Source organism: Lissotriton helveticus, chromosome 4_1 (genome assembly GCF_964261635.1).
Source record: "Lissotriton helveticus chromosome 4_1, aLisHel1.1, whole genome shotgun sequence".
Classification (NCBI taxonomy): Eukaryota; Metazoa; Chordata; class Amphibia; order Caudata; family Salamandridae; genus Lissotriton; species Lissotriton helveticus.
In genome coordinates, this window is record NC_136063.1 from 398621091 (window position 1) to 398693179 (window position 72089).

Consider the following 72089-nt stretch of genomic DNA (forward strand, 5'->3'; position numbering starts at 1 on the left):
ACAATTACAACCTATTAGGTCTAGACCCAGAGATATCTGACAACCCCTCCGCACTTACTTGCTTTCCTTGGAAGCCGATGCTCCCGATTAGCACCATTGCATGAATCACATACCACGCCCTCTACGTCTATTTACCCATGCTTGATCCTACTCTGTTATGCTTGCCGATGATGTTTCACCTTCAACCCTCCCTCTCAATTGTATTATTGTAATGCCATGGATGCCCCTTTTTTTCTCTCATTTCACTAGTGTCTACGTGATTGAGCACTGCTATAATCCTTGTCATGTGAATCAGATGCCACAGTGCACCTACTGCAATGGGCATTTTATTTTCTATAATTCAACCACTCTTAAAAAACTGAAATAAAAAGTGTTAAAAAAAGGATGGAAGATGACATTATGTCTGCCACTGTGACCAGCCTCTGCCTCCCCCATATTTAGCGATCACAACCAGCCACCGGCGAACTCTAGGGCAAATGTATAAGAAAGTGACAGAGACTGGGTTAGCTTAATAATTGCTAAAGCCAAGCTCCATCACTTTAGAAATGCAGGGATGCACCGTGTTTACAACAATACGGCGCACCCCTGCATTTCTCCCTGCATTGGTGCAAAATTCAGCTGCCTAGCGCCAATGCAGGCACCCTTGCACTATAGGTGCAGGGAATAATTGTTCATGTGCAGGAAGGTGCCCCTTCCTGCACATAAACAATCAATAATGGTGATTCTTAACATCTATGTGTGCTGCAGAATGCAGCACATATAGAACGTCATTTTTAATTTTAATTTTTAATGATTGTTTATTTGAAGGAAGGGTCACCTTCCTGCACATGAGCAATCACTAATAGTGAGCTGCTGTATCACAAAAACCAGGAGAAATAAAGCATTTCTCCTGGTTTCGCCAGGTTAAGTCCATGTTTTCCCTGTTCTTAATTTTGGCTCTGCCGCCTATTTACGCCGCCTTGTAAATAGAGGGCAGTGTCAAAATCAATGGGTGTTGCGGCGGAATGCCCACCACAACACTCACTGTACGCCCCTTATACAAGTATGGCGTGAAAGGGTGCCTCATTTCTAAGGTGGCGTTAAGCCACATTAAGTGGCTTAACGCCGCTTTATTAATAAGACGAGGGGTTTATCCCCACACCTGTGGCGATAGGGGCTTGTAAGTATGCCCCTCTGTGCATTCAGGGGAACCGCCATCACAGTGGTTTCTCTGAAGCCAGCCATACGCCAAATTTGTTTTAATCCAAAAACAAACTCCCGAAGCGAGAGTGTGTTATTCAAAATACAAAACTAATAACCCCAAACCCTAGGAGAGAGCTCCCAGGGTGTGGGCCATTTATTTCCCTCTGGTAGTGGTAGGTAAGCAAATGGGGCACTGCCTTTGGAAAAATAATGGTCCGCACAATGCCAAAGAAGAACGCTGACCATCGATTCGGCAGACTTGGGACTCCAAGGGGCATATTAGCAAAGGCCATATCGCCGCTTTAGGGACCGGTTTGGGGCCTGCTTTGCATGTCAGCGATATTTATCGCTAATGACATGCAAAGTGGGCGTACCCAAACTGTTAGCGACTGAAAGCAGTCGCTAACACAGCTATTGCCTATTAGCAAGGCAGGCTTAGCGATAAAAAAATTGCGCTAAGCGCGAATATCGCTATAATCTAACGCCTGCTCAAAACATGACTTACCTGTTTATCCAATGGGAGGAGGATTGTCAGGTTAAGTCCCCATTGGCGTTAATGCGTGAATCACTTGATTTCCAGCGATATTCACGCATTTTGCTGCTGTCGCTGTATATTTTAGCACAATGGAGAAAAACGTTGCTAATAGCATGGTTTCTCCGCTAACGTATCCAGCGATAGGCAGCGATAAAATAAAATGCGCTAAGCGCATTTAGCGATAAATATCACTATTCCTTGCTAATATGCCCACAAGTCATCTGTGAGAGCCTACTCTGGCTGTCAAACACAATGTCAATGTACTTTTTTCGTGATGTATGTAAAAGAATATAGCTAAATACACATTAGTCTCAGATAGCGGTCATTTAACCCACCTGATTTATATATTTTTTGGCACGATGAATCTCAGTGGCCCGACTTATCCTGCACCTCTATCTTTGCCATTATAGTACAGGAGCAGTTTATGCACAGGGGGAGGGCTATGAAAAGCAACTTGGATAAAAGAAAAACAATTATACAATAGAACACTGAATTTGTCTCCTGACCAGTTAAAAATTAGTGATGTTCTGGTTTGCTCTCAGCTTTTTTTCCCCTCAGGACACAGAACAAAAATGTTCTTCCCATTTCAGTAATACCATTTACTAGTCCACAGAAACTGAAGGTTTGTGTGAAACATACAACAAGTTTACTAGTGGACCGGTCAGTGAACCATTTGTTCCAAGTATCTCACCCAGTTATTTCTCAGCACTCACCTGGACACACATATGAAAAATTATTCAGATGAATGAAGCATTTGAATAAAAAAGCCTAGCATTAATGGCCCAAGACACCAATTACTGTCTCAAAGCAGTTTTGCATGCTTCCATGCTTGCTTCTGAATATCAATTTAAGATGTAGATACTGACATCTAATATTCTACGCAATTGTTTGCGGGGAACAGTTTTCTTGTTCAGTTTGTAAAGCTTCTTTAGGTAGGTAGTTATTTCTGTGTTATCAAATTCAAATAGGGGTTTGGGGGACAGCCAACCGGAGCAAGGTCTGTCCTGTCGGCGTGGGTGTCAGCGGGGATCGCTGGCACCGACCGGCGTGAAAACAGAGTATTTACTCGAAGGTTGCCGTAATTCGCCATCCGCGATGGCTTTATGATCCATACTGCATGTCCCCATAGTCTACACCATCCGTAGATCATGTCCATGCCCCCCGGAGTGTTCCCACCGGATATCTTCATGTACCCTTGATCTGCCTCCAGTTCTCAGTCCTCCGGAAACTATATGATCCCAAGACAGACATGTTATATAATTCTGTCCTGAAGATGATGCCATTTATTTAGAGTTTGTACATCGAAACGTTGACAATTTTGTACCATATGTCCACTAAATAAGTTAATTACATTGCACAATAGTACTTTGATTGAATTAAGTCTGTTCACTGAATACTAGGAAACAGACCACCTCGTTCGCCTTTTGCCTGTAAAAATAGCTGTTTTGTCTTGTTGTATGTGGGTCATAGGCTGTGCCCCCTTGACATTACCTTCAATTTTGTGTCATACTATATATATTTGCAAAATAAATCGCTGTCCGTCTAGACAAAGAACATACTGGCTATCTAGCTTATGTTGATTCTAACCGTTCATTTTTTTAATGTTCTAGGGACCACTGTCTTTAGTAACCCAAGAAACCCGAAGCTTCTCCAGCCCAGACACGTGTTGAACAAACACAAGCAGCAACGCTAAATACAGCCACCACCAGCAAGGGTGGGATACCAGCCAGACAGCAACGTCTCAAGGTAGCCGTCCCCACCAAATGCACAAGAAAGACTGGTGCAGAGCGCGTACTACAAGTGGCTGCCTAACACCACCGCCAGAGAGGAGATCGCATCACTCGCTCCTACTGGTGTACAGACACAACCGCAACCTACACCACAGGCACACCAATTGCCAGAAGAAAGCACCCAAGAAGAATACGGAGTGCACTAGGTCAGAGGTGCTCAGAAGGCTGCGCCAGCAAACCTGACAGCATGGGCAGGGGCACAGGAGATAGAGACATCTCCATAATGAAGCACTGCTGAACGCAGCACAGAGAGCAACTATATGTCTACTGCACCAGCGAAGCCCCGCAGTGGGCCAAAGACAACATAGAGTGTCCTCCCACGCACTGCCTCAAGATGGAGTCATCGGTGATCCAAGACAGGCAAGAGAGGAGTCGCACATTCCACGTGGCAGGCCGCCACAGCAACATGTGCTCCAACAACAGGCGACACGTGGCCGGACGCCACATCGCACAGCAAGCAAGGAGCATGTCAAACGAAGTGACCAGTCCCCCCAAGCACGCCGGAACAAAGGCAGAAGTAGGTGCCACGACAGAGCGGCCTCGAGGTACAAGCGCAACGCCCTTGAGGGAAGAAGAGTGACAGCCCTGTTACCCCGAAGAACCAGATGAACACAGGTGCGCTGAAAAGACCAACAAGGGAAGAAGACCGAGGACTCGCACAGCAAGCCAAGAGCACACCCAGACACACCAGACCGCCAGCCACCAAGGCGGACTGACGTCCCTGGACGCAGCCTCATGGGAGAACTGTACATAAGCCACAGCAAGCGCAAACCGCGTCTCTCCCCAACATTTCCCCATGTGATTGTCCGTCCCTGAGCATCGGCAGTCTAAGTCAAACGGCATCCCTGCTTCTGACAGTAGTTGCCACGGGTGAAGATGACTGACTGCAGGCGCCACGGGTGAAGATCAGCACCAAGTGTCCTTCCTCACACCGCCTCAAGATGGAGTTGCCAGTGTCCCCAAGACAGGCAAGAGGAGAGTCAACCACTCCACGTGGCGTGCCGCCACCAAAGAGCAACCTCAGCAAGGCGAAAACACATGGCTGCTAAGTCCCTCCAGACATCCAACTCTCCCAGCAAATCACCACCGCGTGTTGTTCCACCTCACCATATGGCTGGCAACTGCCATCACGCCAGCCCTCATCACATGCGTCAAGCAACTCCATTCCCGAGTACTAATGGACTGGAGTCCTACACCATTGCCACACCAGCCAACAAAAGAAACCAGAGGCTACCTGCAAACCAGGCCTAAACATAAACTGCGGCAGCGAGAGCATGTCTTGGCAAAGAATCATCCACCCGTGAGGGTTGTTCGTGCGACTAAGTACCGGCTCCTCTGTGGTCTTGCAGCTGACTCCAGTCAGCACACAGGTGGCCCCAGTGCAGCCCTCCTGCAGTCCAGTAGCAACCCCGACAACAGGCCTCCCCAGGCGGGAGAGTGAGAAGAGACATTGCCCCACCGACAGGTTGTCGATTACAGCCAAGCAGTTCAACAGAGACAGTGGATCAGATTACACCTCCGTGAACCCTCACCATGGACTCCATCCATGCTCATACTGCATCCCATTCTATAAACTGTTAGAACTCACCACAGACCATTCTCGACGTCAGCAGAGTGGAGCCACGCAGGACTGTAAGACATGTCCTCATCAGTGACTGACGGTATGCAGCGGACATCTCCAAGCCAGCGGTTGTTTCTTGAACCCCTCAGGTTTAACTACAAGTGCCCATCGAGATGGTCCTGCTGCAGGCAGAGTCACCAGCCCATGTCTGACGTCTTCCTGCCACCTGACTCGTAAGGCTGATGGACCCTGTGGTGTTTAGTTGACTGTTAATTGTCCCCACAGGTTGGACTAATGTTTTGTTTGTTCTTCAATAAAGTTTGGGAGGAATATAGTGTCCTGCAGGACACGTTCTAGTGTTTAGCAGGCATCTGTATTCCCAGCCACTCCTTGAGGGCTGGACACACTTGTACCCCCACCCATCCATCACGGGTGTCACGAGTGATATGCCCTGCCAATAAAAGGGCCCGAGTGCATGTGCTCGTGGCTAGTTACTGTACCATACCACCTGGTGTCTGTGTCCGTTATTCTCATCATGTGGGCCTGAGGCCCGACACCACAAAGGCCTTGCAATTGACTTGACAGGCCAGTAGTAATCCCAAGTGGGTAGAGGTGGAAGGGTTAGGCCAAGGAGAGAGTGTGGCAGGCCAAGCACCTGCAGAGGGTATGTGGCTGGATAAAGACAATTGCTGTGGGGCCGGCGGGACTTGCTGAACAGAAAGCCAAGGATATACAGGAGAGGTGGCAGGAAGGATTTCCTTGGGCATAGCAGGTTCAGCAGGGGGCGGGGTCACAGGGAGGGCCAGCGACTCCTTTGATCCTGGCCATTCTGAAGATACCAAAAAGGGATCCAACACCAGCAATCGTTGCTGTCATATTGGAATGGAGTGAGGAAGAGGATCAGGAAGAGGAACACAGGGCTCTTAGTTGCTGGCCTCAATGGGTTTATTCTTGGGGAGGAGGGATTGCACAGGTGCAGACAATACAGAGCTCTTGGGGTGTTTTGGAGCATGGGAGATATGCCTTCCTCCACCATGGTAAGGAGGATTTTAATGGTACGCTTCAGATCACAGGGGTTTCTGGGCACTGCTCAATGGACCAATCCTCTTTCTTACAGGTCTAAGGTTCATGGCAGGAAGGGGACTCGGGAGAGCACAGTGCGGCTGATGTACCCCAAGGGGAAGAGGAGGCATGGCACAAAATGGCTGGCTGGACTGCGTTGTGGGACCCAACCTTAGCTGACACATGATTGTCCGGTGAGGCCTCGTTAGGGTGATCAGCAGATGCGCAGAGCCAATTGTCAGATGGATGGATACATGTGTCATGACAACCTACATCGCTGGAGTTCCTGGAAAGACTTGGTATGGCCCCTCAGTTTGAGGTATACGGTGGCCCCATGGTGGGACAACAGGTGCCATGTGGAGTGGCTGGTGTAAAACATGTTGTGGAGGAGGATGAATGGTCAGATCATATGGAATTGGACTATGAGGAGGACAGTCTCAAGGAGGTCGAGATTGTAGACAGTTGTGTCCCGGGTACCATGGAGCAGAGGTGATGGCATAACGGTGCAGGTCATTGGAAGAGGGGTCATGGGAGTACCATTATGAGTGTTCCAATAGTGGTTTTGCAGGCCACGCAAGAGGCTGTTGACATCCGGTTGGAGAAAAGGAGACTTTTCACTGGCAAGACGGCAGGCTTGGGAGCGGGCACCAACCTTAGATTGTTGGGGAAAAATATATACATCTCCATATGTATGCACTTAATACACATCTGACCTTGCCTGGACAAGCTTCAGCAGCTGTTCAGAACCAACTTAGAGGTCACTTTATTTTTCTCACTACCATGTTAGCGTGCTCGTCATGTTGTTCATTTCTGCTTACACTGTATGTAGGTAGTATAATTGGCACAGTGCCTATCTTGCATCTCTCTGTTGACCATATTTGGCACCATGTCCCTTTTAGTTCTACTGGGATGGCATTTCTTTAGTGCATATATGACCCAGAAACCAGTCATTATCAAAAAAGGGGGGGAGGTAAGACAAGTGATGAATTGATCAACGGACACTGTTTACCACTCAGAATGGTGGAAGGTCCAGTAACAGCTTGTGTCCGTATCTAGTACAGAGCAAGCAATAGAAGGGTTGCTGAACTGTTCCTATGGAGAGATAGGGAAGTTTTTAGCTGGCGTGACCAAAGGCGTTCGTATGACACCCTAGGGCATCCATTATGTTGGATGTATTTGCCTCACACACCCAGAAGGGTGTCATGCTTCATCATCGGCGTTTGCTCCTCGTCGGGGAGGCGGTGCAACCCCCGACGGGCTCACCTCAAAGAGGGGCTCTTTGGCGGAGATCTTTTTATCCAACAGCCTTATGATGAGGTGGGGGTGTGTGGGCAGGACATGTCGCCAAAGAGCCCCTCTTTGAGGTGAGCCCGTCGGGGGTTGCACCGCCTCCCCGACGAGGAGCAAACGCCGATGATGAACATGACACCCTTCTGGGTGTGTGAGGCAAATACATCCAACATAATGGATGCCCTAGGGTGTCATACGAACGCCTTTGGTCACGCCAGCTAAAAACGTCCCTATCTCTCCATAGGAACAGTTCAGCAACCCTTCTATTGCTTGCTCTGTACTAGATACGGACACAAGCTGTTACTGGACCTTCCACCATTCTGAGTGGTAAACAGTGTCCGTTGATCAATTCATCACTTGTCTTACCTCCCCCCCTTTTTTGATAAAAACTGTTGCACGGTGCCAACCGTGGGAGTTCCCTCCTGGCGGGTTAGATTGTTCAAATCCCCCTACCAATCGAGCCCACACCATTGTGTTGGCTCCTATTCGGTCCACAGCCTATTACGGCGTTGGAACCTTTTCTTATTTTTGAGTCCCTTCCCCCCCCTTTCCCTTCCTTCTGTGAAGGACTCCACCCCACCGGGACCAGACCCCCTTGATCTCACCATCATGGAGGGTCAAGGACTGAGTTTTGGTGAGGAGGATGCAGCAGCAATTATGAGGACACCTTCTCTGTTTGGCATCGACATCGAACAGGCAACAGGGAGTAATACAACCGAGTGGCAATCCCTGTCCGATCTCAAACGAGAATGGATAAGGGTAACAATCCACGGGACAATGATGGCTGAGTATTTTAAAGCCAAAATTGCACCTAATGGCTTGATCGTCAAAAACTTCCCCAGAATTTTCTGGGAGGACGGACAATTTAAAGTTGAATGGTCACAGGTATCATGGAAATGCACCCACGACCTCCTCATCCTCATCGTAAATACAGCTAAACGATTAGCAGATGCGCTTCTAGTCAAGATCCAAGCAGCGGAGGCCGCCTTGAAGACTGCGGTACAAAACCCGGGCTTCAAAACGAAATTGGCTGAGTTAAATAAAGAAATGGCGGAACATAAAGAATACCTCATGAACCAGAAGGTAGCTAAACTACAAAAGGACATAAAGAAATTTTCAAAGGAGAAAGTCTATCCCTATCTAAGGGATGACTACGCCCCCCCAGGCACGAGCTACAATTCAGACTCTAGCACGACTTCCTCAAGAAGGGGTTCCAATAGTGGCTCTGACAGTAGCGGGGAAAATAATCCTGCACAGATGCCTCCCAGGGCTAAAAGAGGAAGGGGACGGGGACAACATAACTTCTCCAATTACCCAAACCAGGGACAACCAGCAGGTCCCCTTGTTTGGCAATACCCACAATTCCCCCACTTCCAACCCCCTTTTCCCCCACAATATCCTCCTTTCTATCCCCCCCAAAACCCTACACACCCTCCTTTTTTAGGCAGAGGTTGGGGCAGAGGGCGAGGGCGAAAAAGAGGGAACTTACCAGAAAAGAAAGTTCAATGGGAGGACGCACGCCCCCAAGGGATGGACACGAGGACCACGAACCGATCAGGACCAAAATAAGCCTGGTGGTTAATTTATCTGACCGTCTCCTCACAGAGAGAGAGGAAGAAGTCCTTCAGAAAGGTTTGGGCTTTGTTCCCACCCCTAGGATCGATTCATTCCAACAAACCAGGGAACTCAAATCGTTTTTCAGGAAAATAAGGTTGAAAACCTTCTTTGAAGGCAAGCCCTGTGAACCAAATAAAGACTCAGGACTACGCAATCCTTCAACCTTTACACCCCATAACGGAATGGTCCCAAACGAAGTCTTGACGTTTGAACAAGCTGTACTTAAAGACATCAATAAATTAGATCGACAAACACCACACTCCAACATCTCCAAGAATGAGATGGCTGTATTGAAATCACTGGCTGATGACCCTTTGATTACTATTAAACAGGTGGACAAAGGGGGAGCCACAGTTTTAATGAATACTGTGGATTATGAGTTAGAATGTACCAGACAACTCAGCGATCAGAGATACTATACACCCATCCCTAATGACCCAACCATGCGCTTACAGACCACGATCACAAGCTTGGTCACAAGCGCGGAGTGTGAACAATGGATCACCAGAAAGGAGGCAGATTTTCTTATAAAGAAGGACCCACGGGTACCATATTTTTATATATTGCCCAAGATCCATAAAGCAAACAGACCAGTACCAGGGAAGACCGATTGTCTCAGGGATAGACTCCGTTTTGGAGCCACTCTCCCAATTCTGTGACCATTTCCTACAACCTCTTGTGAAACGCATTCCCTCATACATCCAAGACACCACGGATGTACTACGAATCCTGGATACCATACAGGACATAGGAGAGATTGATCTCTTGATTACCCTAGATGTGGAAGCCCTCTACACAAACATCCCCCAGAGGGCCACTCTAGAGGTAATTGAGGAAAAACTGGGCTTAGAAACTTGGAACTCCAACACCCCGCAGACCTTTGTTATGGAATGCGCAACCCTAGCTCTCACCGAAAACTATTTTGAGTACAGAGGCAAGTACTATCACCAGACCCAAGGTACATCTATGGGCAGTACTTTTGCCCCTTCGGTGGCCTGTTTGTATATGGCTAAATTTGAGGGATTACATATACATCATGAGTCGAATCCTTTCCGGGACAACATCAAAATGTGGCGACGCTTTATAGACGACATCCTAATCCTGTGGAAAGGCCCTTCCACCTCTCATGAAGCTTTTCTTGAATGGGTCAACACACTGAACCCTCACTTACATTTCACCATGGCCTCCTCACCTAATGAGATTTCCTTCCTTGACTTAACAATAAAACTGGAAGAAGGGTCTATAAGCACTACGTTGTACAGAAAACCCACAGACCGCAACAGCCTCCTACACTACAAGAGCCACCATCCAAGGGCCTTACGCACCAACTTGCCTTTTGGCCAATTTCTGCGGATAAGGCGCAACTGTAGTGCTGTATCGGACTACAAGAAGGAGTCCGCAATCCTTTCGAGGAACCTACTTGATAGGGGCTACCCTAAAAGCGATGTCCTAAAAGCTAGAAAACGGGCCAGGAACAATAACCGAGAAGCACTTCTTGATCGTCAGGAAAGAGTCCCGGTTGAGAATCAACCGATCACCTGTGTGACCACCTTCACCCCATTATCCAACAAAATCAGGAATACGATCAAACACCACTGGGGTATTCTCAACACAGGAGACGTGGTCCTGGATGAACCGAGGTTCGCCTTCAAGAGAACACAAAACCTGAAGGATATCCTAATCAGCACCAGGCCCAAGAATGTCAGGAAAGAAACTCAACAAACCTTGTGGCATCTACCCCCCGTGACGGGCCATTACCCGTGCGGCATGTGTGGGGTCTGCAAATACACCATGACACTGAAGACCATACAACTCTCTGAGACATTCAAATGGGAGCTCAGACACCACACCAATTGCAACACATCACATTGCATATACATGCTTACGTGCCCGTGTGGCTTGCAGTATATCGGGATGACAACCCGCCCCGTCAAAACCCGTATCATCGAACATCGCAGCAATTTCCGCTGCAAGAAGACCCACACAAAAATGTGTAAACACTACGTTGATTCCAACCACAATGAAGACTCTATGAAGTGGGTAGTGTTAGAATCCAGCCCAAACTGCCCAAAAAATGCCCTCTTCCGGAAGGAACAGAGATGGGTACACCGACTGTCTTCAGATAAACAGGGTCTTAACGAAGACATTCCCTGGCACTCACTTTAAACCATCCAGTTGCATTTAGTGGTTCGTGGTTACCACCCCACCCCCCCCCCTTTTCCCTTGCTTTCACATCTGACAAGGCCTTACATTGAGTGTAAAAATGACACTTAACCATACTCTACCTTGTTGTTACCACACCCCTTTCTTGCCTCGACTCACACTTTGACATTTGTTCCCTGCTACCACTATACCAGGGTCCGCCCAACTGTAAGACCAACAAGCGGCCGCTAAACTGCATACTACCGTCACTGTCTACCCACGTCAAGCTCTTTGCCCATTACATCATGGCCGCCACAGTTCGAACTGATACCGGGCTAGGCGGCAGTTCTGATTTTCACACAGAAACTCGTAGGATACATTTTTGACACACACGGGGTCCTTCTTTATCCCAAAGGTTTCCCACACTAAGGCCCTCAAGTGTAAACTACTGGTCACTACAAACCCAAGAGACTAGCGATACAGCGCTCCTTCACCATTATAAGATGGCCGCCAGAATACCGGCTTCGATCACATGACTTGGTGTAGTGGGCGGCGTCACGTCCATGCACGCCGGTCCGGTTGTTAGTTTAAAATACTCCGACCGCCGAGCTCACTTATCTACTCGAGCTCGGCGGATATGGGTAGGTCTCCCCACGCAGACACAGGTGATTCGAGGTGAGTGACATCGCTCTGAGCGGGAGAAGGGAAGATGAAGCCTTTATCGAAGAACACCACTTTGTTTGCATTAGTAACCCATAGGCGCCTCTTATGTGCTCCCCTTTAGCTACAATTAATGGGCTCATCCCTGATGTTCTGTCCCGCCGATCCCTCATGTGGCAAGTAGTCCTTGACCAGTAGGTAAGTAGGGAACGTGTGCTGTACCACTTCAGCGCTTATCAGGTCACAGTGTGAGTTTGTTGTTTGTCTTTTGCCTAGCCACAGTATGTTATAATTGGTGCCCTTACCACAAGAACTGCTCATTTAAATGACAATGAATGGGCAAGACATCCCTCTTATAATGCTGCATTTTAACCCTTTGTTTTTAAACTTCACTCCTTCACACCACAGTTCTTCTCACATATTCAGTGGTTGTGTGTGCACCCTACTATGCACGTTGCACGCTCCACTTATCCAGGCATGCAGTGGTTGTGCGCAACTGTTCACATCACCGCCAGCATGCCACTTCTTTTACATGCCCTGGCAATAACGTGACTTGTTCTGGTTTAATGAAAATACGTTTTAACCATTGTTTCCTTATCTTTTCTCTATGTATAGGCATAGGAGAATCCACAGAGGTAACATACACTACACACATGACACTAGCATGTTGTTGTTTTTCCTTTTCCTCACTTTCGTAAAGGTCCTGATGAATCGCGGGTGACTTTACCCTTTGCGAGAAACATGTCGACCACTTTCACTTCTAGTCTCCTCTAGGGTCACTTGATCTAACCTGTTGACACCTAGCGAGCTAGCCCCACATTTTAATTGCAGCCAGGGGACCCCCAGAATAAAGCGAATTCCGGTACCCCTTGCTACATTTTAATTTCCCCATCATAATAACACACCATCCTGCCCACACACCCCCACCTCATCATAAGGCTGTTGGATAAAAAGATCTCCGCCAAAGAGCCCCTCTTTGAGGTGAGCCCGTCGGGGGTTGCACCGCCTCCCCGACGAGGAGCAAACGCCGATGATGAAGCATGACACCCTTCTGGGTGTGTGAGGCAAATGCATCCAACATAATGGATGCCCTAGGGTGTCATACGAACGCCTTTGGTCACGCCAGCTAAAAACTTCCCTATCTCTCCATAGGAACAGTTCAGCAACCCTTCTATTGCTTCCTCTGTACCAGAAACCAGTCACTCAGGGAAGAAGCAGGATGAGAGCACTAGTGTGTGCCCTGAATTTTTCTTTGCTGGCCAGAAAGTATGCACGAGTACAGTCAAATACATTTAATTTGTTCCAGGAATGCTGTATTGTGTGGTTCTTTCATTGCTCCTGGGAGGATGCAAAAAGTATTTATTTCCCTAACAAATGGTGTCAGAAGTTAAATGGCATGAAATGTCACACACGGGTATGTAAATACCTTGCTGCCGGGGCCTTTCAACCTTTTGAATATAGCTAGTAGTGAAATAGGGGATTGAGGTGTACCTACACATATAAGCTGGCAGTGAAAAGGGGACTAAGCAGTAACTAAGTTAGTTTGTGTCAGTAATAATAAACTGACAGTGGCTGATGCATTTGGGGCGATCATAAATCTATGCAGGAGAACCAGAGGGAAATTAAACAGGGAACTGAAAAGAAAACTAAAGGTTTTCTTTGTATCAATAAATTAACTGATAGTGAAGTTTCCTTACAGCGGATTGTAACACATGCAGAAGAGCCTGTGCCAGAAGGGGCTTTTTATCTCAGAAGTTATCCTCCCAAAGTATAGTGAGCGGAACATCTGATTGGCTGGTTGCACCAGGACAGAGGGAAATGATTTTGAAATATTGATCAATGACTGTATTTGAATAAAAAATGTCCTTGCAGAAGATATTTTTTGTGTTTATCTTACAGGGTGTTAGTGCACACAGTGAGTAAAACAAAATATGGCACATTTCACTGGAATGAACGCTTGAGGAAAGAATTTTAAGCTGACTAGAAAGTCTTTAAACAGCTGTAAGGAGAGAAAAATGTTAAAGATTATCACCAGTTAGCCCTGCAACTCAAGGTAAGGCAGAGACAAATTGTGTAAATTATGTAAAATAGATTGCTTACTAGTATGAATAGGGAGAGTGAATGGATAAAGTGTAGCTGTATCAAAGTCCAGATGTGTATTGAAGACAGGCTGCATGCACACAGAACTGTAAGAGCAGAGAAATGCCTACAAGTGACATGCATAGAGCAGTAATGTTAAAACCTACTGTACCAGAAAAAAAGTTACTCAAAATCATAGGAGTAGGACTCACAGTAAGTGAAAAAACCAATTTGTTTGTGACTCCTCCAGGCACTAGTAGCATTTACTTACATGCCCTGTGCATATGTACCACTTTATAATGGACTTACCAGTAAACTAAATATGTCAATTGTGTATACACCAAATGTAACCATGTTCATGGGAGAAGCACATGCACTTTAGCGCTGGTCATGAAATGTGCAATGCATACACCCCAGCTCCCTAGAGATGTGGAAATGTTACTAAAATAGGAAAGGGAGTGAGAGGTGGCCTAGATTTAATTCTCTTGTGATAGATGATATTGAATTTCTGACAGAGGTCATATCAAAATAGTTTGCACCTTGAAATAGAGTAAGAAAGTTCAACATCACAAGATTAAAGAGTTAATATTGAATCAATTATTAAAATATATTTCTTTGAATGGTAGGCTCCAGATAAATGTACTTCAGTGTTGACCTTTCTTCTGGTGCTACAATAAGTACAGTCAGATAAGATTAAAAAAATGACACTGATATTCAAAGTAAACTTTAATGAATACGAATAAGAACTTGTATTATGTAGTGTCTCATACGCACTTATGTGGTTTCTAAACGCTACCTAATGTAATGGTACTGAGTTTACATACGTTTGAACAATGGAATGCATGAGTTGGCCTTGTTAGGATTCAAACTCAGCTAACTGGACCTTGCGAAGTGAGAAGAATTATATTTGCCTGTCTCATTCTTCTGCATTTTTGTAACTTTGTGGAGCACATAGATATTACACTCAGTCACTGTCTGTGATTTAACATCAGTTGCAGTGATTCATTATAGGATGTCAAAAGGGTGAAATGTGCATGTTATAATAATGTTGCAGGATGATATTAGCATAACTAAAAATTGTGGTCCTGTCCCTTTTGTAAATATTTCACCTTTATTCAAGTACAATGTTTTTAGTGCTTCCTAGAATATGTGTTATTTAGACTGAGTGGATAGTAGTTGGGGGATCAAATAGAATGAACTATCTTTTAAGATTCTATTTCATGCTGAAAAATAAATGATTTGAGTAACCAATATACTTAAATAAGACAATTAGAAAATGTCCAATACAAGTAAATTGCTGGTATAGATTTCTGGAGAATTACTCTATTAATAAGTGTATTAAAATGTTAAGAATAATACCAGGCAAACTATATTCTTGCTACATAGTGTATCATAAAGAACCTTTACTAGAAGTGTAACATTGAAATTGTGCAATTTGCTATTATTTGCATCAAACTCCATGTTTAGTCTCCTGTCCAGCGTTCCGATGCCTTTGTGGGCATGGTCCGCGCTTCTTAAAAAAATAAATAATAATGTAAAAAGAAATAATGAGAGATTATTCAAAGTGCTATGGGAGGTACTATGTAGAATTATTCAAACTGGTTTCTCATTTTTTCTTCATTATTAATACAGTGGAGCATAATATGTCCTATCACAAAATAAAACAAACGTGGTTGTTCTGTTTTTCTCAGATGGGCCTTTCACTATGTGTGTAATATTTTCCCATGTGTGCTGCCTCTCGCAGGGGTAATGAGATGTATAGCCCAAGTACAAACACATAAGGACATCTCTTTCCTGCAATGCCGGGAACTATGGGTTAATACGTCAATAATCCAGTACTGGTGTCAATTAAACAAAAAAAAGTAGAACTAAATGCTTCTAACAGACAACGTATAAATGTTAAGCACAGTAAACGTGAACAGTACATATCCGGCCTCTGCAAGGCTCACAGTCAAGAAAGAAATATGACATGAGTAGTTTTATCTATCTGCTTAGCTGATGGGGGCCACTTTGATTTTGGTGACTTGTCTTCTTTTTTTCCCAGTTTCGCACTGAAAAAAGCTAAAGGACTCTGAGTTGACCACCTATACACCGCTGCTACCTTACCTTGTTTCCATTTGTTTAACCTTTTGTTCATCTTTGCACTAAAATGACTTGTTTAATTATTATTCCTATGTCTGTTTATCCCATCTGTGTGTAAAGCGCTCTGATATCCGTAAGAATCTTGTTCGCGCTCTATAAAACTTTCAAAATAAATAAATAAATAAATAAATAAATAAATAAATAACAGTTGAAGCAAGGCTCCCCTTGTAAACCAATGGCTGTCATTTATTGCGGGACACGTTTTATGAGGGCATGCTGGCACCCTGTAAAACACCTGTCCTCGTGCCACCAGGGAGCCTAAGTAGCAGCTCAAGCAGTAAGCAAGGGAGGGCACAATATGTCTTTCAGCCAATGTTTGTTCTTGTTGTTTTACGATGATGAAACTGGGAAACATTATTAATTCATTTTGCTTGTGGTGCAGTCACCGGTGCTTCTTTCCATCGCCTGAAACAGCACCCATCAAAAGTAAACTATTCACTGCAAAACTGAGGGGCGTATTTACGACAAAGGGCGGCGTTAGCCTTCCTGGCTTAACGCTCACTCTGCCACTTCTGAAACGCAGGGCTGCATCATATTTACAAAACAATGGTGTAAACCAGTGTTTCCCCCTGCACTGGTGCTAAATTTAGCTGACCAGCATCAACGCAGGCATCCTTGCTCCATAGTGCAAGGGTGTCCGTGTTAAGGGTAAGATTGTTTATCTGCAGGATGCTCCCCCATTCCTGCACATAAATAATCTTTAAATAATGTTTTGTAACTTTTATGTGTGTTGCTAAATGCAGCACACATGGAAGTTGCAAAACCTAATTTCTTTATTTTTGGATTGATTATGTGCAGGAAGGATCACCTAAAACGAAGAGAAATAAAGCATTTCTCCTCATTTTGCCTGTTTTTCCCTGGTCTAAATTTTGGCGCTGCCTCCTATTTATGCCTATTTATGCCCCCCTCGTAAATAGGGGGCAGCGTCAAAATCAATGGGTATTGCGGTGGAACGCCCACCACAACACCCATTGCCCTCCTCTTTCACACTAAGTACAGCGTGAAAGGGCGCCTTATTTACAAGGTAGCATTAAGCCACATTAAGGGCCAGGTGTAGGTAATCCCGGATTACCGATTCTTAAATACCGAATCATACCGATTCGGTATTTAAGAACAGGCAAATGGGATGTAGGTAATTTTACCGAACAAATTACCGAATCGGTAAGTTTCGGTAATTACCGTAATTACCGAATCGGTATTTACCGATTAGGTAATTGCCATTCATTCCTATGGGCCTGGAGGCCCATAGGAATGAATGTCAATTATCGAATTGGTAAACACCGATTTGGTAATTGTGGGAAACATTGAAGGGTGGCAGGGTGGCACTTTGACACGCTGTTGCACCCCTGAATTGTGAATGGGTGCACATGTTGCAGACATACATGCCCTAAGGGCATATATGTTTGCAACATGGCACTGAAGCAATTTGCATAAAATTGCTTTTTGTTTTTTTTTCTTTATTTACCACCAACTTGTAGTTGGTGGTAAATAACGAACCCAAAGAGGGGAAAGCACTCATTTGAGTGCTCCCTACATTGCTAATTCGGTAATTTACCGATTCGGTATTTTAAGGAATCGGTAATTTACCGATTCCTTAAAATACCGAATCGGTAAATTACCGAATTAGCAATTTGGGCACCTACATCTCATTAGCCTAATTCCGGTCGGTAACGGGCGAAATTCGGTAATTTCGGCCGTTACCGAACGGAATTACGCTTCCTACATCTGGCCCTAAGTGCCTTAATACTGCCTTGTAAATAAGGCGAAGACCGTATCGCCACCACAACATCACCCAAATTGACGTTGTGGTGGCAATAGAGGCTTGTAAATATGCCCCTGAGTCTGCAGTCTGCCCTCCTTGCTTTCTCCTGAGTGTTAGAGAACTGCTCCAGTGCGAGCTGATGTAAATACCAGGGACACAGAACAGTGCAAGACACACTTACATTGTTAAAGGGCAATAGCAGAAAGCAGTCTTTTGAGATCTGAGCAGGACTTGAGTACATCTGCAGCACTTTCATTCAGACTGTGGAGAAAAGAGAATGGTAAAATGATGACTGAGTACCACCATTGGCATTCATTATGGGCTGCACATAACACTAAATGTATCCACTGTGTCATTATGAAAAGGAGCCTCCCATCTGCGAATAACTCCTGGCCCCAAAGCAACAGTCTACCATACTAGACCAGACCTCCACAACCTCACTAGTGAGGCACAGAATGCTCATAGTGCCTGTCCCAGCCCTTCACGAACAAGGCCTAATTTGGATTTAACATCTCTGCCAATGCTTGCATTTACTGTGTAAGGGCGATGGAATGGAATACTATGTAGGTTAATTAACAGTAAGACATTTCGTTTTTTTTACATTTTCTATTATTTTTTTTACAAAAAAAGGGACATCATGCTGAAAGGCCCATGCCCTCAAGGCACATGGCATCAATGTATGATACATCCTGTAGAAACGGGGATGAAGTGCAGAAGCAGGCTTTGGATTACACTTGCTGTCACACACAAATGTGTCAATATCCTATAGCAGATTTCTTTTTCTAAACAAATGAAGTTTGGGAGAGGATCCTGCAGCAGCAGGTACATTCAAACAATATGCTGAACATGTGTTTTTGTAAATTACAGATTGAGCATTTTAATGTTCTTCTTCTTTCACTCTTAATTTAGGGGCAGATTCTTTTTCAACTAAAAAGATTTAAAAAAGACAGCACAGGTTAGTTTACATCAGTGGTCTTCAAACGTGTTGATGGCAAAACCCCCCTGTCAAAGATTTTTAGGCATACGGACCCTCTCCTGACACAAATTTCTAGAACCTGGTACTCCTTATCATTGACAACCATAAACACCCCCAATTCCCACAATAAATAATTTTTACAGTGGCGAAATAATATTAAACAGTGTTAGCAAACCAAAGATTTGTGGGTGACTGTGGTTCGGTGTGAGAGGCTCACCACACAGTTCAAACAAAAAGTCTCCAAAAAGAAGTTCCCAAAAATACACAATGCTAATTTATTTTTCACAAACAAAACATATTTTGACAAAACGAATTTAGATAACACCTCTCTGAAATAATGTAATGGGTGTGCTTGTTGTTCTCCGGAGAAACGGTCAATCTGTAATTGCACCTCATTAGTACCAGTTTAACACCCAAATATAGCAATAAGCAACAAAAAGGTGGCCAGTCCAGCTTTGCAAAGGGCCTTTTACTGAGCGGCAACACCTGTTGCTTCTTTTTAGTAACGTTTGAACGTTTTGAGTAATATAAATATTTTTTGTGTGAAAATCAGCAGATTACGCAGCAGATTTTGGATTATGTTTCAAATGCGACGAATCTATAATTATGCTAAAATTGCAGCAGCCGAACTATCACATAATTCCATTTGCCCATGGTATAATGGCTCTAATGCATGGGCTGTAACTTTATTGCACGGCATCCGAGGAGAACCATACTATATTTCATGGGATGCTGACGGCTTTGCTTTTACTGCTGCATGTAACTGGAGGTAGCTGAACATCATTCCTGATAATTACAACATTCCATCACTGCCACATCACTAACTTCATGCAGACGATCTGCCCCGCTGCGCCTTACCCGGGGTTCCATTTACCCACGTTGGAACCTTGTCCTGTCACCTGGCAAGCTTGACTGCCCACTGTTACTTGCTCCTTGCACCTACAGGTAAGCTCACCTCCACCTGCCCCACACCCATTCCAGCCCTTGCGTCCCCTCTTCCCCTGTTCCCTAACCTGAACTCTTCCTTTTCCTTCCCTATACAGTACCCCAAATTGGCAACCCGGTCCTGAAGGTGATCCTGAATGAATAGGATTGAAACGCCGCCGACCGATTTGTCAGCGCAACTCGCGGCGCACACTCAACTATGGTTCATAGAAATGTCTAAACTATGATCAATCACTGTAAATAACTATTCTTGTTGAACCATATATTTCTGTACATATTTTTCATCACCTTGTCACTTTGCGCCTTTCGCTTGTCACTTGCGCCGTCACTTATTGTGTCACAAGCACAACATGCACCAAGTTCCTTTGTGTTGCCTTCACAATCTATGCTCACAGTGCTGATATAACTGTTTTGTATGAACTGCTATTTCAAATATATGATGCCATGAGCACTTTTGAACAAATTACCACAAGTCTCCTTCTTTCCTTCTTGGAATGCAGTGTACATACATGTGTATTTGCCTTCCTTATTGAAACCGGTTGAAGCATTGTTGCTATTTTTTGTTGTTGACTTCAGTCATGTGTTGGTGGGGTTGGAGGGCCCAGAGTCTGAATATGGGAGTGGGGTCAAAGGTGTGGCTAAAAACTAAATATTCTGTACTTTTTCATGTCTTTCACCGTCAGGTAGCTACATATAAAATAACGGGGCAGTTGCAGTGAATAATAATTAAATAAATAAAAATTGTTACTAAGTGGGAAATGCACCATAGTACACTATGAAACCTCTATTAGTTAATGCACTTCAAAGGTCTGTGTGAAACCAGCGAGCCACAGAATTAAATTGTGGTTGGTGCAGTGGAGAATAGTGACTTGTGTATTTTATTTCTGCATTATACACAGTAGAAGATAGATCCCCACAAAATGTGCAAAATGTTTTATGATAAAATGGTGCTTCCAAAATATAAAATATAGGGGCTTATTTATAAGCCCTTTGTGCTGCAGATGCATCAGTTTTTATGACGCTCTGGTGCAGACCCATATCTATGAGGCCAGACAAAACCACTTTGCGTGGCTTTTCATGGCCTCTTAGATATGGTGTGAGGCAATGCAGCGCAAGCCCCTGCGTTGCATTACACTGCGTCAAGAGGGCATTCCTTGGGCATTGTGGTGGGTTTTCCTAGACAAAACCCATGGGTTTTGACATTTTCCCAGATTTACAGGGATCTGTAAACCTGGATATGCGTTAAAATTATATGCCTCCCCAGAGGAAGTGTAACAAGGAGAAATATATTTATTTCTCCTCCATTTCTTTCTCTTTCAATGTGTGCTGCATTCTGCAGCACACAGAAAGAAAAAAAAACCTCCATGGTATTGTTTTTGTGCAGGAATCCTCCCAACAATGCAGACACTCTTGCACCATAGCAGAAAGGACAGGAATGCACCGTTTTTGGTAAATAGGGTGCATTCCTGCCCTTTCGAATTGGCGTAGGGCAGCGCAGCAGAAATACTAGGCTGATTGTTGCCCCATGCAAGCCAGGTCAGCTGTGTCTGTCGAAATTGAAAAGATTTCGCCCGAGGGGTATGGTATGTTAATAAATAAGTACAAAAATGTCAGCAAGACAATCATCTTGATCAGTGAGATCCGTCCTGTCAGTGAAAATGGCAGAGAGATCCAGTGCATAACAGATGCTGTGAGCACTGGCGAGAATTTATTCAGGGTTTCCTGCACCGCCATCATAAAATCAGAGTAGATGGAAATAGAACATCCTTCATAGTTTAGATTATGCTTTTCTCTAGCTAGCTGCAAGATGGCGTCTCGATTGCAGTAATTCAGAAGGCGGGCGATGATAGGCCCTGGAGTGGAGCCTGGCGGGGGCCTAACAGTCAGGGAACGGTGCACCCTCTCCACCACCAACTGCCTTGAAAAGGACGAGGCATCGAACAGCTTCATCAGCATGCACTCCACATAGTCCTCCATTCGTCTGGCATTTGTGGACTCGGGGGACTCCCAGGATGCAGATGCTGTTCCTGCGCGAGTGCGCTTCTATATCTTCATTTTTTGTGCCGATGACTTTGAGTAAGCGGTCCATGTTTTGCAGTTGTTCCCCCCGCCTGGAGGATAATTTCTCCAGACTAGAGATTTTAGGCTCAGTTTTCACTGATGCGCCCATTGTGCTTCTCCATTCTTTGTATAATGAAATCCATGCGCATACTCATGGAGTCCAATTTAGCCTCGATCAATGTTAGGCTTTGACGCATGGTGAGCAGCAAAGAGTGCATATCGGCATTGCCAAACTGTGGTTGTGAGGTATGTGCTTCAACTATATCCACTTCAGAGTCTGCAGAAAGGGCTTGCATTAACCTCCGGGGTTTAAAGGGCAGTTTGGCCTGCTTGCCCTCCATTCTGCCCATAGCCCGGGTATAGATTTATCAGTGGGGGGCAGCGCAGATAAAAGCGAGGATGATCCGGCCCAAGGCGAGCAGCAGAGCACCCAGCAAGGGTCCACCCTGCTGGCCGTGAGTGGCAGACAGCTATGTACGCCGCTTTTGTGTCAGTGCTTGGGGAGATCTGCGTAGGCCCTCCGGTGAGCACCTTCCGCCATCAGCAGCAGTGTCGTGTGGGACTCCACAGCACTAGCCCCCAACTCACCCGCTCCAGTCTGACCGGCAGCCCATTGGCGTAAACGGCCTTCAGGCTATACGGTCCCCCAGGCAGGATCATGTAGCTCCTCAGTAGATGCACTCCCTGGTAGACCAGCCTCCTCAGGATAATGTTGGGTTCGCAGTTGCTTCCACGCTCGTTCAGTGGTAATCATGGGCAGGCCAGGGGGAGCAGCAAAGCACCCAGCAGGGGCCCAGCCCTCAGGCAGCGATTGGCAGATTGCAGTGTAGGCTGCTTTCATGCTGGTGCCTGGGGAAATCTGAACAGACCCTCCGGTGAGCACCTCCCATAGTCAACAGCAGTGTCTCACGGGGCCCCACAGCACAAGCCTCCAACTCACCTACTCCGGTCTGAGAGATAGCCCACCTGTGTGGGCGGCCCTCAGGCAATGTGTTCCCCTAGGCAGGATCGCACGGCTCCTCAGCAGGTGCACTTCCGGTAGGCCAGCCGCCTGAGGATGATGACGGGTCCGCAACTGAGACCCCTCCGCTTTCCTGCTCGTTCAGTGGCAGTCGCAGGCGGCGAAACCCCAATCAATACCTTCAGGCCCACAGGGGTCACGGCGTCCACCCAGTCAGGCCGCGGTTGGCCTGCCCTCTCCAGTCATGTTTAGAATGGCAGCCCTGCCTCACCCCACCGCTCAGGGGCAGCAAGTCTCGTCGGCAGTTAACGCCAGTACAACAAGTGGTGGTGCTCGTGGGGGAGCTAGGTCCGCTTCTTCCCCAGTAACTTTTCCCAGTCACTATCTTGCCAGGCCCACTGTACCTCAGTGCTGACCTCCACATGGTTCCAGCGCGCTTAATTTTACTGGCGGCGTTAGTGCTCTTGGTCCTTCATCGATAGGCAGCACGTGGGAGCTGCTTCAAATAGCAGTTTCCAGGCAGGGCAGGATTGAAGTCTCGGACGGCAGGAGCCTCACTAAGGTGCAGCCATCTTGCTCACCGACTCTCTGGCGCCCCATGATCACATCAATTGTATCTATAAGTGCTTCAGTATTGAACTATTGAAATATTGTGGAAAATATAAAATAAAAATAAATAAATATACATAAATAAAAAAGCATAAAATTACCAAACTAAATTTAAAATAAATGAATAAATAGATAAATAAATTTGCTTTATGTACTGCAACACTTGAAAGTCTGAGTGTCTAAATATTTATCTATACATGTCCTTATGGGACTTTATATAATACAACTTTATATGTCTTCATGTTTTCCCGTATAAATGTATACTTTTTTATGTAGTTATGTATCTATATATTTATTACTTCACTCCCACTGTAGAAAACAAACCTTCATATCTCTCCAATTCACTACCCTGTATCTCATCCAATACTTCTTTCAATATATCCTCTACCTCCACTCTCTGAATCATCCCAAACCTCATTTTGAATGACTATGATCTCCCAAATAACCCTTTCTAGACGCTTCCCGCCTCTATCCCTCCTTTGAGTCATCAAAAACCTAATTTTACTACTATTATCTCCCAAATAACATTATCTAGACTATTCCTTGCTCTACCCCTCCTTTATCCTATTCAATTTAACTAACAGACTCACATGTCCACTGCTCCAAATAACAACTTCTATTTCCCTATACTAATCCATCACTAATCCACTTTGGGTTCCAGAGTAGCGTGCTCAGTGGCGGCAGGCACAGATCGGGGGTGGGGTGGGGGGGTAAGGGGATAAAAAAAAAGGAAAGAGAACTTACCTGATTGCCGCATCTCTCTTCCGTCGTTCCCGTCGGGCCAGAACAGGAAGCGCCCAGGCTCCCGTAAGCCAATCACAGCGCTGCAATTCAGCAGTGTGATTGGTCTATGCTCCATGTTTCGGTGCTCAGAAAGGGGCTGGGAGCCTTGGCATGTTCTCCACCCAGGCTGTAATGCAGCCTGCATGGAGAACGTGCAAAGTGCACATGAATGTTTGGCTGGCCCAAGACGGCCGGCCAAACATTCATGCGCACTTGGAGTGGGCAAACCACTCCTCCCCCTGCTCCTCTGTCATTAGAGCAGGCCCATCCCACTAGCGAAGCTACCGCAGCATGAAAACTTAAATGATAATAACATCGAGTTATTTATTTCACTGCTGCAAAGCAGAGGGGCGACGCTCCTCCGCCTTAGCGGAGGAGCCGCCACTGAGCATGCAACTCGCCGAAAAGCACATCAATGCCTCGTCAGGGGTAGGAAGCACTATATAAATACAATTACAATTAATATTAATGCCTATGACACTAACAGGTGCATGTTATGTTGCCTGAAACAAGGATTTATGAATTTGTACATCGTTAGAATCATGTGCCAACCTCTTTCTTGTGCACCTGCCTTGGATTAACTGTTTCCCTTTTCACATAGTGTCTCATGCACGGTTCACTTCTTGGTAAATAATGTAAATTTGCAATTACTGTATTATTGCAGTGCTGTAAAACTATTGCAAACATACGGTATTGCTGGTAAACAGATGTGGGAAAAGCAAATACTGCAGCCATAAAAAACAGAGACAAACAACAGATGGCACATCCTCTCCCATAAACGCTGAGTAAATCGAATGAAGATAAAATGAAGGGATGTACCTTGTTCGCTCGTGGACAGTCATTATTGGAAGCTGGTCGTTTTGTTTATTCTCATATTTTGCAGTCTCTGGACTTTACAATGCTTCTGTCAAAGAGGTCCAACCATTGCAATTTTAAAATAAGATGCACCTATGCCCTGATGCAGTCCACTATTAACCCCTTGGCCCCGGCGGTAATTCCGCCGCGGCGCTGGGGGCGGGGGGGGGCGCATGGCGCCGCCATGCTCGTGACGGGACCACTCAGTCACGAGCCACTGGCGCGCTGTGCTTGTTACGGAGTGGTTCCGTCACGGCCCTGCCCGCTCAGGCGCAGAATTGATGCTGCGAAGGCGCGGCGGCCGGGCCGCGACGGAACCACTCCGTCATTAGCACAGCGTGTCCGTGGCTGGTGACGGAGTGGTTCCGTCACCAGCACGCAAAGGGTTAAACAGAGGCTTTACAATGAATAGATACGGTGGTAAAGTCAACAACTATGACAATGGATCAAGATCCTACAATGAGCATACTGACGACACTGCTCCTTGTAACGTAATGCATAATATATGAAAATTATGCAGATGTATGCTAAGTGGACAGGAGATGTAAAAGCTGCACTGGTAGAGAATTCAACATGGTTCTAGTTGCCAAGTGCACCTAACCCAACATATAGTGTGGTTATCACCTGGTGAAAGACGCTGATCATTAGAAAGGAACATAGTCAAAGCCACATGCAGACATATCACTGATCCAACTAGGGTGTGGGGGGACTGCACAAGAATTGCCTCTGATTTAAATTTTAAAATAGCAAAACTGACAGAGGAGGAGGTGGCCGGATAAGTCCTTGACAGACTTCTCATGGGTTAGCATGATCAACATGTTTGAGGAGCCAATGCATGTCTGTCAATCAGACAAACCTTCTGCTAGTAGAGTACCTTAGCATGAAATACACCAACAATGGTCACATCTATGGCATCAGGCCCAACATGACTGGCTGTTCCCCTTCACTTATCTCTCTAAGTCAGTGGTCACTGCTGTAAGAGCTTCTTCATGGCAGCCTTATTTTCATGTTTGTTGGTGCAGATCAACTGCTGTCATTCCATATTCTCTGCCCTGGCGTGTGGAGCTCTCTCTCCTTTCCCTGTCATGTTCAGACGTCATAGGAGGGGTTTACTGAAATCATCAACTGTGAAACAGAAATAAACAGAGGACCTAATTACATGGAAATGAATGCTGCTTAGTGCTAGTACTTATTTCAATACGTTTACAAGCAGTCAAGGAACAATGCAGTGCCTTGTCAAAGACTCAGTAGTAGAACCCACTGATATTTTCAAGTTACCAGTTCAACTGTTCATTATTACTGCTTGTTATTTTAACACTGTCTATATTACTTTGTTATTTTACTTTTAGTCACTAGGGGCCAGATGTAGGTAAATATTTTTACCAATTCTAAAATACCGAACTTTACCGATTCGGTATTTTAGAAATGGAAAATGGTATGTAGTAAAAAATCGGTAAAAATTACCGAATCGGTAAAATTCGGAATCTCCGATTCGGTATTCACCGAATCAGTAAATACCTATTCGGTAATTCCCATTCATCCCTATGTGCCTGGATGCCCATAGGAATGAATGGGAATTACCGAATCGGTATTTACCGATTCGATATTTAATCGGAGATTCGAAAAACAAGCAATTGAGCTAACAACCAATCACGTGCCCCCACCCCACCCCTCAACCAAGCAACAGAGGAACCAACCAATCCTGTGCATCCACCCCACCCCACAACCAGGAAGTGGCCACACCCATGCAGGTGCAGACTAACTTAACATCCAGGAGAGCTGTGAGCAACTGGCTGGCTGTTCTGAGCTGAGCTGTGCAGAAGTGCAGAATGGATTCACAAGACTCCCAGAGGGGAGGTGCTGACAGGAAAAGAAAACTGAAGTTCAGCACAGGTGAACTGCAGGTGCTGGTGGAGGAGGTGATAAAACACCACACCCATCTGTTTGGAAGACAGTCTCTGCAGGTAGCAGAGGCTGTGAAGAGGAATACCTGGCTGGGTATTCAGGCTAAGGTGAACGCCATAGGGGTGACAACAAGAGAAGTGGATGACCCACAGAAAAGATGATATGATCTGCGGATCATCACGAAGAAGAAGATGGCTTTACAGAGAAAAGAGGCCAATGTTACAGGTGGAGGAAGGAACAGGGCACCTGCCCTTACGGATCTGGAACAGCTAGTGGAGTCCATATTTGGGATTGGTGATGCTGACAGCTCAGCCCGAGCTGCATCAAAAAAAGGTAAGTGACATGTCCATAATTCCTTCCCCCTTGCCTGTCTCCCTCCCCAATGTGGCTGTGTGTTTCACACTCCAGTACAGGCTTTTGCATCCACCAGCAATGCATCATGGGAGTGGTAGTCATTTCAACCTTCATCAGTCCAGTCATCATGAAAGAATGGCAGGCATGCCACACACTACATTTAGAGGCAGTTGAGGACCATGAAATTGTGTGACTGAATTGTGATTAAATATAGAAATACACGGTGAAAGCACCACAAAGCCAATGTACATATCTGTCCACAGGAGAGTCATCGCGCAAGACTGTGCAGGGGAGGGAGAAGAGGGCACCCCAAAGGGAGAGGAGTGAGGATGGATCCAGGAGTGCAGGGCCCAGCACTGTAACACCTCCAGCACCCAGTACACATGCAGCTGCCACACCAGAGGCAGGCACCATACAACATCCATCATCGCCTCTGCTCTATGACTCTCCACGGCAAGACCCACAAACACATTCTCCATCAGCAGCCTCAGAGGTGTCGGAAGTCTTCAGGCCCAGGAGGCATGATGTTCCCCCGCTACAAATCCTTCAAACATCCTCTGATGAGGAAATGGAGGGGGAGAATCAAAATGAGCCAGTGGAGGCAAACTCTGCTGGTCTTCCGTCCACTCCTGTATCTGTGCACAGAGGCGCAAGACGCCATAGGGTCCGGGAGGAAAGCACAAGTGGCCATGGTGACGGGGTCTTCTGTGGGCTGGAGTCCACGATGGTCTAGGTGCAGTGCCCGCAGGCAAAAGCAATTACTGCAGTACAAAGACAAATGCGCCACCTGAACAGTAACATGGAAAACATGAACCAGGGAATCTCCTCAATGGCGGATAGCATGAGGGACATGGCAGATGGGGTGAGGGACATGTCCCAGTGCGTGATGCCACTTTGTGACGAACTGCATGAAGACCGCTCACAGAGGCGCAGGGAGAGGCAGTGCATGCAACATCAGACAAAAGCCATGAACCGTCTTGCAACAGCAACTTCCCTGTTATGTCGCCGTTCTGTTGCAATGCAGGAGGGGCTGGTGCACTGCTGCACAGATCTTACCAGGGGGATGGGGAGAGTTACAACAGCGATGGAAGTGCTGCTGACAAACCAGTCAGCCAACACAGGAGATGAAGGTGTAGGGGACACTGATGACACCATTAGCAGGAGCAGCACCCCTATACAGGACATTAGGAGGAGCAGCAGACGACAAACTACAGGCCCTGGCTCAACAGCCAATGTACAATCCCAACCACAGGCATCCCACAGTGTTGTGCGTGGGCGCAGACAGTAATGCTGCCCACACTCCAGAGGACATGTTAGGGTGAGGTAACCGGTGTCTGCCTACTTAGGCTCGGCACACTTTGGAGTAGAAAGATGTGTCTTTTGACATTTACCGTAGTGCCCATTAAACTACGTCTTTCACATTGAACCCCTGGCTGTGTCTCTTTACTTACTTAAAAGTAGTTGCTTGTGATCTCTGCCCGTCTGTGTCTGCCATCTGTTGGTGTTACAACTACTGCTGTGTTGGGTTCAGGCAGTGCATGTTCATCATCATGGTCCTCAGAGTCGCTCAGTGCCCTTCTTAGTAGCAAGGTTGTGCAACAATGCACAAGTTGCAATCAACTTACAGCAGATGATTGATGAGTACTGCCGTGCCCCTCCACTTTTGTGGAGGCAGTGGAACCTGCTTTTTAACAGCCCAAAGGTCCACTCCACAATGTTCCTAGTAGATTTGTGTGCCACGTTGTATCGTCTCTGGCTGGGGGTTGAAGGGTTGAGGTAGGGTGCCAGGATGAAAGAGCGGACGGCATATGCACTATCCCCTATTTGTAAATGAGAAAGCCATTACTCACATGCACACATACACATACATCTGCAATATGTATCAAGGGAGTGTCACACAGTGTTTTACCTAGCAGGTATCCTTCGCCAAATTCCCCCGCTGTCAGGCGTGTGTAGATCCCACTGTTCTGGAAGATGTAAGAGTCGTGGGTCCACAAAGCACACGGATGTGTATTTGTATGAGGGAACATTACTCTCCCATACCTTCAGGTCGAATTTGCGATTCATAGAGCTGCAAAAAAAAAGACATTTAAAAAAGAAGCAGCGGGGTTCGTGAGGTGAACTTTTAATATTTACCTCACCCAACATGGCGGACGCGGATCTTCAGTAGGAGAGCTACCATCACTCAGGGCATCCTTCTGCTCACAGGCGCTCGATCATACCTGCGGTGCACACGCTGTGGTCTCGCCGCGCCGCTCAGCTCCATCTCGCGGCCGGCGGCTGGAGACTACAGCTCCCAGGGAGCCCTGCGCCCACTTCCTGTTACTTCCTGCTGCCTGACGCTGCGCGCCCGGAGGCACTACATAAACCAGATGCTCCCTCGGTGGATCGGGGGCTACCATCACTCAGGGCATCCTTCTGCTCACAGGCGCTCGCTCATACCTGGGGTGCACACGCTGTGGTCTCGCCGCGCGGCTCAGCTCCATCTCGCGGCCGGCGGCTGGAGACTACATCTCCCAGGGAGCCCTGCGCCCACTTCCTGTTACTTCCTGCTGCCTGACGCTGCGTGCCTGGAGGCGCTACATAAACCAGACGCTCCCTCCGCGTCGCGGGACGCGCCCGGGCCGAGCCCGGGCAGAGGGCGGGCCGTCTGTGGCCTCCGGGGACGACGAGGGACGGGACGGGCCACCCCTCTTGGTCCTATTGAAAGGTACTGTAACAACCGCTTCTCATATTGTAGAAACCCACAGGTAAAAAGGAGCTGGAGGGTCTGGCAAAAAAAAAAACCCACAAAGACTGGACACGGAACACTTATAACTGCCAGTAGGGAAAGCGGACAGATCATTGCTATTTCTAGTACTACCCTGGTCCGAACTGTTCTATACAAAATAGGAAGAGGGAAGAAATCACTGACAGAGCAACCTGAAAAACCATGGCTACTAAACCCAAAACTCGTTCGACAAAGAACAAAGTAGGAACCCCTCTGAAACCAAAAAACCCCGGCCCAGGGCCTGGTGATGCATCCACCCACAAAGCTACTTCAACGGTCATTGATTTAATGTTACGAAAGGTCGCAGGGGATATTGAGCGCGCGGAGAGATGCATATCAATGACTCTAACCTCCCTGCCATTGACACCAACTCAAACCGAGGATGTTACCCAAGTTGATATATCACCTGAAGGGAGCCGTGAAAACTCACTAGACACTACCCCCGGGGAACAATTAGTAGCAGAGGACCAAGCATCCGTAAATATAGACACAAACGTAACCCCTAAACTACCTATTAAAAAACGTCAAAACAAAACCAGACAAACAAGGGCTAGGAAAAAGATCAATAAGTGTAGTAAGTCTAAAGACATAGAGGATGAAGTCCTAATAGTAGAACCCAAAGCCGCCCCAATTCCCCCAAGGTGGCTTGACCCTATAATTCTAGAGCTACAAACGCACCTGGAGACATTTATAACTAGCCTAATCAAACCACTAGTGAGTAAGATAGATAAAATAGCTAGCGAACTGCAAAGACAGGGAAAGGCAAGGGAATCCCCAACACCCACACAAAACGATAAGGGGATTTCAACAAATAAGATCCCAGTCCAACGACCAGTACTATCCAATAATTGTGTTAGCTATGACCAATGCACCATTGCTCAGGTGCATGCTGCGACCGATGGGGCAAATGCAGACAGGGGTGGGAGTACAAACACACATGGAAACTCGGACAGAAATAACCCTCAAAGACAGGGTGGGGGAGGGCCAAGGCAGCCAGATTACACCGGCACCCCACACCAGGCAAAAAAATCATCAACATCTTACTGAGCAAAATGCTAGAGCACAAGGCCCACTCACATGTGTAAACCTAACCCCGGAAGCAAGCCCTTTTGTCGTTATTTTCACGGGGGTCCCAGGACTAGGACGTGGGCAGAGAGAAACTTTCACAGAACTAAAACAAAAAATCATAACCTGGCTAAACATTCATAGACCCTTACAGGGAGGAAGAGCGGGGGAGATTTTACATTTAAGGAGAGCACAGTGGTAGGGAACCAGAAGGAAAGAAATAGAGGGGAATTGTATTATCGCTAACTTTAGGGACCCAAATCTGGTGGAGTATATATTAGCTAATGACAATAGAAACACCACTCGCACGATAAGGACCATGCCACTAGCATATTTTTACCCCAGGAAATTGGTGACACGCCAACCAAACTTTCATCTCCCGGGAAGGAACATACTCACAGATGGACATGGTCCTAGGCCCATGGAGTATGGCATGCAAACTATGCATACCAGGGAGGTCCCCAATGGACAAATAGATACAGCCCCTTACAATCTATGGATGAAAATGAATGACTAAGGGAAGCAGAGAAGGATAAGGGAGAAAAGATTGTAATGTTGGCTAGAGGGGAGGGAGCGGGTGAAGGCGAAGTCACTCAAAACACAGCAGAAAATCTAAACAATAAAACAACAGAATTAGCGAGGGCTGGCAACGAGACGCTAATTGATTCAAACCCTGTCTTAGGGGATACGAACAGCGGGGAAGCACAGACACGAAAAGTGAACATTCTGTCATGGAACGTAGCGGGTTTAGCAGGTAAATTTGATAACCCTGAATGGAGGAACGAGATCCAGAAAAACCCGCCAACAAGAGTGTGTTCAAAATTGGGTCACACACCCTGGGAAAAGTAAAGACCTTCCCCTATCTAGGGCTGCTAATGGACGGGGACATGCAGTTTGGTCAGCTGCTGGAGGCTCATTGCACCAAGCTTGTTTCCTCAAATGGGGCCATCTCGGGCTTTGCCCGTAGATTGGGGCGTTGGTGCCCAGAACAGATAATGGCATTATATGGCTCAATCAGTACAACAAAGGCCTTGTATGGTGCTGAGGTATGGGGCTTCAGGGATTGTAAGCAACTTCAACAGCAGGAAGATAAATTCTTTCGAAGAATTTTAAAAATTCCGCAAACCATCCCTGCCGAAATTGTACATGATGAACTGGGGATGCCATATATCTCTGACATTGCTAAATTAAGGCCAACCATGGCATGGATGAGAATTTGGACTAACCCGGAGGCAGCCCTGACCGGGGAAATAGTTACAGACTGCTTACAAAGAGACAAGGCCCTACAAATCCCTTGGTTAAAATATGTGAAAGACTCTTTAACGAGTATTGACCAGTGCCAACTTTTTAGTGATCCTTCCTCGATTGTAAATAGCTGTAAACTGAAGGTGAAAAAATTGCTTTTAGAAAAATTTGTTTCCGTCAGAAGAAGTCGTGGCCTGGCAAAGAAATCATTAGCAGCCTATGATCTTGTAAAAAATGGGGTGGGAATGGAACCATATCTGTTTCTGATGTATAGCCAAAATGATAGTTTTTTAATGTGCCGTTTTAGGCTCAATTGGTTACCAAACATTTTAGCGTACCCTGCTGGTTTTACCGTAACAATTGAGCAGAAGGGTGCCTGCGGCTGCGACAATAGGTCTCCGCAGGTCACCCTTCATTTTTTACTTTTATGTCCCTTTTACAGTAACCCTAGACGTATGTTTTTGGTAGACATTTTTAAGAAACAGAAATTCCGCCAAGCAAAAACCGCATTGTTGTTTTTACAGAAAGCTAGTGACCCCCATACCCTATGTGCCATTTTAAGCTTTTTAAAAGTAGCAGTAAGATTGAGGAATACAAGAAATGAATTTGTTTTGTAAAACCATACCTGCCTCGTGAATTATACCCTCTCTTTTTTATTGTTGTTTTTAATACCAATAGTTCAGGAATGAAATGTAATGATATTTAATGATATTTATACTGTAATGTGCTTTTATGAGGAATTTTTATTCTTCGAAATAAAGATTTACTGAACTGAGTCGTGGGTACTTCCTGGGAACTTAGCCACTATGTCCGTGATAATGTACTTGGCATCACAGATTACCTGTACATTGATTGTGTGGGTTGACTTCCTGTTTCTGTAAATGTACTTTGTGGCAGCAGGTGGGCATATTGGGATGTGGGTGCCATCGATACAGCCGATGACATGTGGGAAATGTGAAATTTGATAAAAGTCAGTCTTGGTCTTGAGCAGTTCGGCGTGAGTTTCAGGGAATCTGATGTAATGATGCCTTCTCTGCATCATGGCCTCTAGGAACTTGCGGAAGAAATGGGACAGGCGGCACTAGGACACCCCACCTACCGCAGCAATCACAACCTGGTAACTCCCAGAAGCAAGCAGGTGTAGGCTACACGGCACCTGCACATGGGGTGGGATGGTGTGCGCCCTTGGGGTTGGGTGCTCCAAAAGTGGGTGCAGGTCCCTGATCAAGTCCAGGATGGTGTTGGGGTGTAGCCTGTACCTTTGCAGTATCTCTGGCTCAGTTAGTTGGAATAGCGTTATCTTCTGCCTGTAGACCTGCTCCTCCTTTCTCCAGACCCTCTCTCCTGCTGCCTGTAGCCGTAGCCGCCTTGCTATCACGTAGAATGCCGCCATTCTGGTCACACTGTTGCATTTTGGGCCCTTTTTTGTAGCCTGCACCTGGTTACCACCTGCTTTCAATCCATGGTAAATACCGACTCTTAAATACCGAATTTCATGAAATTCGGTATTTTAGAAGTTGCCTACATCTCAAAACTCATTTTTTTGCATTTCTTATTTACCGAATCGGTAAAATTACCGAATCGGTAAAATTACCGATTCGGTGAAATTACCGAATCGGTAATTTTACCTAATTGGTAAAATTACCGATTCGGTAAAATTACTGACTGGTTTTTACCGAATCGGTATTTTTTGTGTCCCTACATCTCAATATCCAAATACCGGTCGGTAACGGCCGAAAATCGGTATTTTCGGCCGTTACCGACCGGTATTTGGCTACCTACATCTGGCCCTAGGGCTCATAATTATGGCTGCACCAAGCATGTCCTGACCCCCACCTTTCCTCAGTGACTCCCCAGAGCCTTTTTCTGCCTTGGAATGAATGGGTAAACTTTTCAAAACCTGTCTTACAGCCATAGGGGTGAGGGAATGTACACCGTTAAGAAAACCTATGAAAGCCTCACTGATCTGGTGGAAGAACAAGGTGCAAAGAGCATCTTGACATATACCAAACAGCCTTTAGGAATTTAGAAGACCACTTTGCAGGAAAAATCTGCTGTGTGTTAGAAACACACAAGTGTTTTGGTCGTGCAAGGGTAACAATGACAATGACTTAAAGTAAATAGCTGTGTTGAGGGGGTCTAGCCAGAACATGTGATTTGGGGGCTTTGTATGATTCAAATAATATCGGTGTGCCCAGATCCATAGGGGATTTTGATGTTGCAATCTGTTTTTCGAAAGCTTGGATTTTACGTTCTAGTGGATGAAACTCTTCTCTTTGCTTTTTATAGTTTACTTGTGATAACTTAGGGGCCCATTACGATGGCAGGCGGACAATGTCCGCCCGCCACCGTAATGGTAAACGGGACTCTCCGCAAGAGGTGCGGCGGTCCCTCAGTGCCTATTAGGATGCGACCACCACCATGGCGGTCGCATCCTGTATATTTAACATTGTGGCGGGTGGTGCTGTATTCAGCACCGAACCACAATGTTAAAAAGGCATGTTGTGCATTTGCATGCACATCGTGACAGGCACAGCATGGTGCCTACCACCTTTTGAATGCAAATGTCGGGGGTACCATAGGTACCCCCCAAGTGCAGCCACCCAACCCTCCAACCCTTTGGGAGCCAGCAACGGGCCCCCTAAGGAAAGACCGTATGCCTTTCCATGGTGGAGTCTCCGCCATGGAAAGGCAAGACATCGCCATCATCATAATATGGATGACGGTGCCTGCAAGGCACCGCCACCATATTGCAGGCCTTTTCCGCCCGGGCGGATTGCCTACCAGTGGAAAACTGGCGGACGGTCTTTCCGTCTGCCTGGATCCCCTCCGCCATCGTAATACGGCGGGGGGAAATGTTAGGCGGGTGGTCGAGAAAGTCGGGCGGATCGCCACCGCCATACGGGTGGTGGCGATCCACCTGCCATCCTAATAGGCCCCTATGTGATAATCTCTCTTTAAAAAGCTGTATATGTACCCCAGAATATGCTCAGCGCAGGGGAATATATATGCAGGATGAGGTTTGATTTCCTGGATTTTGTCTATTAGTGATTTATCCAAAAGAAAATGATTCAACCTGCAGAGGTGACTATGTTTAGTGTTATGGTAGGTGTACCCTCTTTGTTCCCCGGATTTTACATTCAAATGTCGCTTAGCCCTAAATCGGGCATTGTGATTTTTTGTGTTGTACTCATACTAGATCACACTGTAGATCTGTTGAGTGTGTGATCCATTAGCGTGTTGAAATCCCCCCTCTTATCACTAGGGAAGGAAGGTTCAACAAAATAGTGAAAAGATATTTCAGGGGTCCAGGAGCATCCACATTTAGGCCACAGTATCCTCCCAATGGAATTACTACTTGACTGATTTTGATGTTTACTAAAACCTTTGTTCCAAAATTATCTCTCTTAGAATCGAGGAGTTATATGGTGAATTTTGTTTAGAACAGCACCACCTCAACCCCCCCATAGAAATTCATGTTGCTGGACCCATCTCTGATTTTTAAACAGAAGCGTGCACCTGATGCCAATTAAATGTGTTTCTCGGAGAAGTATTAAATGTGAGTCACTGTCTCACAGGTATTCAAAGATGATTCACTGCTGTATTACAATTCGCAGACCATTTACATTCCAAGTTAAAGGCCTATCACATTATGCCTTGGGTTGCTCATGTGAAACGTTTCATGCCACACTTTGTATGCTGAGGTGGACTGGTGCGGATATAAATAAACCGGACCATCTGTATGATTTTATCTTATATCCTGCGGCATGCTTCCTACTCGATGACCACCTCCACAGACCCCCTCCCCCAACCACCCAACATACAGAAACCCTCTTCTTCTTCTGGCACCATTGAGGTTCCTGTTCAAGGCTCATTGCATCTCTAGATCGCTGATGATGTCTTAATTGTACTTCACCATACCTAAATGTAATTACAAATCAGGTTTCATGATATTAATTAGCTCTCCAACTTCTTCAAGGTTCCAAATGCTATATATTTTATTTCTTCACCTGGTTCTGAGCATTGCATTACCCAGACCTTAGCACCCAGTTTTTATAGCACTTATGTGCTCTTGCATAATTCCAACTGTCTCTCATCTGTGGAGCTGCAAATATAAAACTTAAACATAAAGGTGCAATTGTTGGCCTCAGGGTGCGCCCCCACCCCCCTACCAGCGAAAAATAAAACAAAAATAAAACAGGTTTTAAACCTGCTTTATTATTGTTTAATTTTAATCCCCTGGACACAACCCCAGGACTCTGACGAGTCTTGGGGGCCTATCCAGGGGATGGCACTGCTGGTGGGGGAGTGGTGGACACTCCCTTCACTGCTCATGAGTTGTTTGGTCAGCCGTGTCAGGCCGGCCAAACCCCTCATGTGTAGTGAAGCTCTCTCACTCCTCAACTGAGCTGCTCGGGCTGGCGAGAGCAGGCACAGTCTCCCAGTCTACCTCGGAGTGCAAGTTGCCGGTGCTCCAGCCAATCCTGAAGCTGCTGTCATGCGAGAGCAGCTTTAGGATTGGCCTCAGCGCATAATATAATATACAAAAGAAATTGAATTTATAAAATAAAATATTAAATAATACAAACAAAAATACTAAGCATTATTATTAAGAAAAACGTACAGTAAATAAAAAGTTAAACTTCGGAGGGCTTAGATTTACTATTCCTACTCCACTTGAAGCAACAATAAGAAAAGTGTTGAACTTTAGAGGGAGTACATCTACAATTTCAACTCATAATCATTTTGTAAAAAACATTTAAATGCCTAACAGCCAAAATATATTATTTAAATTGAATCATATATAAACAGTGAATAGTAAATATGTTTAAAGAAAAAAATGAAAATACTAAATAAACACAGTAAAAAAGGTTAATATGAAACTCATTTCCTTACCCCTGATTAAAAATAAAGCAACAAAAATTACATTAAAATATTACTTAGATAAAGCTAATGTTATTTGAAAAAATAAAAAGTAAATGTTACAAATATAATTTTTAAAACACCAACTGAAAAAATGAATAAATTATTCAAAATAAAACATTTACATTACATAAGCAAACAATTTACAATATACAAAAGTAATTATCATTTTAACAATTAAATAACATTATGAATTTCATAAAAAACATATTCTAACTTAAATAGCTTCTCGCATGATTCCCCTACAAAAACAACAACCTGCTACAAAAATCTAAATTAATTACAAAAGTATCAAAAAGAAAATATTAATTACATTTTACAAACTAAACATAAGCAAAGAAAATAACTAAACAATTAAATAACTCACATAATTAGTAATCAATTAAATCTTTTAATATTTAATTTAAAATAAAAAATGCATTAACAATAACATAAAATTTATTTTAAGTTAATTAACTTCCCACTCTATTTTCCTACAAACAACCTGCTGAGAAAATATAAATTAATAACAAAAATTACAACAATTAAACATACATAAAATGTAACAACTTAAGTTTTACAACATAATGTAACACTTCAAACATTTATTTACATAATAAGCAATCAAATATTTAATTTACAATAAAAAATGTATCAACATTACAATTTAATTCATTCAAATTTATTTAACTTCCAACGCTATTCCCCTAAAACCCAACAACCCACTACATAATTGTATTTACTAATTGAAAATTCAACATTATAATTACAAATGATATTTTAAGCAATTATCATTTATACCAACAATATGATCACCCAAATTTTTTATGCTAACTAAAATATATTAGATCAATTAAAAATCCATATTTATTGCAACTATATTACAATGTTAAATACAACAATATTAATACAAATTATATTATATATAAAAGCAATATTCTTACCTTTGCTATTCTGTTCCATGATATTGTGGTAGTCGCAATACTTTTGACATGATATTCATGTTGCACGATATTTTTGAATCAATATTTGTGTCATTCACCCCAACATGGCTGACTCTGATGATAACTGTACAGTTAACTGTGCATTTATAGTCCCAGGACGTACATAGCAATTTCCCGTTTCTTTGTTATTAAAGGTTTACTGTTTTTTTGTTTAGGAAATTAAAAAAAATTAATTAATTAATACAAAAAACATGTCGTAAAAAGGTTTACTGTTTAATCTCAAGCATTAGCTAATAATTTCAGTTTGAAGGTTCAATATTGTGCCAACTTTATACTGGTTCAATAGCGATTTCATATCTTAATTTTTAAATTCATAAACAATTGTTTCTGCTTTTCATCCCTCAGCCTTCCTCCTACAATATGTAAAGTCACTTTCACCCATTCTGTGCAAATACCAGCAGGTTCAATGCAAATCATAAGCTTGGAAGTGAATATTAAAATGCTACCTCCTCTGATGACTGTTGATTGGAAAGAATGATCAAAAACCTGATTACAAATTCTGGTTTCCTGTGCTTCCAGCTCCAACCAGCTTACAACTTTTTCCAGTGCAATAAATAAATGTTCTACTTTTAGGAGCGAGTGCTGCAATTTGAATGACCAGCCTGTCATACAAAACTCTAAATATGTGCCATTTCTTAAGGGGAAAATAATTGTTCTTACTTCTCGGTGGAATCAACGATACAATAGTAAGCAAGCCTTTTGCATTAGTCTTATTACCATGTTTGTTATTTTTAACAATCACCCCCCCCCAGTCAAACCGCAGCAGGCAGTCCCATGTTACAGGCGGTGCTCCAATAGGCAGAAAGGGTAACCGCTTTAAGCACATCTCACGTCTCTGGAAAAATTTACTTTGGTCTTGGGGACAACAGTTAAAGCAGTGCAAAATACATGAGGCTAATTTAAGGTCTAAAAGTGCGGGAATCACTTGAAAGGTTTCTCCCGGTGAACCACCCTAACCTGATGCTGACTTGCTCGTGCCTGTGCGTCAGAAGCACAATGGCCTCGATTTTCTGAGGGTTGCATGCGTGCGGAATTGTATGAGGGGCTGGTGGGTCTTTTTAGTTTTTAGCAAATCCATGCATCACTTTGACCTGTGACATTTTCGGCCAAAACCGTAGAAACGAATCCCCAAGCTGTAATAGACATCTTTTCAGCGGGAATATACCTTGCAGAAGAAAGCTCAGCACTTTAGGCTTGCTATGACATTACTTATGGAAAAACACCCCGCGTAAACCAACTGAACCATCATGGTCTTGGACTGCCGGCCACCTCCCCCCTTAAAACACTGACTGAATTACCCAACTCAACCAGTCAACACATGGGGGTCTTTGGAAGTCAAGGGGGGGTACAGGGCCCCCCCCCTGGCCGTATTTATTAAAATATAAAAACAAATCAAAAATTTTAATCAAATAAACATTTCTGACAATTATTAAAATGCTCACTTTTCAGAAGATTAGATTGACATCCGTTTCGACATGGTATGATGGGCTAACCTTAACAAATAGCTAGTACAGCGTGTTTCCTAACGTAATCTAATCATCCTGAAAATTAAACTGCATTCTAATATTTTTAATAAAGTCCTACGGCAAGGTCGCCAACCGGTGTCAGATCCTTTTACAGCTGCGCTCTCACGTTGAAGATGCGCATGCGCAACCCAGGGCACGTTACACCCACGTGCGCTCCCTGAACTCCATTTAACCATAACAGGAGGGCCCAGACACTCGCGCACCTTAGTGACGTCATAGTGTTGTGAGGGGTGGCTACCAGCCTGAGGAAAGCGTAGACTCCCTCCCCCGCACCCTTTAAAACGGGATATCATATCCTGCCCCTGAAGTTCTGAGAGAGACCAATGGCCCCTCCCGCGGGCGGCCCCTTTCGTGAATGGGTCCGCCCCCCCGTAAGGACCTTAAAATGCTGCTCACCGATTAATGACCTTACCGCCAGACACACATAATAAATACGACATTGCTATTCTAAAAGGAAAAAGGCCTAAGGAGAAAATTGTTAATACACAGCAAAGCACAAAACATATACATATACAGATACTCCTGTAAGCGGGAAAAAAGGCCTAAGGAGAGAATTAGTTAAATATCACGGCACTGCACAAAATATTTACATCTGTTCTACCTTCCAGTAAACGGGAAATTCAAGCCCTACTGGATCAAACCCCCTAACCTATAGTCCGGCACATTGACAAACCTGATTCTTACCATTTGCCAGGCCCCAAGGTCTGCTAACAAGGGATGGAGGGTGGGGAAAATTACACGGCCCCACGGTGGGGCGAGGAGCGAGCCTGGGAGCGCGGGCACAAAGAGGCCGCTTCCCGCGCTCCCCAGGCTTTTAACCCTTTCGCCGCCGCGACCCCGCCCCCTCGCCCCGGAAGCACACAAGTACTTCCGGGGCGAGGGCGCGGGGCAAGCGGCCCCGAAAGGGACGGGGTGTGGGAGGGGCCGGGCCCCGCCATGCTTGCGTGGGGGCCTATTGGCCCCCCCTTGTATCATGGTCTTGGACTGCCGGCCACCTCCCCCCTTAAAACACTGACTGAATTACCCAACTCAACCAGTCAACACATGGGGGTCTTTGGAAGTCAAGGGGGGGTACAGGGCCCCCCCCCCTGGCCGTATTTATTAAAATATAAAAACAAATCAAAAATTTTAATCAAATAAACATTTCTGACAATTATTAAAATGCACACTTTTCAGAAGATTAGATTGACATCCGTTTCGACATGGTATGATGGGCTAACCTTAACAAATAGCTAGTACAGCGTGTTTCCTAACGTAATCTAATCATCCTGAAAATTAAACTGCATTCTAATATTTTTAATAAAGTCCTACGGCAAGGTCGCCAACCGGTGTCAGATCCTTTTACAGCTGCGCTCTCACGTTGAAGATGCGCATGCGCAACCCAGGGCACGTTACACCCACGTGCGCTCCCTGAACTCCATTTAACCATAACAGGAGGGCCCAGACACTCGCGCACCTTAGTGACGTCATAGTGTTGTGAGGGGTGGCTACCAGCCTGAGGAAAGCGTAGACTCCCTCCCCCGCACCCTTTAAAACGGGATATCATATCCTGCCCCTGAAGTTCTGAGAGAGACCAATGGCCCCTCCCGCGGGCGGCCCCTTTCGTGAATGGGTCCGCCCCCCGTAAGGACCTTAAAATGCTGCTCACCGATTAATGACCTTACCGCCACAGGCCAGGTAGTTAACCGACTATCTGGCCCCCCCCCAGAACACACCCCTTTTAGAAAGATCATACTCTCCCTGCAAAAACTTCCACCCATGCCAGGATGTTTCTTATAAAAAGGGCATTCCCTTCCTCTGTTAAGTGAACCCCGTCCCGCAGGTAGAAGTGCTCCCCCCAGATGCAACCATGAGGGATGGTCTGTAAGACCGGAGTTCTAACAACTTGTCCAGCTTGTTGTTGACCCTCTTTAACGAGCTATTCAACGCGCTGACTGAGTTTCCCCCTCTCCATTGCATTCTTGGTATCAGCTGTGACCATACTACAACACTACCTGGTAACCGCTTCGCTAGCCAACCCGCTGCTGATATAATTTCTTCCAGGAGGACCCTTCTACCCAGACCTGCCAGATCATTCCCCCCTAAATGAAGGATCACCGCCGAGGGAGGTGTAGTATGTCGTGCTAGTAAGTCCGACATATAGTCCCTGAACTGATTGAGGCGGAGCCCCCCCTGCCATGGAAGGAGACCGTGCACCCCCTACTCTCCACCCTCTGTTTGCCTGATCCTGCAAGAAAAATTTGGTTAGCACGCTTGACATATGAATGCCCCACTACCCAGATGACCACTGTCTTCTGTCTGTCCTCCTGGTTCCTCCATGATGTCGATAAGTTGCCTTGATGATCCATGGGTAGTTTCCGTCCTGCGTCACAGGCCCGTGAAACTGTAAATAACCAGAAAAACAGCAAGTATTAGCAATACTCAACATGGCGGCAGCTCTCACAACATGTGCAACCGCACGTAGCGTTTATAAGCGCTTGAGGACCATCTCCCAATCCTTTGCACACTAGTTGTGGTCAAACCCCTGGCTGTTGCTTCCGTGGCTGCCCCTATCCGGAAGGAGTGCGTCCCAAACTCTTTGTGGTTATAACCAGCTCTTGCCATACTCATGGCTAGTACCCTCTGGAACTGAAATCTGGTCAAGGGAGTCCCATCCCCATGCATTAGCAGTGACCCCACAGCCTCCTGCGCCCGCTGTCTTATCAGTTCCTCAACATGTGTCACCGGGCAGCAGGGATTGTTCCTTGCCCGATGTAACGCCAGGCTTTGGCCCCTAGCTTCCTGATCAGTTTTAGATTTCCTGATGCTGATCCACATAGTATCGCCCTTTATGCTGATATCCCGCAGCTGAAGGCCGCCTATCCTATCACCTTTATTGGCCGCCACGAGTTCACCTACCCTGAATGCCCCATAAAAAGCTAAAGAGAAAGCAGCTTTAAAGAGGCCCACCTCAGACGTCGAGCTACATGTGTCCGGTAGCGCGAGGAGAACAGCTGATAGACGTTCAAAACCTATAGGTTTTCTAGAATCTGTGGAGGGGGGCTGCATGCGCCGCCATCCTTTTAATGCCTTCTGGGCCTGGAAGCTGTTCGTAGGGTCCCTGCCCCCTTTAGCACGTGCGAAAAAGGAGATAGCGGCCTTGTGCCTGTTGGCTGTCGCCACCGTGCGCCCTTCCCTGTGTAAGTTGCCTAAGTACCCATTGAAGCTTGCCTCCATAGTCCACCTACTCTCCCAGCCCTGTCCCAGAAAGTGACAGTAAGACCTGAACGCCCCTTCGTATGCCGTCCTGGTCTTGGGTGCTAGGCTGGCTGCCACGAGGTCATGTAGTTGGGGGCACCAATTTGCCAAAGAGTCGCCGGGAAGTGGGCCGGCGTTGTCTCCGCCTCCGGCAAGTGATCCCTGAACACCTGCATCTTAAAGCGAGAAAGGGCATCAGCTGCATTGTTTAACACCCCTGGGACATGTTTTGCTCTGAAAAGTACATTCCCTGTCATGCAGCACAGCACAATCTCTTTGATCAGGCGTAAAATGAATGGACATCTTGCAGCTTGCTGGTTGATGCATTCAACCACCGTCATATTGTCTGACCAGAATATTACCGATCTGTTGGCCAACTCCTCGGGCCAGACTTTCAGTGCCACCCAGATTGGGAAGAGCTCGAGGAAACCAATGTTCACCGTCAGCCCGCTCTCCTCCCACCAGGCGGGCCACTTCTGTGCCACCCATTTCTTGCCAAGGATGGCACCAAACCCAACACTGCCTGCCGCATCAGTCCATAAACCAATGTCCTCCGAGGACACCGTGGGTGCACCCCACAGCACTCTGCCATTGAAATCCGCCAGGAATGCAATCCATATCCGCATGTCCTGGCGCACCTCAGCAGATAGCCGTGTCCGGTGATGTTTTTCACGAAGACCCCTCATGGCCTGTGCAATTGAGCGTGAAAAGGGGCGTGCCACGGGAATTACTCTTAATGCAAAATTCAACTGCCCCACTGTCTGCTGCAACAGTCCTAAATTCACTTTCTTCGCTTGCAAGCACAGTCCTAGTGTCTGTTTGAATTTCTGGATCTTCTCCACTGGTAATCTAAAACAACCCTCCACAGAATCCAGCTCAATGCCTAAAAATTAGAGGCATGTTACTGGTCCAACTGTCTTCCCCTGCGCCAACGGGACCCCGAAAGAGCGCATGAGCACGCAAAATTCCTGCAATGCTGACGCACACTCCCGTGAACCCGCCAGACCCAGAAACAGAAAATCATCCAGGTAGTGCATAACCCACTGGTGACCCGTACGCTGTCTTAATGCCCATTCCAGAAAAGAGCTGAACTGTTCAAAATATGCACATGAAATTGAACAACCCATGGGCATACACTTATCCATGTAGTACTTCCCCTTGAAGGAGAAGCCTAGAAGGTGCTGGTCCTCTGGGTGAACCGGGAGTAGCCTAAAGGCTGACTCAATGTCTGACTTAGCCATCAGTGTTCCCGCGCCCAAACTCCTCAGCATGTCCGCTGCCTGGTCGAAGGACGCATACTTCACACTGCAAACTGCATCATCAATAGCATCATTCAATGATGTACCCCTAGGTGCGGACAAGTTGTGGATGAGCCTAAATTCCCCTTGTTCCTTCTTAGGCACCACCCCCAGAGGAGAGCACACAAAATTCTGCGTGGGAATGACATGAAACGGTCCCGCCACCCTACCCAAACGCACCTCTTTACCTATTTTTGTCGACACCAGTGTCGGGTTGGCCAGAACTGATAGCTGATTTCTGCACTGTGGTCTCCCGACATACCCCCCAGCAGGAATTCTGAAACCATGTGTGAAACCCTCTTGCAATAACCTAGCAGAAGTGTGATTAGGGTACCTGTTCAGCCAGGGGATCATAGCTGACAACTGAATGGGTGAATGCGCTATTATGGGGTGGATCTTACTATTCAGGTTTCTTCCTACCCCTGTTTCCTGAACCACTGTTCTTATTGCGGCATGTTGTTTCTGGGTGGGAAGGGTGCCCACATACGTTGCACGCGTGCCTGAACTTACAGGTACCTGGTGCCCTGTGGCATGTCCGCCTGTTGAAGTCCCAACATACCCCCTTCGCCCCTCCATTTGTTCTTTGTTTTTGGGCCGTCTCCCCACCTGGTGCAGATCGAAAGGGCTGTTGGAACGGCTGTTGCGGCCTGGGGGAATAACCTTTATTCGCAGTAGCGCTAGTGCTTGCTCCCTGACCCTTCTCGAATTGATTGTGCCATGAGATAGAATCCACCTTGTCCCATGACAAAGTCTTATCAAATTCTTTGGATTTTCTGAAAGCGACATCATATTCCTTCCATACATCCCCTGCATGATTCTCATGGTACATTGTTATTCTACTCTGATAGCAGTTCATGGCAGGTTGCATTCCCTTAAAGCGTTCGCCCATTACTGCGCCATACACTGCAAAAGCCCTCACCCAGTTGATGATGTTTTCCTCCACCCTAAATTTGTACAACTTCGCTCTCCATTCACTGGGCAACAACATATCCTTCTGTGATTTTGCATATTCCCATTCCCTGTTATCTATCAGCAATGAAAAAATATTAACATACTTGTCAGCCCATATCATTTCCTTCACACTTTGTGACACATGCTGTGCTAAGCACTCTCCCCTAGAGGGCAATGTTCCCTCGCCCAGCAGCGGCTGGGCAATCTCCTTACCATTGTTGTTGGGTAACGTTGCTTCCGCGGTCTTGGCACCGCCTCCATCATTCGCTGGACCTGTTTGGGGAGAAACTGGTGCAGGCGGCGTGGCGCCCCTACCACTAGCCAACAATATCTGAGTCACTAATGTTTGTTGCTCCGTTGTAAGGGCCGTATTGACCGGCAACGCACCCCCCCCTAACCACGGGAGGACAGCCGCCACCTGAGCTGCCAGGTCTATTGGCATTGGCCCCGACGCGGGGATGGGAGTAGGGGCCGCACCCAGGGGCACCGGAGCATGCGGTGGCGCGACGGGTGTCACCGGCGCTGCCACCGGAATTACTGGCACAGTTGGTACTGCCACTGGCAACTGGGGCACTGGGGCTGGGACGACCAACGGGACCTGGGGTGGCGGGATCGGGGCAGCAGGGGGTACCTGGGGTGGCGGAATTGGTGCAGCAGGAGGTAAACTGGGAGTAGTACTCTGTGGCTGACCCCCCACCCTCTTATTTCTTGCCCGCCTGGGTGGTGACACAAAGACACCCCTTGGCTTGGGCGGTACTATCGTCCGCTTAGGTCTTCCAGATGGGCCGGCCTGGGCATCCACCTTAGCCCCCAACTCCGCTACAGTCTTATTCAATTTATCAAACTTCCCCCATCGCTTATCCATTGCAGACATTCTGCGCATCATTTTTTGGAACATTAACCCCACATTTGCACTCCCATGCCCCCTTCTTTGAGACATTTTTATGAGCACACTGTGCTCCGTACCTGACCCAGTTGAAGGTGCCCGAGCTGGATTACACGGACCTAGGTCCTAAGCTTGTTTCCCTGAAAATAGAAAATACGTTATATCCAGTCCAGCAAGCAATACAAGCAATCAGATCACCTTCTCAACAGCACAACCAACTTAAATGCTTTACTTAGCGACACTTTGGTCTGGGAAAGTAAACACCAATTACATAAGAAGTGCCCCTTTTCTGTGATATGTCAGCCCTATCCTTGTTATTAGAACATAGAACCCAACATTAACTGGCCGGGCACCTTTAGCGTTTTAAATCGGTTAAATTGTATAACAAATCAACTCTTGCACCGTGTCAGGCAATAATTACAACATAAACAGCAGGGCACCTTTAGCGTGCAACTTTAGATAAAATATACCAGCAGTGCTATGCGGCAATAAATCCCAAGATAAACAGGCAGGGCACCTTTAGCGTGCTAATTCAGTTAAACTATCAACACTAGTCAACTCTAGCACTGTGTTGCAATTGTCTTTTACTAGTAAAGGGATTTCTGGCAACAAATCACAACCTAGACAGTCAGGGCACTTTTTACCGTGTAACTTCTGATAAATTATAAAACAAAGTGATATGCGGCAATAAATCCCACCAGAAACAGGCAGGGCACCTTTATCGTGTTAATTTAATTAAAATATAAACAACCAGACAATTCTAGCACTTTGCTGCCATTGTTTGCACTAAAAAAGGGATTTTTGGTCTCCCATCCGGCTTCTGCCCTAGCTGTCCCTGCTTCACTTCGTTTCAAAGATTGCGCGTTAAATTGAAACCCGCCTGCAACCGGCAATCAGCACACTGTTCTCCGGGGCACTCGCGTACTTGACGAATTCTTTTGAATTAAACCTCCGCACAATGCGCAGTCAATGCTGTGAGCCAAAAAACAATGCAGGAAAACAGGCAAGCCGACAATACTGTACGCCACTAAGGTTGCTAAGCCTTATCTAAGTATGTCCCTTAAAATGAGCCAGCACTCGCAGCGCTGCGCTGGGCTGTTTACCAACCGGCTTTCCCAAGACGTGCGCCAAACCTTCCTTCCGCTGCCCCCCCGCCCCGCAAAATACCTCGTGTCCTTCTGGTCTTTCAGACGGTGTCAACCGCACGGCTGCGCGACTCCTCTCACTCTTTGTCCCGTTCTCCCGGATTACCGCAGCAACGTCCACGGCTCCACGACCAACCCGACAAAGGTGTCCCGCTCCGATTCAAGCAAGGGCGCCGGTCTGGGCTCCACAAAAACCGATTCCTCCGCAGCGACCAATTCGGCAAGCTCCGATCCACGCGGCGGTCTGGGCTCCCGTAAGCTCCGAAGTCCTACAGGAACCTGAAATAAAGAAAAAAGAAAATTACACGGCCCCACGGTGGGGCGAGGAGCGAGCCTGGGAGCGCGGGCACAAAGAGGCCGCTTCCCGCGCTCCCCAGGCTTTTAACCCTTTCGCCGCCGCGACCCCGCCCCCTCGCCCCGGAAGCACACAAGTACTTCCGGGGCGAGGGCGCGGGGCAAGCGGCCCCGAAAGGGACGGGGTGTGGGAGGGGCCGGGCCCCGCCATGCTTGCGTGGGGGCCTATTGGCCCCCCCTTGTATGAAACCTCCGGCCCTTGATGCTTGAAGGGTCAAAGCGCGCACAATAAAAGAGTTGAACTAAGGCCCTAATGTATGTTGACAATAAACGGGGCAGGGTATTGGATAGGCCCAGACCGAGAGAAACATAGGGGCATATTATCAAGGGGGCGATAGGGAATTATCGCCGCTTTGGCGGCCGTTTTTGACCGCTAAGCGGCGATAATTCTATCGCCCTATTAGCAAGCTGTCGCTAACAGCAGTTAGCGACAGTTTGTAGGCAATAGCGAGCGGTTTGGGGCCCGCTTTGCATGTCAGCAATATTTATCACTAATGACATGCAAAGTGGGCATACCCAACCTGTTAGCGACTGAAAGCAGTCTCCAACATCGCTGTCGCCTATTACCAACCCAGACGTAGCGAAGCGCGAATATCTCCAAAAACGTACGCCTGCTCAGACCAGTTCTTAGCCATTATATCCAATGGGAGGTGGATATAATGGCTAAGACCCTGTTAGCCATAATGCTTGAATATCGCTGTATTCTCAGCGATATTCACGGATTTTGCCGCTATCGCTGGAAATGTTATCGCTTTTGAGATAAACGTTGCTAATAGCACGTTATCTCAGCGATAAAATCCGGTGATGCGTGCAATAAAAAAATTGACGCTAAGCCTACTTAGCGATAAATATCGCTATTTGTTGATAATATGCCCCATAATCCGAGAGGAGTTCCGTCATAACTGTGGCAAAGATTTGTGGATTCATTGAAATTGTAACAGTGTTTTGCATGATTTCTACTGTTTCTGATTCCCAGTATGTTTCCCAGTCACAGTGATGCCGATGAGCTAATATTCACACCCAATGAAGTCAGAGATCCTGTGATCGGAGGTCTCAAAGTAAAGGTTCTGTTCTCACATCTGGGGCAGGCTATGGTAAATTGTATTTTGTTTTCCACACGCTGAGGTCTCATTGTATTGAAGTTCATTTTCCACAGGCCAAAGTCACACATTTCCCAGGTTTGTCCTGCTACACTCTTTCTAGCTCTACTCTGCGATCGCTGACCTTGTGCTTGCTCTCCTTTGGCTATGTTTGGATGTCTTCAGTCTGGTTTTAGGCTAGCATAGTTTCTGCCTAGTATTCCGGTGCACTTCATTTATTCTGCCTTGTTTCTGTGTCTGTGTTTTCTGGTCTGTGGTATATCTTGATGGAGCTTCTTTTGGTAGCAAGGTCAGATAGAGCAGTTCTGTCTTGTTTCTGTGGAGGGTTTGCATTTCTGCCTCTGGTGGTGTGTGGCGATATCCTCTGGGCACCAACAAGCATGCTGTCTTGTTTTATTGAGTCTTTAGGGCTCTGAAGTGAAGCAATCTGATTTTGCTTTTCTGCAGGTGTGTTTGATATGACAGGGCTCATTTTCACTTGCTGAGTAGAAGTGGTCAATGTCCAACTGATGCCTGACAAACATTGTTGAGGACATTTCTGTAGACTTCAATATATGCTTGCAAAAACACAGATGCAGGCTGTCTGTTGGGCTAGTGTCCCACTTGCTTATGACTTGATGAGGCCACGAGTGTCACTAGAACCTCATATCTTGGCACCTTTAAGATGAATTGGTTTGAGCACGTCATTGAATAGTCATATCTGAGTTCATCAGATAGTTTAGCCTTAGTAATTCTGTTTTCAATGCAATTGGATGCATTGCAGGGTGATGTATTTTTTTTAAAGAAGTGGAAGGATATTCCTATGCAGGTGTATTTGGTTGTTTTGTCAATGTGTTCTCCATTTAGCTTGTGTCAGTTTTGGTTGTTTTTTGCTTGTTCTTGTTCTTGAATTTCTTTTGTTTATATTCAGACACCCTAGGTTGCAGTAATTTTCTGGTGTGTTAAGGTGCTGTGCAAGTTTTTTTTGGCCTCTGAGGACTAAACCAGAGTGTAGATCAGAGAGAGCAATAATCCAGGAACTGGTGATTCTCTGCGGAAAAACACACAAGATGATGAACGAAATGTTGCACATTGGCAAAACATTCACCCACAGTCACAGATCTGGGTTTAATCCATCGTTATTTTGCTCACCACGCCACCCCAGTTCAGACATGGCCATATGCAAATCAGTCTTGACCCTGTGCCTCATGGGAACAGTACAGCCCGAACTGCCAAGCCTTGTCTTCCCTGGACCGGAATCAAGCATCCTAGGACCTATTTCTGGTTTTCAGCCGTCATCAGCCAGGATAGCTTGACTCCAGTGGCGTAGCGAGCACGGGACCCACTTCTGGGAATACCTTTCCCACATTGGGCAAACAGCAAAACACACAAGATGATGGACGGAATGTTGCACATTGGCAAAACATTCACCCCCAGTCACAGATCTGGGTTTAATCCATTGTTATTTTGCTCACCACGCCACCCCAGTTCAGACATGGCCATATGCAAATCAGTCTTGAACCTGTGCCTCATGGGAACAGTCCAGCCAGAACCATCAACCCATAAGGAATTAGCTGTTGCCCTTCATGTATTTCTTAGGCAGCCCATGAATGCTGCGAGGCAATTCAGCCAGTGTGATTGGATGCAATGGGAACAATTCCTCTCGCTCTGTACAAGCTGTGGGGCTTTCCAATTAATCTGGCTAGCCATCATGGGTGGAAATCCTGCAGTGTGCGGAAAGATACTCCACACCCCCACTCCATTTCAGGAAGTGGCAGTGGGGTATTTCAGCGACTGACTTGTATGTAGCTGTGCTGATGGCACTGACCCATAAAGTTCAGCCACTTCCGGATGTGCCGAGTTGTTGCTATTTTACCATGAACTTTATTTCTCACGCATTCAACTCAACACGAATTTGCTTTTTTTAGCTGTTTATGACTGAAGTAATGGCTGCAGCTAGGATTTTTGTCAGAAGCTCAAAATTGGAGAAGCTGGTTCTGTAAATTACAGTTTTTCCAAGCCCTATTCAGTTTTCAATAGCTCAAATGCAGCTGGAAATGATACTGCTGTATGCAGACTGCCTTCTTTCTGCCCCGCATGCCAATCAAACAGACCTAAATCATTCATTTGAAGATAACAAAACTGTGGCTGCGTCAGCATGGTAATCATGAATCAGACTGAAAGGGACTATGAATGAATATACACTGTGGCTGTCTCTCCTGTCTGAGAACAGTAAATGCAAGGACAAAACAAAGAGCAATAGATAAAGGAAGGAGGATGTGAAAAGAGAACTAAAAGGGAAACATAAAGGAGAACAGAGAAAGACAGCACACACATAATTAAATAAGACAGAGGAGGAGCGCTTTGGTGTTGGAAAAAGGAATGGTCCAAACAGTTTGTTGGCAGCTCGTGTGCTTCAAGCAAGGCCTGTGACTCAGCTGATTATCATACTCCATGATCGAGGTGCAGGAAGCTGGCTCTGTACTTACTATACCAAAGTAAGGTATAGGGTGTACAGAGTCCAGTGGAACCCCAAAGGTAGGCAGAGGTAAAAGTAGATAGCACCTTACTCTCTATTTGTGGTAATGTGGGCGAGCAGTAAGGCAGTACCAGAGGACAGTGTTAAGCATTTGTTGTACACACTCAGGCAAGAAATGATGTCACACACTCAAAGACTAAACTCAGACCAATTTGTTTGTATCAAAAATATTATTTAGTTATTGTATTTCTAGAACCAAGTCAGGCCTGGTGCAGGTAAGTCAAATAATACTTTGCAAAATCTTATGCAGGGATTTGCAGTTGAATGCAGGTTCAAATGCAGTTGGTTGAATTACAGGTAAGTAAACATTTCTAAATTACTTTTTAGGTACTTTACAGATTACTGTGCATGTTACTTATTGGATTACTTTTTAAGGTACTTTTGCTAATCAGTGTGATATGCCTAGATATCACACTGAAACATTTCCTAGACAAAAGGTAAGTCATTCAGTTTTTTACACATATGCAGTTTTTCAATGTTTCATACAAACAACCCCACACAAAAGAATTTTCAAGGAAAAGCAGGCAATGCAATCCTATGGAAGGAAATGAGGTTATTGGTTTGCAGGTAAGTACTTATTTATGGGAGTTGGTATTCTGGGGTTAGAATGAGGGTTCCCCCAGGGTCAAAGATGCACTCTCAGAACACTCTCACCGGCACTAGAGCGGCCGGGTGCAGAGTGCTGCGGCCCAATGCTATCTAATGGGGGATAGGGGGCTTCCGGTTGGTGGCTGCTCAAAAGCAGGCTTCAACATTGTGGGAGCAAAGCTCCTGGTGTTAGACTTAGGGCAAAGGGGGATCCGAGTTAGCACACAGATGCCCCTGCAGCGGCGCAGCGGCGCAGGGGAAACTGGGTGCAGGGTGATGTTTTGGCGTTGGGTGCCCTGTTGTTGTTTTCAACTGGATTTGCCGGATTTGGATTTTGGCTGCAGGCTTGGTCCAGGAAGACTTCTAGGAGAAACCAACAGCTGGGCAGGTAAGTAGGAGGGCTCTGGGACGTAGGTACACCTCAGGTTCTCTTCTCCAGTGCGCAGGGCGGCTGGATGCAGAAATTTCTTTTGTCTTTTGAGGTCGGATTTTACCTTTCTGGGCCACTCGCGTTTGGGGGGATCTCCGTGCAGAGGCTGCAGGCGACGTTGGGGAGTCCTGGAGGGGTCAACCCATGGTTGACTTGGACTCTGGAGCTCTGGGGGACCTCGCTGGGACCGGTGGGCCACACGGATTCAGGCCATAGGCGTCGGGTGCAGTGGTGGTTCAAGGCTTCGGGTTTCTTTGTCCTCAGCAGTCTTGGAGTCTTTCTTTGGTGCTTCTTTTGAACAGAACTGCTGTTCACAGGAGATCCAGTCTTTTTTCAAAGCAGTCAGTCCTCCCAAAGGTTCGGGAGGTTGCTGGCTGCAGGACAAGGTGACTTTTGGCACAGGATCTCTGGAAACTGCAGAATGGCTGGTAGGGCTGGGGCCAAGTCAGTTCTTCTCTGCAGTCTACTCTGCTGGGCTTCTTCTTTCGCCCTTCTTCATAGGTTGTGGGAATCTGCCTTTTTGGTTCAGGGCTGACCCCTAAATACTGTATTTAGGGGGCGTTTTAGGGGTCTCGAGGTCAGTAGCTAATGGGCTACTGACAATAGGTCACCTCACGTGGGGGAGTGGGCACAATCTCTTATTCTGATTGGAGAGTGCCTGCCATCTGCAAGATGGCGGGCACTGAAGAGTGGGCTTCACCTCGCCTCCCTCACCTGAGGGGTGGGTTGGCAGAAGTGGGCACACCTTCTGGGCTGTGCGAATTTTTCCACCTGTCTTCCTGCCAAAAAGGAGGGGAGACAGGAAGGGAGCCTGCTCCTGATAGCAGGAGAGGATGGGAATTGCATTACAAAGGCGGCAAGGCATTTGAAGCTCCCCTGCCACAGATGGCTCTTCCTGGCCTGGGGGAGGTGTGAACACCTCCGCCCATGAAAGGCTTTTTTTCTGGGCTCAGGGACTAAAGGCTCTCACCCCAGGGGTCCAGAAACATGGCTCATGGTGTCAGGCTGGTGTGTACCAGCCAGGGAACCCACCAGAGGCTGGTCACTTTTAAGGGGGCATTTCTAAGATGGGCTCTGAATGAATTTTTCATTAATTTCCACACTGGCATCAATGTGGGTTTAATGAGCTGAGTAGTTTGATGCCAGACTTCCAGTTTTCAGTAAAGCCATTATGGTGCTGTTGAGTTCGTAATGACAAACTCCCAGCACCATATACTCTTAATGGCATTACATGTCTTACAATGTCTAAGAATTGGTCTAGACACTGGAGGGGTACAGGGCTTAATCGAAACTACAAGTACCAGAAAATAGAAAAGAAAAAAGCTTGCCTGGATTAACTCACTGCTTGCCCATGGATGTATGACGGTACAACGCGTGGTATTACCACGCGTACCGTTACAACGCGTCTTTTACAACGCAAGTCGTTACCACGACTTGCGCTGTAGGGTTGCGGACTTAGGAATAGTTAAATTTACTATTCCAACACCAGCCTACGTACAGTAGGGAAGGTGTTGGAATAGTAAATCTACTATTCCTTATCCTTGAGCGCCCTCCAGCGCAAGTCGTGGTTACGACTTGCGTTGTAAAAGACGCGTTATAACGGTACTGCGGGGTAACATCCACGTTGTAAAGGATGTTCCCCCTTACCCATAGACCTAGAAACACTGAGAGTTCTGAGACGACCAAGGCCAACAAACACAATTAGGCAAAAGAAAATCATTAAAGACTAAAACACGCCAAATAATACCACTGAAAATTGCACAAAGGTTGAAAAGCAAACAGAACAAGTTATTTAAAAAGTGAGAACTGAGGAATTTATGATAAATGATATACTGACCGTAGGTAGTCTTGTCTCCTTTGCTGGAAGTCTGTGGTAAGATCCAGGGTGGATTTGGGGCAAAGAGGTTGTTGTTGGCCTGCTTCTTTCCAAACAGCCTGGTTGGGGGCCTGATTTGGAGTGGGTCTTCTTCATGGTGTCAGGTGCACCGGGCCTGCTGCTCTAGCAGGGCATGCTGCAGTACTGGGATGCACATCAGCTGTTGCTGTATACTGACTGGCGCAGGTGCAACGCGCTGAGCTGGCCCACAGAGGGGAAGGAGACCCAGGGAACACCCAGCCCTCTTCCTGCAAGACTGAAACTCGAACATGTAGGGCGCCTCTCTCTCCCAGGTATCTACCCTGCTCCAACATCTTCATTCTTTTCAACAAGTGGTGTCCTTCATCTCTCTCTCATTTTGCTGGACTAGAGCAGACTACAAGATCTAAAGATACAGATGGCTGCTGCTGTAGATAAAGCAGAATTCTTCCCAAGCTCGGGAGCAGCCGCTACTACATGTCAGCACAATATGCCACTGCAGACTCCACCTAGTCTTGATTTGCCATAGAAGCCCCCATGGCCAGAAGGGGCCAACGCCTTTGTGCTTGGGATTGGTTAGCAAGGCTTAGGGTACTCTCTCCATGATGGGGGAGAGGGACCAGCTATTGCTCTACCCGTGGAAAGGGGTACGGGGACCTTCCCAGACTCTTTCAGGACCACCATTTGCTAGTATACTAGAAAGATTCCTTCAGCCCACCTCGGTGGATGTGCGATAGCTTACACTACTATGGAGAAAATTAGCCTCCAGCGCACCAAAACAATTACATACATCTGACGAATAAGTACAACTGCAAATGACGGAAACTAAACACTGGGTCAGCGCAGTTCCTCCCTCCCTCTAACTTTAGAAACAAGCCCATAATGCAAGCATAAAGAACTACTTACACAGACGGCTAGTGCTCTTGCTCCCATTTCTAAGAGGTTTTGTATCGTCAAGAGTTTTTGGAGAAAAACAGAAAAAATATAAATAATTGGAGGCTGGGCGAGACAGCCACAATGAGTGAATATTGTGGGGGTGAAGTGAAACTGAGCACCTAAAGGCAGTTTGAGGGTTTTCAACTTCTATGGTATTTTGCTTCTATTATATGTATTTGGAGATCACTATTTCCCTGACAAGATACCTCACATCAAGGCAATATGCTGTAAAGTTGTGAATTTGTGGTGTACGGGTCAATAAGGGAGAGGTGTGGCGCCGCGGCCAGGGTGATTGACTCTGGAATCTGGGGATCATGGTTCGATCCCATTAGCCCAGCACCATGTGACTCTGGGCAATAGCTTACTTAATCTTCCCGACGGCCCCCAGCGCCTACAGACCCTAACGGGTGATGGTTCGCGCTTTACAAAATGTGGATTATTATTATTACAAATGTGGATTATTAATGGGTAGAATTATTGAAGAGACTATATTGTATGTTGCCGGGCATGTTCACAAGAGGGGTGTGGGTAGAGTGGAGTTGGTGGAGGAAGATCAAATATTTGTGGATAATTGTGTCCTACTAACTGTGCCACCTGGGTACAGCAACTTGGCGGGCCTTGAATCGGGTCCCCAAGCACCTTTCTGTAGAATGAAATGCAGCCTTTCTGGGTAGAATGTGAATGGTAGGATGCACGCCGCTTGACCATGCCAGTTGGCATGGAAGGGTGCCTGTTATACAGAAAAAGTGCAGAGATACTAGAAGTACCTCAAGAACAAAACATTCTTGAGAGGTGGGCTGCCTCCTGACTGACTCACCCTTGTTTGACCATGCACTGTAATAACGCATAGGGGCACGCCCGCAGTGCCCTGCATGATGCAATAGACCAGCAGATCTCTGGCTACTTAGGCAAAATCATGCAGCTTGTAATTCAACGTGATTTCTCCTCCTCTTGATTACATTATTACTGTGCAGTAGGTGAGCCCAGTAAGAAGCAGCTAATGAAATGCAGGCCTTCTAATGAACTCAGAATCATCCATCCTCACGGTGGCAAGGGCCAGACCACAAGCCATGCCATTTATTGGGCATCTCTTTTAGTATTTAACAACGGTTTGTTAAAATACGGGTACAGTCTAGGCTGCACCAGCCACATAAATTCACTTCCCTGCCATGTCAAAGAAACATACGTGCATTAAATGCATATTATATTATATTATATTATATTATATTATATTATATTATTGCTAAAAATGTAGGAGGTTTTGTGCAGCTGGCGGCCTCTCTGCAGTGCGGGTGATTACTAGAGAAGGCATTTCCTTGTTAGTGTCTGTTTGCCGTCAGTCCTGACAGGCCGAGTGATGGATTGCCTGCCTGTCCGAGCATGATCACTTTGGCCCTGATATATGTTGTGATACTTGTTACACCAATAAATAAAATACCAAAAATACTTCCCTGTGACGGATGCCCTCTTTTGTGGCGCTCTTTATCCCCCGCTAGTGGAGGCTGGGAACTGTTCTCCAGTCTGGCAGCAGTGCGGAAATATCTTGGGAAGCCAAAAATATGTGTATATTCAGTTTACTCCTGCAAGGAATGTAGGCAGCGGGTCTGCAGATCACTCTACCACTGCCTTAGATTATTTTTAACTAAAACTCTCCTAATTAAAGGGGCGTTATGGAAACGAATAATGGGAAATATCCAGAATTATTTGGAAGATCTCATTGGTGATTGCAATTAAAGTACATTCACACATGTCGAAAAAACACAACTATTACAGCCAATAAATATTAACAAAGGATGCTCTGTTTCAGTCGCGGCCGGCATGACGGGCGGGAGGTGGAAATGGGGTCGTCGCGGGGGGAGGCGGGAGGAGTTACGTTAAAAAAATATATTAAATAAAACTTACCGTCAGCCACCTCAGCTTCCGGATGGGTCCCAACTCCCACTCCTGCTGTCCTGCGTTATTCCTGCAGCTCTCGTCATCAAGGAAAAGCAGCCTCCCGGCTCCCTCCCTACCCTCTGCCAATTACAGCGCTGCAATGGCAGCGTTGTGATTGGTGAGGCGCAGCGGAGCGCGCCCCACCCGGGTCATTTTCGCTATGTATGCTGCTGAGAGAAAAAGGGAGAGTGGACGGTCCTGCTCGAGAGCAGGGGGGAGTGGCTTGCCCACTGTTGTGGGTATTGATGTTTGCTCGGCCCCAGGGCCGACCAAACCGTCAGTATACACAACAGTAAGCAAGCAACTCTCCCCTGCCCTCGAGCAGGACCGCCCACCCCCAACCAGGCACTTCTGCTTTCTCGCCATGCGAGAAGGTAGAAACATAAATGGTAGCTATAACCATTTATGTTTCTGCCTTTTTGCACGGCGAGAAAGCAGTGGGCAACGCCCCCACGCCTCAATTGGGGAGCCACCACTTCATCTAAGCCCTTGCACTATCGCTCATTGACAGTAGGAATGTACTGCTCACTGTCCTGATTACCATACACAGAAACTGTCCAAAGTGTGCCGGCTCTGCACCACACAGAACAACTACTTGGCCGAACATAAGATACATAAAATAAAAAATTAAACCGTAAGAAGGCAAACCCTCTTTAGATATGCCTCCAGCTTCAAGGGCAAGTTGACACAAGATGGAATCTTTCAATGTTGTAGAAGAGATAGGTAATGTATTTTCACCAGAGTAAAGATACAGTGGCTAAGGATCACATGCTTTAACCAGAAACTGTGATCCTGGCCTCCTGAGGGAAAAAAGGGCCAGAGAAGCAGAGAAAAAAACAGCGCTGGCAATGCCAATAGATCTGACCTATGACTGAAACTGCTTCTTCAATTACAGGTGAGTTTTGACACATTGTAAGTCAGCATGCATGCACTTTGTCAATCATTCTTGAACTCATACTTTCATTTATTTACTCACAGACTCATTCTTGTGTTCACTTACTTATCCATCCACCACTGGCGTAAGGAAACTTGAGGGGGCACCCTGCAAGGTACGTGGAGGGGCCCACTCCGGACTCAATTGTGCGATCCCTCGCCAGAGTACTGTGCTGAGAGGGCCCACTGGAGCCTGGGGGCCACCCCGTACCGCGGGGGCAGCGGAGGCCTGTGTTATGCCACTGCCATCCACAATTAAACACACACACACACACAAACTCAACAAGCATACAAAAGAAAATTACAAAAAAGTAGAAAAAAATCTCACCGCTTAAACACAACAGGCATACACTTACAATACAAAAAATAAAATTAAACCTAACAGTGGCAGATATCTTTCGACTGTACTGCACATAATGTGTTATTGTTTTAAAGATCCAGGTTTAGAAGCAGTGTGTTTGCTACCTTATAGTAGTAAAACAATATTACACCATGTAAAAACCAAGATGGCCGCTCAATAAACATCACAGTGAGTGGCTATGTTGGAATAGTATTGTGCATGGTGTATCATTGCTCTAACAGATTCAAACACTGACATTATGATTATAACCATGGCAGCCATCTTGAAAGGGTAAAACAATGATACACTGTGCATAATTCACTCCAAGATGGCCACCCTGTTTTGTAGCAGTGACCACACAAGTTGAGAAGCACTGCAGCTTAAGCAAGCCACACTGCCTAATACACTATCGAGGGGGGCTGGAGGACACTTTAAAAATACAAACACAGAAAAAGGAAATAAATGAAAGTAACCTATAAAAGGAGAAATGGAAAACTTAAAGACTGGCCCACCATTCCTGGCACTGAACCGCACTCACTTTCAGGTTGATGTGTCCAAGATCACTCAAACTGCTGTCACTTACAAGGCAACAGAGACCGTGACTGAAGTGGGCTCACTCATTACCCTGTGATGTATGCTTTCCTGGGCAGGAGCAGCATGGTAATAACACTCAAAGATAATATTGGAAGAAGAGGGCTGATCCAAAGGCCCTCATTTACATGAATGTGTTTAGATTGTTTGATAACAGGGCTTGAGAGACAAACCTGTCCTATGGGGGTCTGGCAAGGATTACACAGTGTAAATCATATACCTCTTGAGTTTGTCAAAGAGGGCTACCAACACCAGAACCATTACCTACCAAGGTAATTTGTAAGATTCCATGTATTAAAATATCTGTCTAAAGGCAGTGTGATAAAAATCAACCCTAAGGCCTATTGTTTCTAACAAATACTTTTCACATCAATGCATGAAGCCTATTGCTTTTGTCATAACCTTTCATAAAAAACAGATTAGATCTATCACATCTGACATAACTTTTAACAATGAACAAATCAACAATTATCATTGGCTTTTCACCATAACAAACTCAGGCCTACTGTACTGTGATTAAGCAATCTACTTTGCAGTCATCAGGCATCCTGTAATACAGTTTCAAATTTGTACAAAATTAGAGTTGGCAAAGAAATATATACCCACGTTTAAAAAGTTCTAAAAAGGATTATTAGAGTGCAAATCTACCCTCACAGTTTATCAGAAAGAATGACCCAAATAAAAACCTTTTGGCTATTACAGTGTTCTCTGAGATTCATTGTAACACGATACGTGTCTACAGGCCTTAATACCGTGATAACAATTCCACCATTAAAACCTACTGCCTTTAACTTGTGTTTTTCACATTTAATAAGTGGGGCCTATTGTTTTTTTTAATAACTTTTCAAAAATAACATTTTATACCTCTGACATAATTTTTTCTAAAGTAAAATTGCAAATATGTAACATTTCAACATTAAGAAAGTTGCTGTAACAATATACCACCATTTTAAGAGAGCCTAACAAGGATTACCACACTGCATATTGTCTACTACCAGGTTTTGATAGAGGGGTAGCCTAACCTCTTGCCTACTATGGTAATCTGTGACATGCAATGTAACAAAATGCCTGTTCACAGGCTTTAACATTGTACAATAACAATCCAGAAGCAAATGTATACTGACCTTGAAATATGCTTTTCAAAATATATGTATGAGGCCTACTTTCTTTATCATAACATTTTATAGCCAATAGATCAGAAATATGGCATCTTACATAGCTTTTCCCAATTTAAATACACAATTCTAAACCCTTTATCACTGGATTGACACCATAACAATTCTAGCACTTAAGCTTTGCACAAGCACCAAGCATACTGCCCTCAAATTGCAAATATGAACAAAACTAGGGTTGGAAAAATAATATACAATCTCTTCTAAGATGACTTAACGATGACTATCAAAGTGCAAATCTTCTACCACCAAGGTTTGTAAATGAATGTAACCAATACCAAAATATTGCCTAGTATGGTCATTTATAAAGTTGCTTGTCACACAATATGTGTCTACAGGCTTTAACAAAGTGCACTAACAATCCACCCATAAACATCCCCCCTACAGTAACATACGGTTTTCACAATAAGTAAGTCAGGTCTACTGCTTTCGTCATTCTATTTAATGATAAACTGATCAGGTTTTTATATCATCATCACCAACTCAGTCCTGCGGTATTGAGCAGTGTAAACAATGGATATGGGCTGAACCTTATCGCACTCAAAGTTACTTGTTTTGGTAAAACAGTGCTAGAAGTGGTTCGGTGCTACCTGAGTTCCTCCTTCTGAGTCTTGGAGGGTGGAGTAATACTTATGATAGCGTCATTCCAGTCGGGAATGACGTCCTCAGATGCACACAGTGTGGAAAAATTTCCTTTGTAGGCTTAATGCTTTCAAAATAAAGTTTTATTGAAGCATTAATTTTCTCTGATTGTAATACTTAATTTTTCACATGATTCATAAGTCAAAATTATATTTGGCCCAATGCATTTCGTGCAATAGTGCCCTTCATCAGGGGAATTGATTATCTGTTAAGAAAAATGAAACACAACTGTCATCTATTCGTATTCGTATACATAGAAATTCCCATAGTTTCAAAACTCTGTTCACATTTATCAAATCTGTACAATGATAAGTGTAAGGACCTTGCATGAAAATACGAAATATTTCCCAACATGTGTTATATGTTGCAATGAAGTGATCAAATGCATGAAATTAAGTAATGTTTGACAACCTGTACACTTGTTATCGATGTGGTTATTTGACAAAGGCGTGTATCCTACGCAAAGTAAACGAAGAAATGAACGAGCATAAAACGAACACGTACCTTCCAAACTTGTCGGAAGTTTTTGAAAATATGTTTAAATGAGTCAATTCAATTCGCGTAAACCCAAGAAAATTAACCTAAAACAAATGAGAAAATGTTCATACTCTTAATAATATGCGTGCTGGTAACCTGAAATGTCAAGAAAAGTCGGTATTTTGTTGGCGATCGTACCTGGAAGCGTAAAATGCCTCCATCAGGCTAGAAACGTGGACGGTGTCACTCGGGTTCACAGACCGCTTTCTGAAAAGAGAACCCAATTGGTTCAGTGCCTGTGCAGAGTCGCGTTCGGATATAAAGTTAACTGACTGCGTGGGTTAAATGGTGGCATCGTGATAGTTAAGGCACTCACCTAGTATTTGGTGTTTCGTCGGGCGGTTAAGGGATCTTGCCGTAAGTTCGAAATGTTGTTTAGCAGTTTTTTCGCCGGTGTCGGATGTATAACACTCCCGACCCGGAAATGTTATGCGTGGTGGCTAAAAACATAAAAGACGGACGGTGTGTAGTTTCTAGACGGGAAAATAATAACGGTGTGCAATTTTTCGTATTTTCGATAAAGAGTGTCAAAACACAGTGAAAAAGCGTGAAAGTGAATGTGTGAACAGGCTAATCTAAGTGCAATGAAGGAACCAGTACAATATGCCTGGTGCATATCTCAATGTTACATGTCAAATACTCATAATCAATTCATACACGATTCGTGTTACTCTGGACAAATGACAAAACTTAAATCGTGATCAAATACATTATCAAATCCTGGTACATAATTCAAACAGCTCAAAGTTCAATGCATGACGGTTGCAATAAACATTTTTTCTGTGCTCACAATTTATCAATAAAGTTTGTGAGTTGTTTGATTTATAAAAAACAGTTCAGGTCCACACGATCATTAAGACCTTTCGGTTGTGCCGTGTTTAAATGGGAGATCCAAAAGATTTCTCTTCGTAAAAGATGTTGGGTATTATCTCTGCCTGGTAACACAGGGACAGTTTCCAAAACAAGAAATCGTACTTGACTTGGGGAATGATTGTGGTTATTAAAATGCGATGCCAAAGGGGATTTTGCATTCTTGGTTCGAATATTGCTTTTGTGTTTGATAATGCGTGTCTTTATTTTGCGTTCCGTTTTCCCAACGTAGGCTAGGCCGCATGGGCATTTAATCAAATACACCAAGTTTCGACTGTCGCACGTTGCGGTGACTCTTAGTTTGATGGAAAATCCTTGGCTCGGGTGTTTGATTTTGGTGCCTTTTATGATTGCATTACAATTGCCACAGTTGTGGCAAGGTAGCGTACCCTTGTGGTTGTTGGTGTGACTTTGTGGTTTTTTGTTTAATATCTCTTTGATGTTTGAAGATCTTTGGAACGCAAATCGTGGATTTTGCTGAAAGATGTAATTAAAATCTTCCTCCAATGACAGTAATGACCAGTTTTTCAATATGATTCTCTTGATTTTGGTACTTTCAGTTGAATATTTTGAGACAAATACCATTCTCTCATCTTCTTTTGTCTTTGGTGGAGGCTGCAATAATGATCTTCTATCTATTTTTGATACTTTAGTTTTGGCTTCTTCTAGAATCTCCATTGGGAAACCTCGCTCGTGAAATTTGTCTATACAACTTTGTGTGCTTTGGTTCAATGATTCTTCCGTTGATGAAATCCTTTTTATTCGCAACAGTTGAGAATATGGTAAGTGTCTTTTTAGAGAGTGCTGGTGAAAACTTGAGAAATGTAATAAGTTATTTCTGTCAGTGGTTTTGGTGAAAACGCTGGTTTCAAGTTTGTTTTGAGTCTTCTGGATGAGCACATCCAGGAACGGTAAACTGACTGTCTGAATGTTGTGGGTGAATTTGATCCGATCATTAACTGCATTCAGATCTTCAATGGCATGTTCTAACTCCGTTTGTGTTCCCTTCCATAAGACAATAATGTCGTCAATATATCTCTTGTATGTGATGAGATTTTTCGACCACTGTTCTTTACTCAAGATATTGTCCAATTCAAACCTGTACATGAAAAGATTCGCGTAGGCAGGTGCGGCACAATTGCCCATAGAGGTACCAGAGCTTTGGATATAAAATGACTCTTTCCATGAGAAGTAGCTGTGGTATAATGTGAAATTTAGGAGTTCCATAATGAATACTTTTAAACCTTCTTCCATCTCTGATGACATGAGAAATGACGCAGTCGCATCTAATCCAAGATTGTGTGGGATTGAGGTATATAATGACTGTACATCAATAGTGCAGAGAATCATTTCACTGGTGAATTGTGCTTTCTGGTCTTCGAGTATGTTTAGAAAGTGGGTTGTGTCCTTAATGTAAGTGGACATTGATTGTACCAGTGGTTGTAAATGTTGATCAATGTACTTGCCAATTGGCTCATGGATGGAGTTAATTGTGGACACGATTGGTCTACAGGGAGGATGAGTCGGATGTTTATGTACTTTTGGTATCATATATATATATGGTACTGATGGATTGGATTTGATGAGATATTGTTTCTCCTTGGATCCAATTACACCTAGGTCCATTGTGTGGTTGATTAGCGTAGAAAGTATCTCTGTGAATTCTTTCGTGGGGTCTCTATCTATTTTGTAATAGATGTTTGAATCATTGACGTGTTCATTTACTTGGTTGTTATAGTAATCCGTGTTTAAGATGACAAGGGCGCCCCCCTTGTCTGCTTGACGTATGGTAATGTCAGGGTTTTCTGCCAGTTTTTTCAAAAAGTTCCGTTCTTTGTTTGAAAGATTAGTGACTCTCGACTTAGGCTGTTTGTAAAGTTTCTCTACCTCCTTACTTACAACCTTTTCGAATGCATCCAGAACCTTGTGGCTCACCGGAGGGATAAATTTGCTTTTGTTTCTGAGACCCTTTAAGGTGTCTTTGGGAGGTTCGTCCGTTGTTTGAATGACATTACTGAAAAAGTGTCTTAGACGTAATTTTCTTATGAACTTGTGTATGCATATTTGTGTATCCAAAAGTTTAGAATGAAAGGTTGATACAAACGTGGTTCCTTTTTGTAGAACATTGATTTCGGCGCTTGATATGTGTTGATTGGAAAGGTTACTAACTAGGGTTTTTGACTCCTGGTGTTTCTTGAGATTGAGTCTTCCGTTGCTTGACCTTTTGCCCCTCCTGGTTCTTCGGATGATTTTTGGCCTCTCTCCAAAAAAGAATTCCCAGTTTTGTTGGTACCACTAGATGTGGTTGGTTGCTCTTGCATTGTTTTCGTGGGAGGTTGGAATCTCGAGGGTTGTCTCCTGGATTGGGAATCATCCGAAGATGATGTTTCATCGGATTGTCTGTTAGATGTGAAATTTTGTTGTCTTCTCCTAGCATATATGTCAGCCCAGTTGTAGACTTCTCCAAGCTTGTAATCAAGCGTGTCACGTTTGAATTTTCTGATTTTTCTTTCATTTATGTCTTTAGTGTATGACTCCAGTTGTTTTGTGATGTCTTTTAACATGTCTTCCATTTCTTCTGTTGTTAACATGTTACTTAAGTCCTGTTTTAATTGTTGTGTTTCCTAGGACCTAACTAAGGAAATCAGAAAATTCAAACGTGACACGCTTGATTACAAGCTTGGAGAAGTCTTCAACTGGGCTGACATATATGCTAGGAGAAGACAACAAAATTTCACATCTAACAGACAATCCGATGAAACATCATCTTCGGATGATTCCCAATCCAGGAGACAACCCTCGAGATTCCAACCTCCCACGAAAACAATGTAAGAGCAACCAACCACATCTAGTGGTACCAACAAAACTGGGAATTCTTTTTTGGAGAGAGGCCAAAAATCATCCGAAGAACCAGGAGGGGCAAAAGGTCAAGCAACGGAAGACTCAATCTCAAGAAACACCAGGAGTCAAACACCCTAGTTATTAACCTTTCCAATCAACACATATCAAGCGCCGAAATCAATGTTCTACAAAAAGGAACCACGTTTGTATCAACCTTTCATTCTGGAGAAGCGTGGCTCAGTGGTTAGAGGCGGCAGACCCGGAAGCTGAGATCGACCGTGGACCAGGGTTCGATTCCCCGCCTCGGCGGGTCTCGGGCTCAAAATTCCACGGACTCGACAATTCTCGCTCCGGTGCCTACTCGAATCACGGGGTCACACTCTGCAACTCTGGGCAATAGCTTGCTTAATCTCCACTACGGCCCCTCGCGGCGGGATGCCTGGCTTTCACCTTGTGGACACCCTGCCGGGGTTTCTCACAGGGGAATACCAGGACGGGTTCCCTAAGCAAGCGCCAGGATGCCCTTTGGGTGACAGGTTTGCGCTATATAAGTACACCTACATTTACATTTACATTTACACTTTCATTCTAAACTTTTGGATACACAAATATGCATACACAAGTTCATAAGAAAATTACGTCTAAGACACTTTTTCAGTAATGTCATTCAAACAACGGACAAACCTCCCAAAGATACCTTAAAGGGTCTCAGAAACAAAAGCAAATTTATCCCTCCGGTGAGCCACAAGGTTCTGGATACATTTGAAAAGGTTGTAAGTAAGGAGGTAGAGAAACTTTACAAACAGCCTAAGTCGAGAGTCACTAATCTTTCAAACAAAGAACGGAACATTTTGAAAAAACTGGCAGAAAACCCTGACATTACCATACGTCAAGCAGACAAGGGGGGGGCGCCCTTGTCATCTTAAACACGGATTACTATAACAACCAAGTAAATGAACACGTCAATGATTCAAACATCTATTACAAAATAGATAGAGACCTCACGAAAGAATTCACAGAGATACTTTCTACGCTAATTAACCACACAATGGACCTAGGTGTAATTGGATCCAAGGAGAAACAATATCTCATCAAATCCAATCCATCAGTACCATATATATATATATGATACCAAAAGTACATAAACATCCGACTCATCCTCCCTGTAGACCAATCGTGTCCACAATTAACTCCATCCATGAGCCAATTGGCAAGTACATTGATCAACATTTCCAACCACTGGTACAATCAATGTCCACTTACATTAAGGACACAACCCACTTTCTAAATATACTCGAAGACCAGAAAGCACAATTCACCAGTGAAATGATTCTCTGCACTATTGATGTACAGTCATTATATACCTCAATCCCACACAATCTTGGATTAGACGCGACTGCGTCATTTCTCATGTCATCAGAGATGGAAGTAGGTTTAAAAGTATTCATTATGGAACTCCTACATTTCACATTATACCACAGCTACTTCTCATGGAAAGAGTCATTTTATATCCAAAGCTCTGGTACCTCTATGGGCAATTGTGCCGCACCTGCCTACGCGAATCTTTTCATGTACAGGTTTGAATTGGACAATATCTTGAGTAAAGAACAGTGGTCCAAAAATCTCATCACATACAAGAGATATATTGCCGACATTACTGTCTTATGGAAGGGAACACAAACGGAGTTAGAACATGCCATTGAAGATCTGAATGCAGTTAATGATCGGATCAAATTCACCCACAACATTCAGACAGTCAGTTTACCGTTCCTGGATGTGCTCATCCAGAAGACTCAAAACAAACTTGAAACCAGCGTTTTCACCAAAACCACTGACAGAAATAACTTATTACATTTCTCAAGTATTCACCAGCACTCTCTAAAAAGACACTTACCATATTCTCAACTGTTGCGAATAAAAAGGATTTCATCAACGGAAGAATCATTGAACCAAAGCACACAAAGTTGTATAGACAAATTTCACGAGCGAGGTTACCCAATGGAGATTCTAGAAGAAGCCAAAACTAAAGTATCAAAAATAGATAGAAGATCATTATTGCAGCCTCCACCAAAGACAAAAGAAGATGAGAGAATGGTATTTGTCTCAAAATATTCAACTGAAAGTACCAAAATCAAGAGAATCATATTGAAAAACTGGTCATTACTGTCATTGGAGGAAGATTTTAATAACATCTTTCAGCAAAATCCACGATTTGCGTTCTAAAGATCTTCAAACATCAAAGAGATATTAAACAAAAAACCACAAAGTCACACCAACAAGCACAAGGGTACGCTACCTTGCCACAACTGTGGCAATTGTAATGCAATCATAAAAGGCACCGAAATCAAACACCCGAGCCAAGGATTTTCCATCAAACTAAGAGTCACCGCAACGTGCGACAGTCGGAACTTGGTGTATTTGATTAAATGCCCATGCGGCCTAGCCTACGTTGGGAAAACGGAACGCAAAATAAAGACACGCATTATCGAACACAAAAGCAATATTTGAACCAAGAATGCAAAATCCCCTTTGGCATCGCATTTTAATAACCACAATCATTCCCCAAGTCAAGTATGATTTCTTGTTTTGGAAACTGTCCCTGTGTTACCAGGCAGAGTTAATACCCAACATCTTTTACGAAGAGAAATCTTTTGGATCTCCCATTTAAACACGGCACAACCGAAAGGTCTTAATGATCGTGTGGACCTGAACTGTTTTTTATAAATCAAACAACTCACGAACTTTATTGAAAAATTGTGAGCACAGAAAAAATGTTTATTGCAACCGTCATGCATTGAACTTTGAGCTGTTTGAATTATGTACCAGGATTTGATAATGTATTTGATCACGATTTAAGTTTTGTCATTTGTCCAGAGTAACACGAATCGTGTATGAATTGATTATGAGTATTTGACATGTAAAATTCAGATATGCACCAGGCATATTGTACTGGGTCCTTCATTGCACTTTGATTAGCCTGTTCACACATTCACTTTCACGCTTTTTCACTGCGTTTTGACACTCTTTATCGAAAATACGAAAAATTGCACACCGTTATTATTTTCCCGTCTATTAACTACACACCGTCCGTCTTTTATGTTTTTAGCCACCACGCATAACATTTCCGGGTCGGGAGTGTTATACATCCGACACCGGCGAAAATACTACTAAACACCATTTCGAACTTACGGCAGGATCCCTTACCCACCCGACGAAACACCAAATACTAGGTGAGTGCCTTAACTATCATGATGCCACCATTTAACCCACGCAGTCAGTTAACTTTATATCCGAACGCGACTCTGCACAGGCACTGAACCAATTGGGTTCTCTTTTCAGAAAGCAGTCTGTGAACCCACGTTTCTAGCCTGATGGAGGCATTTTACACTTCCAGGTACGATCGCCAACAAAATACCAGCACGCATATTATTAAGAGTATGAAAATTTTCTCATTTGTTTTAGGTTAATTTTCTTGGGTTTTTGCGAATTGAATTGACTCATTTAAACATATTTTCAAAAACTTCCGACAAGTTTGGAAGGTACGTGTTCGTTTTATGATCGTTCATTTCTTCGTTTACTTTGCGTAGGATACACGCCTTTGTCAAATAACCAGATCGATAAAAAGTGTACAGGTTGTCTAACATTATTTAATTTCATGCATTTGATCACTTCATTGCAACATGTAACACATGTTGGGAAATATTTCGTATTTTCATGCACGGTTCTTACACTTATCATTGTACAGTTTTGATAAATTTGAACAGAGTTTTGAAACCATGGGAATTTCCATGTATACGAATAGATGACAGTTGTGTTTCATTTTTCTTAACAGATAATCAATTCCCCTGATGAAGGGCACTATTGCCCGAAATGCATTGGGCCAAATATAATTTTGACTTATGAATCATGTGAAAAATTAAGGATTACAATCAGAGAAATTGAATGTTTCAATAAAACTTTATTTGAAAGCATTAAGCCTACAAAGGAAATTTTTCCACACTGTGTGCATCTGAGGACGTCATTCCCGACTGCAATGACGCTATCATAAGTATTGAGCAGTGTGCCACGAGTTTTCCACCAGAAAGCCAAGAACTAACTCTATTTACACGCAGAGATGATTAAACTGAGCCTTATTCTTCTAGCGCAGTTTGTCCTTATTGACCTAGATGTGGAAATTCTCTATCTTCAATCGAGTCAAGGCTTAGGAGCTAAAGAAACAGTAGTCATAAATAGAAATCACCTTGAATAGACATGTACATAGTTCTCTGCTCAGAGTGCGTTGAACTATTCACTTATAGTTCTATATTTGAGGTGTAAATGTAGGAGTGACAAGGTGAAGTGGATGTAAAATGAAGTATATCCATTACAAAGTGCAACGAGGAAACAGAAAAATAAGGAGAGGCACCACGAGGGACTTGCAAATACAAAATTCCTTCTATAAAATGGTAAATCATTTACATCAGTGTTACTCCCACATATACTTGAGTATTACTGCAGCCCAGGCAGGCTCAAATGTACTCCACGCAAACCTTGATTAAGTCTCACATCACTCATGGACACTCAAAGGACCTGAAAGAGAATTGTACAAAAATTAATGGAGGCAATAAATAACACTATAAACCCCTAAAAAATAAAAAAAATAAAAAATTATGCGAGGCAAGATGGCGTCCACGCTGGACGCGTGAGCAAGCTGCTCCTACCGGACCTTACGGACATGGTGCTGCCGAGATAGGTGCAGGCGGCAGAGGGTCACTGTACTGAGGAATACGCTTAAAGGACTTACGCGGTTTACTTTTTTGCTGGAAAGGAAAGCTTTCCTCGGAGCGTAAATGTACTCTCTTCTCGCTATAGCTTTGACCGGAGCTCGAGTGCGGAGTCTGCAGTGGAGGTTGTGGGCGGTCCATAAGAGGAGGCTCACCTGGTTCACCCGTGCTCCTACTGGCGTTTTGGCAGTCTCGGCTGTTTCGGCATTCGGAAAGGCTGTGAGTTGGACAGTAGTAGGGGCGATGGCTACTAAAGGTCGGAGAGGGCGCGGGTAGGCACCCGCTGGTTCAGAGGTACCGGGTGAATCAGAAGCTGCGGTAGTAACGACAGTTCCAACTACGATAAGCTCTGCTACAGCCCCAGCCCCAAGCGCAACAAAGATTACAGCCCGTGGGGAGTCACGCGCCAAAGAGCCGGACAAGGCAGGGAAGGCAGTATCTCGAACGAAGGAGAACGCTGAGCCGGAAGCTGCAAAGTCCATTAAAGGTATACCAGAGCTATTTTTTACCATGAAAAATAAAGAAGCTGCTAAGTCTGTTTTGGCTAAAGACTCTGTTAAAGATTCTGCTCCTATTGAAACTGTGGAGGCATTGATTGAGCGGGTAGAAGACGGGCTGAGGATGGAAGCTCTTATAGACTGTACGGAAGAAAGGAGACAAGGGGCTGAAACTATGAATGGATCAGATATTGCAAATGGGTTTGCTGGAGAGGCATCGACTGGCATTCACCTGATTGAAGAACAGATTGAGGGGGATAGGGAGAGTGCGCAGGAAAAAGAGCCGGAAACAGCAGCGACTTTAAATGCGAATTTAATCACTACCCAGGTCAAGAATATAGAGAGTACAGAGAGTCTTTGGAAGAAGGGACCACAAGGGGAGGCTTCACAGGACCCTACCGGTTCCAATATTATTGAATCAGACTCCGCTGATTTTTACTCCTTGTCAGAACACTCAGTGTCATCAGCTGAGGATTTTGCGCAACAGTAGGCCACATATATGAGTATGGAAGAAGGGAGCCTCCATAGTAGTTTTGAAGCAGAAGATCAGGGCTCAGACTCTTGTGACGCTGGAACAGTCCGCAGATTGCGGCTAAATCAGGAAGGAGATAACCTCGAAGGAGTAAAAGGAAGGGACGGCGATACCAATGTAGCGTCTTTTGTGGGAGAGGAGCAAGCTGAAGAAATTTCACTTGGGCTAATATATAAGACTATGATGCTGCATAGAGATGAGCATAGGCAGGACAGTTTGAGAGTGCAGAACTCGTGCAAAAAGTTGCAAAACTCTGTCAGGCGCTTGACCAAATCACATTCTGAGTTTGTGGAGAGAGCAAATGAAGCTGAAGTCCGTATTCCCACTCTGGAGGACGAGCTTCTGCAACAGAAGAAAGCTTTGGAGACACAACTTTCTAATAAGGACGATATTAATTGGAAGCTTACTGAGCTAGAAAACCGCTCACGAAGAAACAATTTGAGGTTTTTACAGATTCCGGAGGGCAAGGAGGGGTCAGACCCCCGAGGCTTCATGATAGAGCTCTTGAAGAAGTCATTTCCTGAGTCTACAAGATGGGACTGGGACCGGGAGGTGGAGAGGGGACATCGGTTCCCTTTTAACATCAGAACAAATCATGGGATCAAAAACCAAGAGCCATGTTAGTGGCATTTAATAGTTTTCTGGCGCGTGAGGAAGTTTTCACTAAAGCACGACCAGACAAGAAAATTAGTGCTCTTGATTGTGACTTTTTCGTACGCCCTGACCTTTGTAAACAATCTGTTGATTTGAGATGGCAGTTTAGACAATTAATTTCAGTCTTCCAATCTAAGGGGGCCCAAGCTTATTTGATGTTTCCTGCTAAAATGAAAGTTGTTTACAGAGAACGTACCCATTATTTTATGACGGATTTGGCAGCTAAGGCCTTTATGGATACAATGTAATTGGATTGATACATATACACATGTAATGGGATAGGACTTTTTTTGTGATAGTTAAGATATTTTTCGATATGATATGCAGTAATCGCTAACTGAGGCGTATAAATGGGCTATGTTTCATTAGGCTAGTAATATATGTTATTCTGGCTATTTTCTTCCCATTTCACACTGCTCCTTCTCGAATTGCAGTGGTTTAAATATTGATTTTTTGGAATTTTTGCTTTGAGTGGATAACATGCTCGTGGGCGAAGGCAGGTAGATGGGGGTCTTGCTCGCATCAACAGGACCATAAGTCCTAAAGCCTCAATAAAGGGTTGAAGGGAGAGGGAGGGGGGGAAGTCAGGGTTGGGGGGGGTTCAGGGGAGGTGCACAAGGGGGTGTGGGGGAAAAAGGGGGAAAAATGTTCTTGAACACATCAAACTGCGCAAAGAGTACGGTATAGAGGATTCTACAGTC